Source organism: Brassica napus, chromosome A9, assembly GCF_020379485.1.
Source record: "Brassica napus cultivar Da-Ae chromosome A9, Da-Ae, whole genome shotgun sequence".
NCBI lineage: Eukaryota > Viridiplantae > Streptophyta > Magnoliopsida > Brassicales > Brassicaceae > Brassica > Brassica napus.
Window position 1 is genome coordinate 23,890,132 of NC_063442.1, and position 71,722 is coordinate 23,961,853.

The 71,722-nt window shown below is 34.4% G+C and overlaps 6 protein-coding genes and 1 non-coding gene across 9 annotated transcripts; 4 read left to right on the top strand and 3 right to left on the bottom strand.

Moving 5' to 3' along the window:
• Positions 1 to 1,888: 1,888 nt before the first annotated feature.
• On the bottom strand, positions 1,889 to 4,795 carry LOC106367045 (G-type lectin S-receptor-like serine/threonine-protein kinase At1g34300). Its single transcript, XM_013806733.3, has one exon. The coding sequence runs from the start codon at positions 4,567 to 4,569 to the stop codon at positions 2,038 to 2,040; it is 2,532 nt and encodes an 843-aa protein (XP_013662187.2). The 5' UTR covers positions 4,570 to 4,795; the 3' UTR covers positions 1,889 to 2,037.
• Positions 4,796 to 14,625: 9,830 nt separating this feature from the next.
• Positions 14,626 to 16,940, top strand: LOC106363100. Of its 2 annotated transcripts, XM_048738989.1 has the most exons (3): positions 14,626 to 15,737; positions 15,813 to 16,351; positions 16,432 to 16,940. In XM_048738989.1, the coding sequence occupies exons 1-3, from the start codon at positions 15,340 to 15,342 to the stop codon at positions 16,851 to 16,853; spliced, it is 1,359 nt and encodes a 452-aa protein (XP_048594946.1). In that variant the 5' UTR covers positions 14,626 to 15,339; the 3' UTR covers positions 16,854 to 16,940. The 2 variants fall into 2 exon arrangements, with proteins under 2 accessions (XP_048594946.1, XP_048594945.1); XM_048738988.1 differs by having other exon boundaries at positions 14,626 to 16,351.
• Positions 16,941 to 21,553: 4,613 nt separating this feature from the next.
• Positions 21,554 to 21,660, top strand: LOC125578695. Its single transcript, XR_007316778.1, has one exon. It is a non-coding gene; the product is annotated as a small nucleolar RNA R71 (small nucleolar RNA).
• Positions 21,661 to 23,488: 1,828 nt separating this feature from the next.
• LOC106367046 lies at positions 23,489 to 25,112 on the top strand. The gene is made up of 3 exons (XM_013806734.3): positions 23,489 to 24,168; positions 24,256 to 24,374; positions 24,455 to 25,112. Exons 1-3 carry the CDS (start codon positions 24,135 to 24,137, stop codon positions 24,938 to 24,940), a joined length of 639 nt encoding a protein of 212 aa, XP_013662188.1. The 5' UTR covers positions 23,489 to 24,134; the 3' UTR covers positions 24,941 to 25,112.
• A 5,384-nt stretch (positions 25,113 to 30,496) lies between these two features.
• LOC106367047 (probable arabinosyltransferase ARAD1) lies at positions 30,497 to 32,371 on the top strand. Its single transcript, XM_013806735.3, has 3 exons — positions 30,497 to 31,177; positions 31,290 to 31,537; positions 31,620 to 32,371. Exons 1-3 carry the CDS (start codon positions 30,562 to 30,564, stop codon positions 32,169 to 32,171), a joined length of 1,416 nt encoding a protein of 471 aa, XP_013662189.2. The 5' UTR covers positions 30,497 to 30,561; the 3' UTR covers positions 32,172 to 32,371.
• A 1,725-nt stretch (positions 32,372 to 34,096) lies between these two features.
• Positions 34,097 to 40,862, bottom strand: LOC106367048 (putative 1-phosphatidylinositol-3-phosphate 5-kinase FAB1D). 2 transcript variants are annotated; one of them, XM_048738986.1, is made up of 13 exons: positions 40,665 to 40,862; positions 39,969 to 40,138; positions 39,856 to 39,889; positions 39,174 to 39,776; positions 38,932 to 39,076; positions 38,491 to 38,835; positions 37,564 to 38,289; positions 37,090 to 37,424; positions 36,681 to 36,807; positions 36,390 to 36,545; positions 35,023 to 36,282; positions 34,638 to 34,907; positions 34,097 to 34,528 (listed from the first exon to the last, which is right to left on the bottom strand). In XM_048738986.1, exons 2-13 carry the CDS (start codon positions 40,012 to 40,014, stop codon positions 34,259 to 34,261), a joined length of 4,317 nt encoding a protein of 1,438 aa, XP_048594943.1. In that variant the 5' UTR covers positions 40,015 to 40,138; positions 40,665 to 40,862; the 3' UTR covers positions 34,097 to 34,258. The 2 variants fall into 2 exon arrangements, with proteins under 2 accessions (XP_048594943.1, XP_048594944.1); XM_048738987.1 differs by having other exon boundaries at positions 39,969 to 40,141; positions 40,665 to 40,846.
• A 25,214-nt stretch (positions 40,863 to 66,076) lies between these two features.
• LOC106427242 (protein EPIDERMAL PATTERNING FACTOR 2-like) lies at positions 66,077 to 67,823 on the bottom strand. The gene is made up of 3 exons (XM_013867973.3): positions 67,490 to 67,823; positions 67,278 to 67,342; positions 66,077 to 66,713 (listed from the first exon to the last, which is right to left on the bottom strand). Exons 1-3 carry the CDS (start codon positions 67,581 to 67,583, stop codon positions 66,513 to 66,515), a joined length of 360 nt encoding a protein of 119 aa, XP_013723427.1. The 5' UTR covers positions 67,584 to 67,823; the 3' UTR covers positions 66,077 to 66,512.
• Between the last annotated feature and the right edge of the window lie 3,899 nt (positions 67,824 to 71,722).

Here is a 71,722-nt window from a genome sequence, read left to right on the forward strand (position 1 = left end):
ATAAGAATATTCCGACGGATTGATATTTCCTCGGAATTCCGTCGGTATATTCCGAGGAAATTCCGAGGAAACCAAATTTTGTGTTTCCTCGGAATATCTTCGGAAATTCCTCGGGATATTCCGAGGATTTCATTTTCCGTCGGAATATCCGTCAGAATACCGCTGTTTTCTTGTAGTGTTACTTAATTACATAATAACAAAAATTATTGACAGCTTAAATCTATAATACATAATTTTAAAGTTCCTATAAGATGATTTACTGTGTAGCTTATTAACTTATTTATCGAGTTAAAAATGTAGAGTTTTTGCTTTATTTCTCACCTTCCGACGAGTTAGACCATGATTATAGCAGTTGCTTAGCTGGGGTTTTTAGCATAATTAGGATTAAAAATAAATCAAAATAGTTATTAGAAGAAACGTGTCTTAGTTAAGGACAAGAAGAAACGTCTCTTGTGAGGTGTCTCTCATTGAGAGAGTTTCGCCTTCTTCTCTCAGCATCTCTCTCTATCGACTTTCTTCTCTCCACATCTCTCTCTGTGGCTCTCCTTGGCGACTCCTCTATTTCCTTTGTTTTTTCGTCGTTGTTGTTGTTTTTAGGTGAGTGAATGGCGAAGGTTGGGCAGCGTCCTCGCCGTGTTGAAGTCACGGCGGTTCACATGATACTCATAATACTAGTGGTGGCAGATTACTCCAGATCAAGGGTTGACAACAGCTGATGCAGAAAAGCTTCTATATCTTCTTAAGGTTCCAAGCTTGACTGCTCATCCAGGCCCTCAGTTCATTGAGGAAGCTGGGTTTTCAAATAAAACAAAACCTTCTTCCGTTGGACCTTTTGTATATGGTTTTATAGACTTGTTTAGTGGATTGGAAGATTCACGGAATTGGAGTGTGAATCTAGATGAAAAGTTGTGCTTTCAAGAGTTTTGCATGAGAAGTCAGACAAGAGTCTGAAGCGATCTGAAGACCAGGCTAAAGAAAAAGTTGCATTGCCTTCTCCTATTGCGAAACCATATACTATTCAAGGAGATGATTTTGATGATACAAGCACTTGTCTTTTGACTCAAGTAACTTCAAGAGTTTTATCTTTAATAAAACAATGTTTTGTAACTTCTTATCTATTGTATTTTTGTGTACTTGCTTCTTATGTCACGGACTTGTAAGGAATCAAACAACTCGACTTGTAATCGATAGTACTTGTGTCTATATAACAAACACTCTCGACTTGTAACAAACACTTGTAACAAACACTATTGCTTTCTCTCTTGTTATCTCTTAAATCAACACTCACTCTTTATATTCACAACAAAAAAATTTATTCACAACACCAAAGTCATCTTCTCTCTTTAATCACAACACACTTACTTTCTCTCTTTTTTCTCTCTTAAATCAGCATTCACTCTTATTCACAACACCAAAGTGGCGTATTTAAGAACATATATGGCGTAAATTTGGACATGATTAAAACAACAACTGAGCTCGAATGCTTCTTTCAAATTATTATCGTTCATTTTACTAATCTTTGTTTTTATGTTTTCTTAAATCTATATTTAAAATGTTATCTTTTATAATATTTTATTTAATAAATAAATTTTATCTTTAATTAAATAATTTTTAATTTTTTTTAATTTTTTTAAGAACCTCTAAATAAGAAACTTTCATTAGAGTTTAAAAATGTTGGTGTCTTTTTTGGGTTAATGATGCTCTTAGTTATGCTTGCACGAGACGACGTACACGCAACAATATTGGAAGAAATTTGAGATCTTATATTGGTTTTCAACCCCTAGACATTTTTAGTCATAACAATGCGTTGAACATTTGCTAATTTTAATTACAATGGGATGATAATATTATCATATTTAACTTTGGTTCTACTTGGAACCGTTCCACAACCTTGAATATGCATATTATTTATTTCATAACAATAGATATGATATAGCTTTGCTGTGTTCCTATACAACTACAACGCATCCAATAAGTAAAGCAAGAGAAAACCTACACTACTTGTACTACTAATCTCACAGTACAACCAGTTTAAGATCAAAGCAACGAACCTTCACTGATTATTGTGGAAGCCGGTCCAGACGATGTGATCCCCATTGTCTGAAACGACCGTGTAGCAGCGGACGAAGAAGATGATCGCGTCGGACCCGAAGCAACCAAGATAGATGCGTGGCTTGTGCTCCCACTATTCCCTGAAATCGACACTTCGCTTAAGGTCTTTGGACGTGGCGGCTTGTTTATGGCCGTGATTCCTTCTAGCATCTGAACCACTTTCCCCATTGTCGGCCTCTGCAGTGGCTGCTCTTGTATGCACCAGAAGCTTGTCTGAACCATTCTCCTCACTTGTTCCATATCAACCGTCTGATCTTCGCTTAAACGCATGTCTAGGATGGCCTCGGTGTTACCCTTATCAAACTCCTCGTAAGCCCAAATCGAGAATTTCTTGTGGTTTGTTCTCTCTGAGACATCAAAGTTCCTTTGTCCGCTGACTATTTCTAGCAGGACCATACCGTAGCTATAGACATCCGATTTCGAGGTTATAGGAAGATTTGCGAGCCATTCAGGTGCTAGATAGCCTCTAGTTCCTCTAACGCTACTCAGGTTCTTGTGCCTGTTGTCTTTTGGGTTCAAGAGTTTGGCTAGTCCGAAGTCAGAGACTTTGGCAGTGTAATTGTCATCCACGAGAATGTTCTCTGGCTTAATGTCGCAGTGAACAATGCAGTCGCGGCACTCTTCGTGGAGGTAAGTTATTCCCTTGGCCGTCCCAAGCGCAATGTTGAACCGATACTCCCAAGTCAACAACTTCCCTGAAGCAGTACTAAACAAGAAGCTATCCAGAGATCCGTTTCTCATGAACTCATAGACGAGAAGCCTGTGTCGTCCCTCAGAGCAGAACCCGATCAGTCTGACTAGATTCAGATGGTGTGTGCTGCTAATGGTTGCAACCTCCATCCTAAACTGCTTCTCCCCTTGCTCTATACCTTCTAGCTGCTTCACTGCAACCACGGTTTTATTCGAGAGCACGCCTCTATACACGGTACCAAACCCTCCAGCTCCAAGCTTCTCTTTGAAACCTTTGGTGCAACGCTGAAGCTCCCTGTATGTAAACTGCACGGGTGCACCAGAAGCGTACTCAAGCAACGTGTAGTGAGACGACAAAGTACCAAACCGAGGATTGTTTCTGCAGCAGCACCACCATAGACCTACCTCTACCGCAGCTAAGCCAAGAAGCCCAGCTAGTACAGCAACTGCAACAATCCACAAGTGCACTTTCGAGTTATTACCATCACCATTTGATCCAACCAAAGGTTCGTTAAGCAACACCGGACCACAGACTTTAACATAAGAAGTACTCGGAACCGATGAGCTCTGGTACCCGGTAATGAAGGAACCGGGTTGCTTCTGCCAACAGTTTCCAGACCCATCAGACATGGAGACAGAAGCAAGACAAACACCACTAACAAGACAATTCGCTCTACAAGGCGAACTTCCAGCAAAGAAACTCTGAGAGTTTGGGTCATTAGGGTCTGTAATCAACCTAGTGTGATCCAGATCAAGCATGGCTGCATTGCTAGAGCAATTACTTAGCTCTACTTTTCTCTTACAACCTTTTCTTCTGTCATTCACATCAACAGGATCGAAGTTACGAGAAGGACACAAGCAAATGGGTTTAGTATCATTGTAACTACAAATCCCGAAGTTACCACAATACCCATAAACAAGACACTGATCAGCTACAGCAGACCAATGAGGCGAGACAGGACCGCTGTTTCTAGACACGGAGCTGTAGATTCTGAGGTTCCCATCATCATCTAGCTTCAAGAACCGAAACGTGTTGCTACCTTCGCCGTAATCGTCACTGTAAATGGTTTCAGCTCCACCAGTGAGAGTCGAATCGAACATCAACACAACACCGTTGGTCTGTAAAGCTAAGCTAGGGGAAGACAAGTTGGAGCTAAATGACGAATTAAGCCCTTGGCTCCAGTAAACCGTGGTGTTGTTCCACGTAAGCGTGAGGTTCCCTCTTCTCTCTAGCTGAAACGAGTAGCTGCCAGATCGGAGAATCTTACCGGCGGCGAAGTTCTGAGATTGCACGATCGTGTCCGTCGGGTGATCGAAGGAAGACCAGACTGTTTTGTTTCGGTTGTTGAGGAGGACAAGGCTACCGGAATCTTCAATCGCAGCCGAAGCGACGCCGAGAGCGTCGGTAGCGGAGTCCCAGACGGTGGTGTTGGAGCCGTTGATGAGTTGGAGAGAGCCGGAGGAGGAGAGGCGAAGGGATCCTTGAGAGTCAACGCTTCCTGCGGACCAAATGGGAACGGTTCCGGCGAAGGAAACGGCGGCGAGGAAGGTGTTTGGAGAAGACGATGGAAGAAAGGAGACGGCGAAAGTGGAATTGGGAGACGACCAGGACTGGTTTGAACCGGAGGCGTAGAGAACAGAGCCGAGAGGTATGGCCGAAGTTAAAAATGGGAAATGGAGGAGAAGGAGAAGAAGAGGAAGAAGCATGGTGTATGGCCGCTCCGCCATTGTTTTGGTCGTGAAGCTTCGAGGTTCTCTGCAACTCATTATCGATGAAGACTGAAACGACCATTGTTTTCTTTCTTTCTTTTAAATCGGTAACTATTATTAGTGATAATTACGATTGGAAATTGTAGTAATATTCAAAAGTTGTCAATTCAAATGAGTGTTATTATGATTCTACGCTGGGGGAAAAAGAGATGGCAAGCAAAAAAATAACCAAAGGGAGGCTCTCTCTTTCTCTCTTCGTTTAGAGAGAAAAGTTCTCTCTTAAATCCTTCCTCTTACCAAATCTCTACTCCCTCCATTTCAAAATAAATGATGTTTTAGACAGTTTTTGATATTTCAAAATAGATGATGTTTTCATATATCAATACATTTTTCACTTTAACAAAAACTGTGTAACCAATGATATTTTGTAGTCTATTTTGTGATTGATTGAATAATTTTTTAATTTAAATTTTAATAATATTTTTAAGATAAAAAATAAATTTCTTAATAGTTGTGCACAATCTTAAAACTTCATCTATTTTTAAACAGAGAGAGTATTTTTTAGAGGAAGATGCTGATTAAAACTTTTGTTTGTAATATATCTTCGGCCCTAAGATCGATCTTTTGTTTCGTGCAAGACGATTTTCTTTTCGCAATAGGCAATTTTATGAGGAGTCATCACTTCTGGTGCCTCCAAATCTGGTAATCCAATCTCTATTAGACACTCTAATAAACAGAAAAATAAATAATTTTTCTTTAATTCGGAAAATACGGAAATGACATAAAACCCTGAAAATAGTTGAAGTATTTACAAGTTGTACCAGGGTATAACCCATCCGCCCCGACCTAACCCGCTTATATAGGCAAATCAATTGAACCGAATCGTCTAACCGTGTAACCATACTAACCAAACAAACCAATCCCTCAAAACCAAACCAAAGCTGTCGGTTTTAGCAAACCCTCTCAATGTATTTGGAGATCTAATTTGTCTCAGTTTAAAACTTATTTCTCTCCTCTTTTTCTTTCTTTCCTCACGAGCGAAAGAAGAACCATAGTTTCCAAAATCGAGCTTGATTCGGTGAGAATCGAGATAGAATCCGGTGAAATCTTTCGATTGCAATGGTGGTCGAAACGCGACGGGGTAAGAGGAAGGAGAATCCAACGGAGGAAGAGGCTCCGAGAGTGAAGTTTGCAAAGACGGGCTCCGGAGAAAATGTGGAGAAGACGACGATGGAGGAGAGTGAAACGAGGGCGGTGGATGTTGTTGAATCGACGGCAAAGACGACGGATGAATCGACGGCAAAGACGACGGATGTCTCGATGGAGATGACTCATACGACGGATGTCTCGACGGAGAAGACGAGAAAGGACTCATCTGAGAATACGGCGGAGATGACGGAGCCGTTTAATGTGGTTGCAGAAGCTGCTCCGACGACACTGAACAAAGGTCCTGGAGATGAAGAGAATGAGGAAACCGGTTCTGGAGATGAAGAGAATGAGGAAATCGCTTCTGGAGATGAAGTGAATGAGAAAACCGCTTCTGGAGATGAAGTGAATGAGGGTTCTGAAGAAGAACAAGAAAAACCAGATGGAGAGAAGGAGAGTTCTAACCAGGACCATGAAGATTCAGAAGAAGAACCTCCATATGGAGAGAACGAAGTGAATGCACGTTCGGAAGAAGAACAAGCAAATGGAGAAGGAGAAGAGGAAGCAAACGAGAATGGAAATCCACCTGAACCTCAGGTAACAAATTAAAAATGAGTTTGAATTGAAGTTCATATGATTCGAGAGAGGTAGTAAATTGAGTGGGTTAATGTTAGTAATACTAGGAGAACTATTGGAAAAACTGTCAGTTTTGGTATTACTTTGGTATGCGTTAGTATAACTTTAGTATAACTTGAGTATAACTTTAGTATAACTTGGATATAACTTGGATATAACTTGCAGGATTTGGATGAAAATGAGGCACCCGAGGCAATCAAACCAACCATAATGTTCTTCAAGCCATCTGAGTACAAAAAAAAAAAAATCTAGGGACGAGGTGCATGATAGCTAGTGCGAGTAAGACGCTAAGCAATCTGAAACCGAAGCTGTCTAACGCGGAGTGGAACTCGTTCACAGAGCATCCTCAATTCAGACACATTTTCCACATGAAAAGCGAGAACAACCACAGGGTTCATGGTATGTGGATGTTGTTGCTGCGTACTGCCGGTTGCAAGAGGCGGAGAGAAGTGTGGTTCATTGTGAATGGCGTTGCCATCCGTTTTGGACTGAGGGAACACAGTTTGATATCTGGGCTATTCTGCCACAACTATCCTCTCGGCTACTAAAAGCTTGGTGGGACGAAGTTCGATGATCGACATTTCAAGGAAGGAGAACTTAGAAGGTTGGAGGTTGTTAAGAAGAAGCTAGTGAACATGGGACCCCACAAAGACAGACTGAAGATAGCGGTTCTATTCTTCTTAGCTTATGTTGTTTGCGCGCAAACGAAGGTTGGATACAAGGCTAATCATGTGTTTGAGGTGTTCCAGAGAGCAGTGGATGATCTTGACTTGTGTAAGTCCTTTCCATGGGGGAGATTCTCTTATGATTACATGATGAAGGAGATCTCTCACATAATGAAGCATTTTTGAGGGGTGGTGAAAGAGGGTACATTATGGCCGCTTACGGGTTTCTGTGTTCCACTAGAAGTATGCAAAATCCCATTAATGACTTGATTGCTATTGTTATTTACTGATGGTATTTTATAAATGTTGTGTTTAACAGCTTCTTGCATTCGAGGTAATTCCTAAGCTAGGATTGGCGTTCAAAGAACCTGTTGAAGAAGCTGATGTCAACTGCCCGAGGATGTGCAAGTCCTCATTCAAACGAAATGGAATGACAGGGGTGTCACTTTCGGCGATAAACAAGGAATTGTCTAACACAACCGTAAGTTTACCTGTGAACTAAAGTAGAACAAGAGTAATACTATGGTAGAACTAGAGTTATATTGTGGTAGGATTAAAGTAAAACTATGGTAGAACTAGGGTAGAACTAAGGTAGGACTAGATATGGAACTATGGTTGAACTAAGGTAGGACTAGGAACAGAACAATGGTCTCACTAAGGTAGGCGTGTGTTGCTAAGATTCAAAATTAATTGTGTTTGTAACATGATATCGACAGCATCATCCCCACCAGAACTCCACAAGAAGAAAGGCTCTTGGATGACATTTTGGAAGATGAAGACGATGTTGATGAATCTGATATAGCTGTGGACAGTTGGGAGAAGTGTCTGGATACAAGCTATAAGGTATTTTTTCAAGACATGCACGACGAGGATGTAGCTGCGCGCCAAAAAAAGGAAGAAGCGAGTGAAGCTGCAGGAGGGGATGAAATAGAAGCAGGTGAGAAGTCGATTCAACTGGGAGATGTTATGAAGTTGCTGAAAAGAACGTTGAAACTGATGAGGACAGTTGACAAGAAGGTTGACCAATTGGATGGGAGATTGGCCCCGCTTGAGGAGTTTGTCAAGGAGGCACAAGCTAAAGCAGCAGAAGAAGAAGCACCAGCACAAGAGAAAGCAAAGAAATAAAAACGCAGGAAGAAGTGAAGTAGAGATGCCTCACTTGCTTGGTGTATTAGAACTTTGTTTTATGTTTTTTATGAAGTAAACAAACGATGTCTTTTGATGTGTTTCTTGTTAGTGATGTGGATTTAGAACTTTTAACTATGTTATGACTATATATGCGATCTTTGTTGTGGATTCTTTTACTTTTATTGTGTAGGTCGAGTGAGAGTCTAGGAGAGTACCAATTGATAAAGTCTAGGAAATTAGTTTAAGAGAATACCTATTGATAATGTCTAGGAAATTAGTTTTTTAGAATAATGGTTGATGATGAAAGTCTAAACATAGAGTACCAATTGATAAACATAAGAGTGCTTAGCATAACATAAGTTTGGACATAACATAAGACTGAACACATAAACGTACACAAGTCTTAACAAGAGTCCTCTCTTAACAAACAAAGACTTGTGTTAACCGAAATAAGAAAAATATATAGGTGGGGAAGACAAAGTTTTTAGCCATGAACTCAGAACTTGTGACGTCGAGAATCTCATGGACAGGAGGTCGAGGTAATGAGCCTCTTAAGCTTAGCAATATCTTCAGCCAACTCTTTCACCTCCCTCCTTAGGCGCTCCACTTCTTGCTGAACACCAAAAGCCCATGGCTGACGAAAGTGTAACCCATCGTCCTGCACAGTTTCAACCAGACTGGAAGTTAGTTTCACCATAACACAGTTTCAGCCATAGGATAACACAGTTTCACCCATAGATATCTAGAGTATAACACAGTTTCACCTAGAGTATAACACAGTTTCACCCATAGATATCCAGAGTATAACACAGTTTCACCTAGAGTATAACACAGTTTCACCCATAGTATAACCTCAGTTTATCTCAGTTTCCCTTAGTTGGAGAAAAATTACCTCATAATTCTTGCAGGTGAAGTACCTACTCCCAGGCAAGGTATCGAAATCTGATTTGTACTTCGGAGTTGGAGAAACATTCGTCATTATTTCACCACCGCAAGGGCAACAGGTGGGAATTCCATTTTGGGCATCGGCAACGAACCCCAACATGTCGTAGTGTTTCTTCAGCTTCTTCATCTCCTTCATCTCTTCATATGGATGACTCATGTTCAGTAAAAGGGAAAGAGAGAGTGTATGAATGGTGAGAGAGAGTTGAAATAGAGAGTGGTGGGGAAGTGAAAAAGTGGCTGGGAAAAGATAGGAAAAGACGAGACTCAGATAAAAGAGCAGAGGGAATCTACTTTTTGACCAAAATAATTAGAAATTTAGGCTTTTTTCGTTTAAGCGCGAAAATTTTTTTTATTCTCCCTCCGAAATATTTGCTCTAAATTATACTGAAGTTTCTGGTTTTACCAATTTTCTTCATAGTTCTACTTTTCGTGATTTCAACATTTTTTAGTTTTACGTATAATTTTAATTTCTAAAAAAGTTTACTTGTCATTTTTCTGCGTTACCATGTAAGCATAAATGATTAGTGCAATAACATATTTTAAATCATGAAAACTATAGAATACTTCTTTATAAGCTGATCTTATTAACAAAGTGCTCTTTGAAAGACTATATATGATGATATATTTTTCATGAAACAATGAGTTTTTTTATTATGAGGTTTGTAAATATTTGTTATCTTCACTAATGTATTTTGAGAAGCAGTATCTGCTATATAATTTTTTGGTGACCGTGTTTTTGTATTAAGACTTATGTAGTTGGGATTTTTCGGATTATGCCGATTTATATCATAGTTACACCTTGTTATACTAGTTTTTCGCGGCTTTCCAATAAATCAGTTAAACATAACTGCCAAAACGCTTAAACAGAGGTTGCAAAACAAACACTTAAACTTAGATAATACATGGTTAGATCGCTTAAACATAGAATTCTTCGAACTTTCAAACTTTCGAGTCTATGTCACAAAAGATATACTTAGTTTTACCAATTTTTTCAAAAGCAACATACCAAAAGCAACATACCAAAAGCCAAAACAACACAACAACAATAAAATCCAAACAAGAAGATCTAGTTTGATTCACTGGGATTACTACTACGCATTCCAAACAACAGCCAACTGAAACCGAAATTTTGCCTTGGTCGCCTTATGTTTTGTGTCCTTTTACGTCGTTCCCCAACAGATGGATTCCTCTTATTGTTTTTTCTTCCCTTCCTCTTGAGGCGATCCTGAGGTATGATCTGAAGCTCTTTGATGTGATCTGGTACATTCCAATCACACCTGTCTAGCACAGAATAAATGGTCTTGTAATAAGCCAATGCCCAAAGTTCCGTCCAGTAATATTTTGAGCACAACTCATGATACTCTATCTTAACATCACGTCGATGACCAGGAGCAGCTTCAACCTCAAGGAAATATAAGTAAGCAGCAAGTCCGTGCAGAAAAAAATACTTTTCATAATCATACACCTTGCAGCTACAGCTCTTCTCTATCAAGTTCACAACATAATTCTTCCCATTTTCAGTGTCAGTTACCTCATACTCAAGCTCATAACTATTAAGCTCACACACTGGTGTTTTCTCAGCTGTGCTCCATAGGTTATGCAAGTGAATCTCGACAAGAGGAACCAGTTTGGTATCAATCGACCCAGCCACAGAGTCCTTCCGATGTTCATTGAACCAGTCTGAAAACGTTTTGATGATTGTATCCAACAATGGTATTAAAGCATACCTCCTGGCGTCCCTAAAGATGCTGTTCATTGACTCCACACTGTTGCTAGTGTCCAAGTTGTATCTCACACCTGGGAAATAAACCCGAGCCCATGTGCGTTTATCCGTATGCTCCTCCAAATACTTGTACGCTAGAGGAAATCTCACCTTAAAAGATGCGTAAGCAGACTCGAACTCAGCCACCGTGTAACACCTAGCCAACTCCATAAATCTCCATGCGACTACGGCTTTGGTTGTGTTACAAGCATGCCCTCTCACATTCTGAGACAAATGCCATATACAATGGCCATGGTGAGATTGTGGAAACACATTAGCTACAGCCGCGATTAGGCTCTGGTTTCTATCACTCATAAATACTAATTCAGAAGAGTCTGGTATAGCAGTTTTGAGCATCTAAAAAAACCATGTCCAATTAGCATTATTCTCACCGTCGAGTACACCAAACGCAAGCGGATAATGGTGACGATTAGGATCTTGAGCTTTAGCAAATACTAGTACACCACCATATCCATTCTTCAGAAATGTGGCATCGACAACTATCACCTTCCTCATGGCTGCAAAACCTTTAATACAAGCTCCCAGAGCTATGAAGAGGTACTTGAACTTATTTACCTCATCCAACTTCACTCCTGTTTTTGTTCCCGGATTGACCTGCTCTAACATATACAAGTAGCTATATAGCATCTTGTAGCTCTCTTCCGAACCACCACGCAACTCAGAAATAGCTAGATTTTCCCTCTCAAGGCTGTGGAGTAGGATACTGTTACACCAAGTTTTAACTTTATAAGATCCATGATATCTTTCGGAACAGGAGTACTTAGTTTTCTAGGATATTCCTCATTCAGAAAAGTTGCAACTAATTCTGCTGAGCCTTTTATCTTGATGTTGCTGCTTTTACTTTGATTAGACCGAGAGCATGTATGCACACCCGTGTACCTCCTAACTGAAAAAATTTCAGTCTCTGAAATCTTTGCAGCTCGAAAACTCCACTTACAGGCTGCTTCACAACATTTTAACACCAATCGTCTTTGGTCCAAATTTTTGATAACATAACGAAAGCATTCACCAAATGCAGCTCTATCGACCACCTCTTGAAGTGCTTTCTTACTTGGAAACTCCTGAAGCTTATACAGACCCAAACCGTCTTCCCAGGCCTCTATAACCTGACTACCTTTTTTTATCGGTGGCTGCCCAACATACTTATCTGCAGCCATACCCGTCTCACATGCGGTGTTCGTCCCTGCTGCGGTGTCCGTCTCAGCTGATGTGTCTGTTTCAGCTGCTGTGTCCGTTTCAGCTGCGGTGTCTGTCTCTGCTGCAGTGTCTGTCTCTGCTGCAGTGTCTGTCTCCGCTGCGGTCTCTGTATCCATAAAATCATTCTCTGCATCTATCGGATCCTTCTGTTGATTTGCTTGACCATTTTCTACATACAGAGCTATGGCCTTCGGTCCGATTTCATCATAAACATCATCATTTCCCTGCGACACTTCGTAGTTCATACCAAACGAACTTATGCCCACTTTCGACACCTTCTCTAACTGATATGATCTACTCATCTCCTCCACTAACAAAAGAGATCTACGGTTGTCTTTATCAACGGTTGTTAGGAAACCAAACAGATCATCATCATCACGAATAATTTGCTGTTCTTCAGATCCATACACCATCGACATGCACTTCAATGCCAGTTTTACCTTACTTTCATCCAACACAAGCTTTTTATACAACTTTTCTTCTAGTATTGCCAAACTTATATCCTCCACTGTTGTTTTCAAGATCTCCCCTTTGAATTTGAAATAGACGCTCACATATTTCATCATTGTATCCTGCAAGAACAAAATAAAAAAGTTTTAGTTATACTCGTAGTTCTTAGTTCTACCGACTTGTCAACAGTTTTACCAAGTTTTACCTACTCTACAACAATTATCAGTTCTACTTGTTATACCTAGTTATACAAAGTAATGCTTAATGCTTAAACAAGAACTCAAATGTATGTACGATTGATTGATCGGAGAGATCTTCGTGCACAACTACTCAAAATTAAGACAATTCACGCACCCCAATGCATAACAATTTCATATATAAATCAACCAAATCATCCCATAATCAATGCTGTTTCAACACTTTCAATTACAAACCCTAAATCAAATTTTTATCTTGCATCTCGCTAAGGAGAGAATAACTAACCTTCATTGCGACCTATCCAAAAGAATGCTTGCCAGTGGAAACGTTGCGGTCCGACGGCGTCGCCGGAGTAGCTATCGACGTCGATAACAGAGTTGCTGTAAGGGAGCTGCGAACCAGAGACAATAACGAGCTTCTCGGGTGGGAGCTGTAGAGGAGCTTTCCTCCTCGAGCTGCGGGGTTTTATTTTCTTTTAATTTTAAATTTTCTTTTTCGAGAAATCCAATTGAATTGATTCGGTTTCAATTGAATTGAATTAATGAAACCCAGACCGAAACCCACACCAAACCCAGACCGAAATCCCCCCCCCCCCCCCCCCCCCCCCCCGCAAATTTGAATTTTCTTTTTCTTTTTATTTTTTTCCACCTTCCAAGGGCATTCCCGTCATTTCACGCCCACTTAATGAAAAAGGGGCATAGGCGATTATGGAGCCCATAGGAGATTCTGCTTTGTGGTGTTGGGGGCACTAGAGGGGAAATCGTGTAATTGTCTCTTCTTCTATTTCTAAGCTCGAGTCATAATAATCTTCTCTCCTGCTTTTGAAAAACTTTTATTATATCTCATTTGCTTGTGTCAAATTGCTTGTTCTCATATTTACACTTAACCCATTTGATGGGAATCAATTTCCACTTTCCCTTTCCAAAGACAGTTTCAAGTTTTATTAACCATATTTGTTGCTACTAAGGTAGTTTTGTTTAGCCAAACTCACTTTCTTATTATAAACTAACTAAATTAGCATAGATTTAAGTGTCTATTACTTTAACTAAATTTAATATATGTTTTTACTTTATTTAACATAATAAGGTCTTACTAACAAATAAAACAAAATGAATCCACCTCTCTTTTTTCTTCGTCTTCTTCATCTTAAGTTCTCAACCATTTTTTGTAAAATGAAATCTGTTTTCTCAGAACTTTTTTAAAAAAAAAAATTTAATCAATTATTATTTCTATTTTATATCATATTTGAGATATGCCAAACTGTATTTTTAATGCTGGTGTAAAGGTCATGTAAACAACGATGTCAACGGTAGAGATCGATTGAAGCTTCAACCATGGTGTTTATGTCTCCTCCTCTCTGTGTTCTCAGCTCCTCCGTCCAAGATGTTGTCGATGTGAGGTCTCGTCCACCGGTGGTCATTGCTATCCGCCGCGTCTCGTCAACATCAGCTTCTCCACGTCTTGCCCACGACCTCTCCATCTTCAAATCATGTTCGCAGCCTTCACAGTCGTGTCTCTGCTCCGTCGTAGCTGACTCTCAGTTGCCGTCAACGAGATCCGGCGAGAAGTGCAATCTGCAACATTAATGGGAAGTATCACCTTTTTGCACTTTTGGTCCTCTAGTTTCCTGTTTTTTTCACAATATGCCTCAAACTTCTAATCTTATCAAACTACTTCACAAATTTACCCCAATATTTTATAATGTTGCAATCTGGCCTTTCTGTGTATTTTCATAAATGGTCTGTCGCTTTTTGATTCTTTTCATTCTGGCCCCATAGTATTAAATGTGCATATTAGTCCCCAATTTCATCCTTGAACTTTCAATTGTGCACTCCAAACCCTGCAATATGAAAATGAACACAATAGTTTACCATCTAAACTATTAAAACAGGAGTACATTTTGTACTTAGCCCTGAGTTTTCCTCAATGATTACAAGTGATTGCCACCTTGGTTTTAAATGGCGAGCGCCACCGGCGCCATGGCGCTTGGCGACCTCTGGCGAGCTCCAAAATGCCTTACCAACTTGTGGCCAAGCGAGGTACGTATGGCGAACGACTTAGCTCGCTTTACCTACATAGAACGTGTTGACCAAGGCGTCGCCTCATGGTTAGGAAACAACCTAAACTGTTTTGACATAGTTTTGGTATCTAAACCGAATATGGTTATGTAAAAGAGGCAATATTGTAATACTCAAAATATACTCTAAATATTCTCTAAATATTCTCTAAATACTCAAAAACCCTAAGTCATTGTACTATATAATAGGTACACACAGCCTCTATAGTTCTTCATGCTTTCTTCTCAACTCTATACACAGCATAAGCTTTCTTTTCTTTTACTGGTTTGTTTCGCTTGGTTTTCATCATACTTCTTTAATTAAGCAAAGATCTCTTTAGCATAGGTTCATAGTTATAGTGTTTACGTCTTTTGTTTTTTCCATGTACCATCCATTCATCCTTTTTGGTAGTTTACGTGCTAAGTTTATCACATCATGTTTATCAACTATTTTTTAAGATCACGCATCACCGTATCAGTTGATCATGCATCACCGTATCAGTGTCATAGTGTTAATTGATTATCATCATTTTATCAAGTACTTGTTTAGCTTTTCCTCTCTGTTTTTTTAAGTCTACGTGATTACTAACGTACATTCTCTGTTTTCTCATTGAAGTTTCATCATGTCTGAGATTGGAAGATCACCCCAAAGAGGTGCTACACAAGGTGGATCATCTCAGCAAGGAGCATCTCAGATGGATCCAGGAAGGAAGTATGGAACGTGTGTCTCAAATAACACCAACAAATGGAAGTGTATCTTCTGCATGAAGGTAACTAATGGAGGCATCTCACGTCTGAAACACCACTTGGTTGGAGGTAACACAAGTGTCACGGTGTGTCCTAATTGTCCAGAGCATGTGAGAGCTGAGTTGCAAAACGATGCAATCAAAAAAGCTGAGGAAAGAGCTGCTCAGAGCTTGCGCTATGAACCTGTCCTCAATGATGGTGAGGCCGATGTGGAAGTTGAGCCTAAACAGAAAGCTAACCCTAACAAGAGGAAGAAGAGAGGTCTATTGGACAGGTTTGTAATTTATATTCTCGTTTTGCTAGACTATTGGAACAAGAGTTTAACTACATGTTCTCTCTTCTTGGACAGGTTTGTCACGTCAACTCCTCCTGATATTTTGAAAGGAAGGAATGAAATGAAGCGTGTATTGGGAGCTTGTGACAAAGATCTGAGGGACAAGACTTGTGCTGGAATCGCGAGATGGTTTTATGATGCATGCATTGCATTTAACGTTGTCACCTATGACTCTTTCAAAGAGATGACACATTTGATTGCGCAGTATGGAATGGGCTTAAAACCACCTAGTATGCATGAGCTAAGAGTTCCTCTTCTTCAGAGGGAAGTTGCCGAGACTCACACTATGCTTCTTCAACACAAGAATGAGTGGGCTTCTAAGGGATGTTCTCTAATGTCAGATGGATGGCGTGACTCAGTGGTCCAAAAGGACATAGTTAACTTTTTAGTTAACTCTCCTAAGGGCTCTGTTTTCATGAAGTCTAAAGAAGTCTCTGAAGTTGTGAAGGATGCAACACTGCTGTTCAAACTGCTTGATGAGATGGTTGAAGAGGTTGGTGAGAAGAATGTTGTTCAAATGATCACAGACAATGCTTCTAACTACGTAAAAGCTGGTAAAATCTCTTCTACGACCTTGTTTTTTACTTTCATAAAGGTGATAAAATTTAATGATGAGAGTTTAATTGAATTGCAGGGAAATTGCTTGAGGCTAAAAGGCCAAACCTCTACTGGACTCCTTGTGCAGCACACTGTCTTGATCTTATGCTAGAAGACATTGGGAAGCTGGAACCTGTGAAGAATGCTTTGCAGAAGTGTATCTTCATGAGTGGTTACATTTACTGTCGTGTGCCTCTTGTCAACATGATGAGAAGATTCACCAATCAACACAATCTCCATCGACCAGCTGTAACACGGTTTGCTACTTCATTCATTACCATGTCTCAGTTTCACATTCAACAGGCCAACTTGAAGAAGATGGTCACGTCTGATGATTGGAACAAGAGCAAATGGCCAAAGGAAGCAGAGGCGAAGAAGATGAAGCAGTACATTCTACAAGAAAGCTTCTGGAGGAATGTTGCTTATGCTCTCAAGCTGAATGGTCCACTAGTTAAGTGATGTTAGGAGTTTTCAAGGCTCCTAAGACAAATGTTGTAGTATAAATGATTGTCGAACCAGTTCTGAGGGATATCAAAGCACCAAGAATGCAAGTACTCACTTAATCTAAGTGCAACCAATGATTTAGATGGGTTTTAAGCTATGACTAAAACTAAAAAGCAATAACAGAATGATACTTTCTTGACTAAGGGAAAAGAGAACTCATGGGCATAGGGATTAGACCTTGGGTGATCAAGTATCGAACTAAGGATGGCAAATGATCGATCAAACTATCGACCTTAAGCCTAGACACAATTCTAAGCAAGCTCTATGTCTAGATGAATGATCATTTGCTAACATATCTCAAACATCAAATGTCTTTGGTTGAATAATATGAAAGCAATCATTACTAACAAGTCTATTAGCTATCTTAGCACCTTTAACAACAAATGTCTTTGGCAAAGTATACTAAAAGCCTAGGAGAGTTGTCTCGGGCATTTCATCGAACACCTTTCGGGTGAGAAATGCCTAAGGATCAACAACTGAGTGGCCAACTCAGAAGATGCATTATGATTACTCTACTAGCAAGGAAATACGAATGATCTACACTAAAACATCCTAGTTCTAACCTAATCACCCTTAATCTCCCTAACCCATGAATTCAAAAGGTGATTACTCACTAATCTCCATGATTCCTCTTAAACCCATATTGGATTTCAGATTAATCATGTAGAGAAATAGATAAGAAATCAACAAGAACACAAGAACATAACAATCAAAATCCAAGAGATGAACTTCTCCAGAGAGTTTTTGTGTATTTCTCAGTAGATCAAAAGATAATCTGCCTGGTGGCTACAAAAGATGTTTAAAACATAGGTTTTTCCAAGTGCAAAACGTCCAAAATAAATTGCAAAAAGGTCCTTGAGAAATCATGATTTTCGGCAGCAAAATAACGCGGAGCGACTTGCAGGTGTCGCTCCGGGAAGTCGCTCCAGGGCCGATTTTTGGTGTCTCCGGGCGAGAGGTCGCGAGCGACTTTGGTGTGTCGCTCCAACGGGTCGCTCTGGATCGGGAGCGACCTTGGTAGGTCGCTCTGAGAGGTCGCTCCAGGGTCATCTAAGACTGTTCGGAGTAATGAGAACGCGGGCGACTTCATGGCGTCGCTTTAGGAAGGTCGCTCTGAGAAGTGGGACACAGCGACTTCGTGATGTCGCTCCGGGAGATCGCTCCCATGCTCGGTTCGTCCAATGGTCACTTTTCACCTCTTTTGAGCTCCAAATAACCTCATGTGGTACTCCAGTACCTAATAGAGACTCATGTATGCAAAATGCAACCTAAACATGTCTAAATCCTAATCAATATGATGAAAATGTTTATGAATGAATGGATAAAACAATGCAAATATGCAAGATATCAACTCCCCCACACTAGTCCTTTACTTGTCTGCAAGTGAACTTTCTAAAACTCATAGGGAGAGAGCTCATAGCCAAAAGGAACACAACTAGCACTCAATTCAACATCTAATCTAACATGAGCTCACTCTCTTATCACACTCTAGCTTCTCTAGGCCTATCTCAACTCATTCTGCCTTTACACTCATCATCAAGCATCCACACATTCAAATCAACCAACTCTCACATTCATTAAGCACAAAACATCAGGTGAATTCTTGCAAATGGTCAGTTGGTCCAAGTCATTTGGTTGGGTAAGGGAAGGCTTTTATTCAAGTGATTCAAGAGGTTCAAAACATATGATCTTTAAGGTGGTTTACTCTCGAAACAAGTAGCCTTGACATTGCACATAATATATCTAAGAAAGGGATCAACTCATGCATACAATGCTCAATCTCCATTGTTCTACCCTTTTTCTAAACATACAATTACACAATCATTCCCAAATGTCAAACCCAACTCACATCTCTCACCAAAAGATCCTAAAAACTTTAACTCCTTCTCTTTGAAATCTACAAGGGATTTTTTCAGAACCTCAAAATATTTCTTAGCTCCTAACAACTTTGATAGCCCCTTTTTCTTTTTTTTTTCTTTTTCTTTTTCTTTTCTTTTTTTTTTTTTTTAGGTTGGGGGCCAATACTTTCAAAACTTGAGCTAGAGGCTTCTCTACTTATCCCAATAAAACAATTCACTTAAGCACAAAGAGTCTATTCTTTTTCTTTTTCATTTCTCCCAAATCATAATCACAACACTCACCCCCCACCTATAGCTAGACAATAGAGTGCCCAATCTAGCAAGAATGAAGATCAAGCATTGTCGTTCCCGATACTCTCAACATTATGCACATGTAAGACTTTCCGAAAAAGGCCTCACTCATCAAACAATGAAAGCTTAAAAGGAGGGAAAGGTTTTGGGAGTGGTCTACCACTAGAGTTTGTCAAAAAAGATTGGCATAAAAGATGTGACAACTCAAGTGTGTATAGCCATGACTTAGTACACAAGGGACCATGAGCAAGAAGCATTAAGTTCGTTCAGTTCAAATAAGGTTGTAGTTGGCTTCAAAGACTGAGTTTCAGCAATCAACAAGTTTCAGGAAGAGTTTTCAAGGCTCGAAACATACAAGTCTTTTTGAGAGGTGCAAAAGCTACTCAGGTGCAACGTAGTGTTTTTTACAAGGCATTTAAAATCATTGCTCCTAATGCAAGTGAATGCAACCTATATGCTCTAGACTCTCCTAGAAATGCAAATGATGCAAACTAAATGATTGTTTTTTTTTTTATATGCAAATAGGTATGCAATGCATGACTCAATGAAACAACATCAAAGCAAACATGATCAAATACTTGGTACCTCCCCCAAACTTGAGTTACACAGTCTCTGTGTTGTCAAGTAGAGAGAGCTACCCAAAAGAAGACTAATATGCAAAAATGAAATGGTATATACAAGGGAGTGTGGTGGTTTACCTTCTATGGGGAATGAGTAGAGGGAGATGCTCCCTCCTCGTCGTCCTCAGGTGGTAACTCTTCAAGATGCTCGTCAGCAGGAGTGGCCATCTCTTCAATGTAGAAGGCTTGCCCGAACACAGTTGGTTTCCTCATTTTCTCCTTGATGTCAAAGTGTAGGATGTTCTCTTTACCCAAATGGAGATCAATCGTGCCTTCCTTCACATTAACAATAGCTCCTGCTGTAGCTAAGAATGGCCTTCCTAGAATCAATGGGTCTTGAGCCTCCTCACCCATCTCAAGCACCACAAAATCTGTAGGTATCTCATACCTTCCAATCTTCACAGGGAGGTCCTCTAAGATGCCCACAGGATACTTCACTGAACGATCAGCTAACACCAGAGAGAGTCTACACTTCTTGTACTGAGTGAATCCAAGCTTCTTTGCAACAGACAAAGGCATCAAGCTGACACTAGCTCCCAAATCGCAGAGACATTTCTCAAATACCATAGGTCCAAGAGCACAAGGTAGTGTGAAGCTTCCTGGATCCTCTAACTTCTCTGGAACATCAAGCCTCTGGATGATGGCACTGCACTCATGGGTAAGAATCATCATGCCTTCCATCTCCTTCTTCTTTGCAGCTACAGCATCTTTCAAGAACTTGCTGTATTGAGGAATCAACATAAAAGCATCGATGATGGGCATTGCAACCTGAGCTTCACTCATTTGCTTCTCAAACAGAGCCTTGTATTTCTCTAGCAGCTGCTTCTTGAATCTACCAGGGAATAGAAGTTTGGGTTCATAGGGAGGGGGAACAAAATAACTTTCACTTGCTGGAGTAACAACTTCACCATCCTTTAATGTCTTCTTCTCTTCCCCAACCTTTCCTTTACCTTTGGCTTCCACTATCTTCTCCAAGATCTCGTCATTGATCTTCTCATCAACAATCACCACTTCATCATCTATGTTGATGGCAACCCCCTCACTTAGTTTTTCAGCATCCTTGGTGAGGGTTCTAGGAGGTAACTGCTTACCACTCCTAAGGGTGATAGCCTTGGCCTCCTTGGGGTTTTGGTCAGACTTTCCAGGTAGAGATCCTTGCTGGCGATTCTGGTGAGTGTTCATGGAAGCAAACTGATTCTCTAAATTCCTGACTGTAGAAGCAAGGTGTGAGAATTTGTTGTTGAGCTCATTGTAACTCCCATCAATCTTGGTATGAAGGTTCTTCAACTCATAACCAACATGCTTCTCACTTCTAGTCTGAGACTCCAAGATTTGTTTCAGTAAGGTATCAGTGCTGCTCTCTTGAGGAGCAGAGGAACCAGACGAGGGGTTTTGCTGAGGCTGATAGCTGCCTTGCTGGTTGTTTCTAGGCGGATAACCACTCTGTTGGTTGGTTTGATAGGATTTCTGTTGGTAGTTGTTGTACTGAAAGTTGGGCTCTTTTTTGTACCAGCTACCATTGTTGTTAATGAAACACAACTCCTCTTGACCTTCCAAACCCTCAACCTCATTGACAGCAAGTGGATCTTCCTGCTTGGAGTTACCAACAAACTTCAGCTGCTCTTGGGTGGCTTTTTCAGCAATGAGTAGGTCGATCTTGTCTTCCAAAGCTTTGATCTCTTTCCTCGTCTGCTTATCATCTGTTATACTGCCTCTGTCATGGTCTCCACTGTAGACTGCATCACTCTTTACCATGTTGTCAACCAGCTCTTCTGCATCCTCTTCAGTTCTCCCCAAGAAGAATCCATTGCTAGCTGTATCCAGTCTGGCTCTGTACTTAGGAAGAGCACCACGGTAGAATGTGCTCAGCAAGCTCTCCTTAGAGAAGCCATGGTGTGGGCATTGAGCTTGGTAGCCCTTGAATCTCTCCCAGGCTTCACTGAAACCTTCCAAGTTCTTCTGTTGAAAGCTGGAAATCTCGTTTCTCAGCTTAGCAGTTCTTGAAGTAGAGAAGAACTTCTCCAAGAATGCTTTCTTGCAGTCATCCCAAGTGGTGATGGAGTCGCTGGGTAGAGACTTCTCCCACTGACGTGCCTTATCCCCCAAAGAGAAAGGGAATAGCTTGAGCTTTAAGGCATCTTCGGACACACCATTTGTTTTTGACAACCCACAGTAGCTGTCGAACCTGTCCAAGTGATCAAATGGATCCTCTAGAGCCAATCCATGATACTTGTTGTTCTCGATCACGTTGAGGAGTCCTGATTTGATCTCAAAGTTGTTGGCTGCCACAGCTGGTGCTCGGATTCCCAATCTATGACCATGAATGTTGGGGCGGTCGTAAGTGCCAATGGGTCGAGCTGCTCGCTGTTGGTTTTGTGGAACGTTGTTAGCTTCATTGACACCCGCATCATTTTGAGGTATGTCTTCCATATCAGTGTCCAATCTCTGCAAGTGAGCATGTTGCTCTTCTTCTCTTCTCTTTCTAGCACACTCTCTCTCTAAAGCTCGGATGTCTGCAGCTCTTGGAACTAGGTTTGATGGACCCCTGCTCCTCAAGTTCATGCACCTATAGATTAAAGGGAGGTGAAGAAGAATCAGTAACAAAATAAAATAAAAATGACTTAGTCTCAAGCAAGTGACTAAATCTCAATGTTGAAATCTACTCAGAATTTGGCAACGGCGCCAATTTGATGTTAGGAGTTTTCAAGGCTCCTAAGACAAATGTTGTAGTATAAATGATTGTCGAACCAGTTCTGAGGGATATCAAAGCACCGAGAATGCAAGTACTCACTTAATCTAAGTGCAACCAATGATTTAGATGGGTTTTAAGCTATGACTAAAACTAAAAAGCAATAACAGAATGATACTTTCTTGACTAAGGGAAAAGAGAACTCATGGGCATAGGAATTAGACCTTGGGTGATCAAGTATCGAACTAAGGATGGCAAATGATCGATCAAACTATCGACCTTAAGCCTAGACACAATTCTAAGCAAGCTCTATGTATAGATGAATGCTCATTTGCTAACATATCTCAAACATCAAATGTCTTTGGTTGAATAATATGAAAGCAATCATTACTAACAAGTCTATTAGCTATCTTAGCACCTTTAACAACAAATGTTTTTGGCAAAGTATACTAAAAGCCTAGGAGAGTTGTCTCGGGCATTTCATCGAACACCTTTCGGGTGAGAAATGCCTAAGGATCAACAACTGAGTGGCCAACTCAGAAGATGCATTATGATTACTCTACTAGGAAGGAAATACGAATGATCTACACTAAAACATCCTAGCTCTAACCTAATCACCCTTAATCTCCCTAACCTATGAATTCAAAAGGTGATTACTCACTAATCTCCATGATTCCTCTTAAACCCATATTGGATTTCAGATTAATCATGTAGAGAAATAGATAAGAAATCAACAAGAACACAAGAACATAACAATCAAAATCCAAGAGATGAACTTCTCCAGAGAGTTTTTGTGTATTTCTCAATAGATCAAAAGATAATCTGCCTGGTGGCTACAAAAGATGTTTAAAACATAGGTTTTTCCAAGTGCAAAACGTCCAAAATAAATTGCAAAAAGGTCCTTGAGAAATCATAAAGTGCAAAACATAGGTTATTTCGGCAGCAAAATAACGCGGAGCGACTTGCAGGTGTCGCTCCGGGAAGTCGCTCCAGGGCCGATTTTTGGTGTCTCCGGGCGAGAGGTCGCGAGTGACTTTGGTGTGTCGCTCCAACGGGTCGCTCTGGATCGGGAGCGACCTTGGTAGGTCGCTCTGAGAGGTCGCTCCAGGGTCATCTAAGACTGTTCGGAGTAATGAGAACGCGAACGACTTCATGGCGTCGCTTTAGGAAGGTCGCTCTGAGAAGTGGGACACAGCGACTTCGTGATGTCGCTCCGGGAGGTCGCTCCCATGCTCGGTTCGTCCAATGGTCACCTTTTCACCACTTTTGAGCTCCAAATAACCTCATGTGGTACTCCAGTACCTAATAGAGACTCATGTATGCAAAATGCAACCTAAACATGTCTAAATCCTAATCTATATGATGAAAATGTTTATGAATGAATGGATAAAACAATGCAAATATGCAAGATGTCATTAAGGTGCTTGGGATGGTGGATGGAGACACCAAACCGGCTATGGTATACATATATGCTGCTATGGACAGAGCTAAAGAGGCTATTGCAAGGAGTTTCAAGATGAAGCAAGAGAAATATGAGAATGTGTTTGAGATCATTGATAGAAGGTGGAATTGTCAGCTTCATCAGCCTCTTCACGCAGCTGGATACTTCCTTAATCCAGCTATCCACTATGCCAATCCTGAAGACGTGTGCTGTGAAGAAGTTGAGACTGGTTTGTACAACTGTATCAACAGGCTTGTCCCGGATGGTGAGATTCAAGATAAGGTGATGCTGGAGCTTGATTTGTTTTAAAAGGCTGCTGGTCTCTTTGGGCATAACATGGCAATAAGGCAAAGGGAGATGAAAGCACCAGGTAAATTATTTTAAGACGTTTAGCTTTTTTTCTTATTGTCAATTCTAAAGTCTAAACTAATTGAGTCTCATTTGTGTTTGTTTATAGCTGATTGGTGGTCTACTTATGGATCATCAGCTCCTAATCTAAGAGACTTTGCTGTGAAAGTACTAAGCCTAACTTGCAGTGCCTCTGGATGTGAAAGGAATTGGGGTGTTTTTGAACTTGTAAGTTTTTTATATTCAACTTATTTCATAATCAGATTGTTTATGAAGTTCATTAATTATTGTTATTCAAATTTCTGTAGCTTCACACAAAGAGAAGGAACCGTTTAGCTCAACATCGGTTGAATGACATGGTGTTTGTCAAGTACAACCGAGCCTTGCAACGTCGCATGAAGAGAAGTGATAGCACTGATCCTATTCTCTTAGAAGAGATTGATGAAAGCAATGAATGGCTGATGGGAAGAATGGAAGGAAACTCTGATAGTGATGATCTAGATGATAATGTCTTTGAGGATGAAGATCTGACATGGAGTGCAGTGAGTGAAGCAACAAGAGCTGAGGAACCTAACTACACTACTAGAGGATCAAAAAGCTCAGCAGCAGCAGACAAGGGGAAAGGAGTTGCCTCTTCTTCAACTCAGCCAAGACAGGAACGATATGGTCCAGGTCCTTCTAATCTGTCTCTTGTTGATGTCGATGATGATGAACTGGAACATGATTTGGAAGCAAATGGCTTCGGTCAAGGGGAGGAATTGGAGTTCCAAGATGACTCTGAAACAGAGTTTTAGAGTTGGTGTTTTAGTTTTGGTGTTTTGTTTTTTTTTTACTTTGAATTATGAACCGTTTTGGTTTTGAATTATGCTTCGTTTTGGTGTTTTGGTTTTGGTTTTCTACTTATGATATGTTATTTTGGCTTTAGATGTTCTCTACATTATCAATAAAAGATGTTTTGGTTTTATATTTATCGTGTCTTTATCTAAGTACAACATACTTGACAGTGTAAAGTGTATAAAGTTACTTTCTAGTCGTGTGATACACGTAGCGAACGCAATGAGTCGCCATGGCGCCTGGCGAGAATCGACCTCCTGGACGCCAAGCCTCGCCATACGCAATTTAAAACCAAGATTGCCACTGATCAAAACACAAACATATTTGCTAATCCATTAATTTCCTATAAATCGTTATTAGACCATTCAGTCCGGTATATAATCTATTTAATTAAGTTTGACCGGCACATATGCTTATATTATTCAAAACCAATACTCTTGTAAACATATATATGACCAGTCGTAAACCTATGATCATGCCATTTATAATTTAGACTAGGTTAAGATCCCGCGCAATGCGCGGGATGAACATTATATATAAAAATTATTTTATATATTATATGTTTATAACATATTATGAAATAATAAATATATATTGAATAATTAAAAAGTCATTATCTAATACTTATATAATTAAATTGATGTGAACATATAAATACATTTTATAAATCGAAATTTTTTTTTTCTGTTTGATATGATATATAATTAAATTTAAATGATAGTAACATATATATGATATATTTTAATATTAATATTTATTAGATGATATATTTTAATATTAATATTTATTAGATGATGCTTTTTGCTCATATTTGTTTTTTATCATTTGTATCTGTTATACCAAAAGTCTAAATTAGTGATAACAAAATTTTCACTGTATGATTAATGATTTAAGTAATTTATAATATTTTAAGAAATTAAATTGTCAATATTTTTTCAAATTTTTTATCAAAAAAATGTTCAAAATAAATTTCAAAATTAAGATATTTATGTATTTTTATATGGCATATAGCTTAATTTAAAATGATACATATATTTATATATCTTTTATTTTTGATATTTATTAAATGAGACTTTCAACTGATATTATTTTTAAATTATTTGTATCATGTCATAACAAATTTTTTAAATTATAGATCACAAAATTTGAATGTGAAACTTTTAACAGTTTTAGTAATTTATACTCGCTTTTAAAAATTCAAAATATATTATATAAATAATTTTTTTTAATTTTTATTTTATGGTTACTATGATTGTTTAATTTATTTTAATAGCTTAAAATTAAACAAATATAATTATAATACACACTTATTTTTATCAAATCTTTATTATTCAAAATCATTAATTGTCATATATACTTTAGCCACATTAGACAATTCCGTAATCTTATTTAAGGAAATAATGAAGCACATTAATAATGTATTTATTGGGGTTTAATAAAAAGCTTATTATATATTTAGATGGACCAACCTATTTCTCTAAGAATTCTAAGAATCATTCTAACGATGACACGTAGCTACAAAAAATGTTGCGATGTTTCTCAAATAATATATAGAGGATTAGTTCATGTTTATTCATAGCCAAACAATGATAGACAACAATCTTCACATCAACGACTTCTTAAGCACAATATGATGAAGTCAAATTAACATTGTCTAGATTGGTTTTGATTGTGCATATCGACATTGTACATATTGATCTAATGAAGATATGGTTTGTCGATTTTTTTGGTTTACCGAATTTATAACTTTTTAAAAATTCTTTATTATGTTTGTTAGTATCCATTCAAATAACGATTCCTACTTCCACGCAATATTAATTACAATAAATCATAACTAAATATTCTTTATTCGAGAAAAAAAACAACATCCAAAGTTTTTTTTCCTATTTTTATGCACTCATCGTATCAAGAAAGAATATATATTAATTACCACAATTATCATCTATACTATTATTTGCGAAGTAAATTTTTGGAATCGAGCTCTTACGTTAAAAGTTAGAGTGGTTAATATCGTTTATACCCTTAATGAATAAAATTTATAAATTAACTAAAACATAAAAACGAATTTAAAATTATTTGGTTAGATAAGTTATTATTAATAATAAAAAAACTTATCCAATATCTGAAAGATATATTTTAAGAATCGAGCTTTCACGTTAAAAGTTAGAGTGATTAATATTGTTTATACCCTTAATGAATAAAATCTATAAATTAGCTAAAACATAAAAACGAATTTAAAATTATTTGGTTAGATAAGTTATTATTAATAATAAATTAACTTATCCAAAATCTGAAAGATATATTTTAAGAATCGAGCTTTCACGTTAAAAGTTAGAGTGATTAATATTGTTTATACCCTTAATGAATAAATTCTATAAATTAACTAAAACATAAAGACGAATTTAAAATTATTTGGTTAGATAAGTTATTATTATTAATAAAAAAACTTATCCAAAATCTGAAAGATATATTTTAAGAATTGAGCTCTCACGTTAAAAGTTAGAGTGATTAATATCGTTTATACCCTTAATGAATAAAATCTATAAATTAACTAAAACATAAAAACGAATTTAAAATTATTTGGTTAGATAAATTATTATTAATAATAAAAAACTTATCCAAAATCTGAAAGATATATTTTAAAATAAAAGATATTTCCTATATATTTTGTGTTGTTATCCGAAAACATATTTTAATAAAATATTTAAATACTAAAAAATTAAAACTAAAAACACATAGAAAACCTATAACTTAATATTATTCAAAAAATATTAATCATATTTTATACTCAATTATTAATTTTAAAAAATAATTTTAGACAATTTTTATTACATGTCAATATAAAAAAAATTAGTTGAGAGGTTTTAACAATAAAACCCCATAAATCTTCTATCTTTTACTTTATTTTATTAAAATAAATATAAATTCATGTATATAGTTTTATGTATATTTTTATGTATACATAAATGTTTTGAGGATTATTTTACATAATAATAGATATTTTATTAAAATAAAAAACTTTAGCGTATATAGAAAATTTAATATTAAATTAATTATTAAATATTTAAAAAGCATGAAAATAACTTATTCAAATTTTTTATTTCTTTACAAAATTTTATAAAATTATTAAGTTGCCCGCACTTGCGGACAAAACACCTAGTTTTCTTTTATTTAAACATGACAAACACATATTCCTTCTCTACAGAAAGTATATTCTGTTTTTATTATGGTATAACTTAAAAGGAATGTATATATTTGATTTGATTTAGTGTTAAAATTAAAACTACCAAAAATGATGAGTTGATCCTATTAAACATACCCTTCCCTATGCCGAGTTTATATATCTCATTTATCCTCCGTAAAAAAACGCATCCAGAAAACCTAAACACGAAACCCTAACTTCATCAGCCTGTGGTCAATATCGAACTATAAAACATCAGTACAAGATGACTATACGTGTGTGCTCTGGTGGAAGAATGGTAGATATTTCTTATGCTTCAGAACACAGTTTTAATAGTTTAGATGAACTATATTTTTTTATTCAAACAATTCATTTACATAAGCTTCTCAGTCTTTTGTCAAACACTTCCATACCCTGCAAAGACCTCTAAGTGCCAAAAAGGAACTCGGCACCTAAAGCCAATAAAGTCTAGGAAATCAACCTCGTTAATAATTCGGGAGCCGTTCGTGACTACTTGTATCCTCGACGGTTCATCTATGGTTGGCGGAACATCAAACCCGGAGGGAGCTGTTAACCGTAGTACTCGCTTCAGTCCTTTTCAGGTTGTTCACAGCTTGGTACCTCGTGCACCGACAGATCTATCCACATTGCCGGATCGTCAACGTCTTCATGGAGTGGCTGAGACATTTATGGAGCAGCTCGTCGAAACGCATGTTCAGACTAATACAAACTTGGAAGCATCAGTGTCAAAGTATAAATCTGCGGTCGATGCTCATCGCCGTCGCCTTATCTTTGACGTCGGCGACCTTGGGCGTATTTGACTTGATACCGTATGCATGACCACGCCTATAATAAACTCAAGGCTAAGAAGATCGGTCCGCTGGAAGTTCTTGAGCGCATAAATGACAACACCTATCGACTTCAACTTCCCTCTAATATAACTACTTCAGATGTTTTTAATGTCAAGTACCTCTCTCGATATTTCCCTCCAGATCAGCCTCACGATTCACAGACGAATCTTCTTCACCTCGGGGGACCTGATGCAGCAGCATCCTAGTACCTTCAACGTCAAGTTTTCGTTTTTTAAGTGATTTCCTTTTTACTTAGGGTTTATGTTTTTCCTTTTCTATTAGGTTAAAGATTCTAATGACGATTTAAGAGTCCTATGTAAGAAACTCTCTTATGGCTTTTGTAAGATACACTTTTGATAATTAATAAACTAGCTTTGTGCTTTATACTTTGATAGAGATTCGATTCAATTCGTCTTGTTCGAAAAGCCTTGAAAGAGATTCGATTAGATTCATTTTCTTCAAGTTGCAAGTCTCTAGTGATTTCAAATCGAAATCCCTAGATTGAGCTGATATCTGTTCTTATCCGCCATCACACCAACAACATAAAGCTGAGATCATAATTGGACCCATTTGGAAATGAAGTTAAAACATGGTCCAACAATTGGTCAAAAACTTTTAGTTTTTATAGTTGGCGTTTTGTCTGGCCTATAATTTAATCAAAATAAATGTTTTTCGACCAAGCTTTATTGAATATATATGGCTAATTTTTCACATTTAAACAAATTAACAATATTTTTTAGGTTTCATTGGCCAAATTCCAAAATCTCTCGATTATATTCTTTTTTTACACTGGATTATCATTCCAAGGATTAATGCAACTCTCCACGAAGACCATGTCCTAGGAGAAAAAGGTCTGAGAAGTTTAAAAATCTAACTCTCAGACGAGACTAGAAAACAACAGAAACAAGAAAACAGAACTCACCAATAGGTGGGTACTACAGAGTGTTCTCCTTACACCTGACAGGAGAAAGTGCTTGCAACCCAAGCTTGAAAGCTATGAGGAGGACACCTCCTCTAACAACAAGTTCCTCAGCCATCTCAGACCTCACAAAGCCACATATGATCGGGTTAAACCATTTAAAAGTCGAGTGATTATTTTTAAACAAATTATACAACGTAAGTTATGTTTTTTATATAATTACTGGTATATGTTTTTTCAATATTTCAATTGCACAGGTCTTGTACTACTATATACAAAATTAATCAAATGTCTATTTTTTTTTTACAACACAATCAAATGTCTATATCTCATAATCAAAAATATTGAACTCAAAGATACAATAAATAATACTCCATAGTTTCATAAAAAATGCCACTTTGATATTTTTCACACAAATTTAAAAAATAATTAAAATACATTAAATTTTTTATTAATTACACATATTTAACCAATAGTATTTGAGATAAATAAAATTATTTATTAAATCAATGTATTTGTAATTAATTTTAAACTGAAAGTTGCAGATGATATTTTTTTTTGTAACATGAAAAAAATGCTAAAGCTATAGTTAATAGGAAGCAAATCAGAGATCTAAAGAGCTCCGATCCGATGGTTCCTAAGATGACATCAATGGCGGTCGCTAGACCTCTCTGCTCACACTCTTGCTTGTTCCTCGCCTTTTCACTCGTCTCCATCGTCTCGCTTCTCTTCTTCTCAAACTCCTTACTATCCGACCCAAATCTAAGGATCTCGCGCGGTACCGTCGAAACGGGCATCAATGTCTTCGTAGCTGAGCTTCCGAGATCCCTAAACTACGGTCTCCTCGACAAGTACTGGTCCTCTCCTCCAGATTCACGCATACCCAGCGACCCTGACCACCCGACCCGGAAACCCAATCCACCCAAACCCGGTAAATACCCGGAGAACCCTCTGATCAAGCAGTACAGTGCAGAGTACTGGATCATGGGAGACCTCGAGACTCCACCCGAGAAACGAATCGGATCTTTCGCCAAAAGGGTTTTCAGAGAATCCGAAGCTGATGTAGTGTTCGTGCCCTTCTTCGCCACGCTAAGCGCGGAGATGGAGCTTGGGAATGGCAAAGGCTCCTTCAGGAAGAGATCTGGAAACGAAGATTATCAGAGGCAGAGGCAAGTTCTTGACTTTTTGAACAAGACTCAAGCTTGGAAGCGATCCGGTGGACGTGATCACGTTTTCGTCCTAACCGGTACCAAATCTTCTTACAAAAAAACAATAGATCTGATAGACTTAGAATCTTAAATCTGTTGGATGTAATGTATTTGTTCAGGTTAGTTAAATGTTGAAGCCTTCTTTGGCAGACCCTGTTGCAATGTGGCATGTCCGCGATGAGATTGCTCTCTCTATTCTTCTTGTCGTGGATTTTGGAGGATGGTTCAGGCTAGATTCTAAGTCTAGTAGCTTCCCTGAGAGGATTGAGCATACCCAAGTCTCTGTCATTAAGGATGTGATTGTTCCATACACGCATCTTCTTCCTAGGCTTGATTTGTCTCGCAACCAGAGACGGCACAGTCTTCTTTATTTCAAAGGTGCTAAGCACAGACATCGGGTAACTTACTTTTATCTCAATCATTATATGTCTTCATAGCAAATGGTCAGTGGTAATTTTGTGTATATGTTCACCTTGACAGGGTGGGTTGATTAGAAAAAAGCTATGGGACTTGCTGGTGGATGAACACGACATCGTCATGGAAGAAGGTTTCCCCAATGCAACTGGAAGAGAACAGTCGATAAGAGGGATGAGAAACTCAGAGTTCTGCTTGCATCCAGCAGGTGACACTCCCACTTCATGCCGTCTCTTTGACGCCATTCAAAGCCTATGCATCCCTGTGATTGTCAGCGACAACATAGAGCTCCCCTTTGAAGGAATTCTAGATTACTCAGAATTCTCGGTCTTTGTCTCTGTAAGTGATGCGTTAACACCTAAATGGTTGGCTAATCATCTCAGAAGCTTCTCCGACAGAGACAAGGAATCATTTCGAAGTAGAATGGCAAAGGTGCAGTCAGTTTTTGTGTATGATAATGGTCGAGCAGATGGGATTGGACCGATCCAACCTGATGGTGCGGTCAATCACATATGGAAGAAGGTACAGCAGAAGGTGCCAATGGTGAAGGAAGCTGTCATTAGGGAGAGGAGAAAACCAGTTGGTACTTCTGTTCCTCTTCGCTGCCAATGTATCTGAATTATCGAACCAAACCCCCCACCCCCTCCCCCAAAAGATTTGTTTTTTTCGTTTTGTTTTTGTTCACGAACATTGTTGTGTCATAGTATAAAATACTATACCAGTGATTTTGACAAACAAACATTTTCTTTTGTATAATTATCCTGAGGATTTGTTGCTTGCTACAGACTGATTGTGAATCATACAAAAATTTGCTCTTAGGACTTTTAGCTATCGACTGGTTAAGTTACATGGAATAATTATTTCAAAAAGACATTCAACAGATTTTAAACTTCCGAAATAATCAATTTTTTTTTTCATTCTTATAACAAAAACAATACTTATACAAATCTCAACTGACACTTGTTTTCTTAGCACAGACTTCCACATGCTTTTTTTTTTTTTGATGAAATTTTTAATTTATTGATCATCGCAAAAAGAATATATATACAAGGGTATTTTTAAGACTGCAGTTTTAAAAAAAAATATACTAACTGAAAGAATATACTGAAAACAGGTTAAGGCATATGAGCCGTAAACCAACGTTGCATCAGCCCCTGCAGTTTCGGTTTCAAGTAGTACTTCGTTGACATTATGCAGCTTCTCATTGTTTTGTCGATGATGCGACCCAACTGGTCCACAGACTTTGCAGTGCTGTTATGCCGTCGATCATTCCTCTCCCTCCAAACTGAGTATATAGTGACCTGCAGAACCAGTCGCAGCAAGATGAAAGTGATGCGATCATACCTCCGTGTGAGCAAGATCGAAACTGTGATATCCCAGTCCAGGTCTGGCTCATCTCCAAACAAATTACCCACAACTTTCAGCCACAACGTGTAGGTATAGGGACATGCGAAAAACAAATGCTCCCTGGTCTCATCCGGTTCACCACAAAACAAGCAACATTGTGGTTGGCCCCATTTACTAGTTCGATGGCCTGTAGCCAGTCTGTCACGGAAAGCTAGCCAGGTAATGAAAGCGTAGCGGGGAACTCCTTGCGAGAACCACACAAGCTTACTCCATTGCAGATTTTCCTTACGCTGTCTGATCTGGTGCCAAGTACTCGAGGCGATGAACCTATCCCCATAATCATCAGGTCCATTTTTCCACAAAGCCCCATCAGCAGCCTCAGCATTTAGTTCGATGGGAAACTGGTGAATCGCATGTACCAGTTGCTGTAATTGTTGATCCCGACAGGCCCGAAACCTCCAATCTCCATCTCTATACACATCACAAATTCTTGCGTTTCTCCCTATGCCAAGCTTTTGCGTTCCAATCTCCCCAGTAATCTCTATCAGTCTTCCTGCAGGGTGCCAGAGATCCGACCAAAACCTCACTGACTGACCATTCCCTATGTCCATACGGATGAACTGCTTTGCTAGGTTCCTATACTTCAGAATCTTACGCCAAACCCATGACCCTAGTCCAGTGTCCCTCACATCCCATAAAGTCTCTCCACGAAGGAGATATTGTTTCACCCAAGATCCCCACAGCGAGCTAGAGTGGGCAGAGAGTCGCCAGATAAGCTTTAGGATGCAGACTGTACTCACTTCCTGAACCCGTCTCAGACCCAAGCCACCTTCTTCGAATGGACAGCAGACATCAGCCCAAGCAACCTTTGCCATAGAAGTGTTATTTGGGGAGCCGCTCCATAAGAATGCTGAGCACATACTCTCAATATCATCAATGCAGGCTTGTGGGAGACAAAACGCTGCACACCAGAAGTTGGTGATACTTGCAATAACCGACTTGATTAGTTGCAATCTTCCCGCATACGAGAGTGCCTTACTTGTCCAGGAGAGAAATCTAGCTCTTATTTTGGTGATTAGAGGCTCATAGTCTTGCTTCGACATAATCTTCCACATGCTTGAATCTCCCTTTGGATAAATGTAATGGAGAAAAAGGGAACAGAGACAATCCAAACACGAACATCCACCCCCAGAAACTTTGCTAAAAACTGCACAATAACAGGGTGAATAACAACTGGACCTGTCTCTATTTACAATATCAAATGAAAGAATCATAAAAACGAGTTTTGATTTTGAGTATTATAATCAAATAATAATAATAATAATAATAGCTTCATGTTTTTTTTTGGTTTTTGTTCTTCAAGAGTCGCTCTCCTTGGATTGAACACACCATTGGTCAGGGACGCATAAGAAATGAGTCTTCATGAATTTCCTGAACCTCGTCTTGTAGTCAATAGGGCTGATCACTGTCGGCTGCACGTTCTTTGGAACCACCAAAGACGATTTCACCCACGTCTCTAACTGCTTGTCCCATGTGTATTGCCTCAAGTAGTCTATTATCCCACACACTAGCTCATGACTCTCATCATCTACTCCAACCAGCAATGAGTAGTCCATCACGTTTATACTCTGCAGATTTTGTTCACATTTATAAATAAGTTGATTGCTGTGTAGCACAAATATATACTGAACATATATATGTGTCATGAGAGAGAGAGAGAGAAAAAGAAGAACTCACGGTCAGGAAGGCTGTGTCGTTGTAAACCGCTCTTTGCAGATTTTGCTTTGATGTCTTGCTAACGTAAAGAGGGGATTTGTTCATGTCGTTGACGAAGTTCTGATCCAACAGAACATCTTCCGCGCCATTAGCAGAAGTAGCCGTAAACCGAGCGTGTAGAGCGCCTTTGAGATCGTATTGGCGAGTAATTTTTCTGCCAAAACTGAGATTCTCCATTACCATCAGGTCGTGCCTTATCTCTTTACCGCTCTTTGGCTGCCTTACAGTTACCTGTAAAAATAGCAATCGAAGCTCCTTCAAAATAAAGTCCTATCCGTTTCTTTACCGATTTAGGCAAAATGCTAATGGTAGAATGGTCAAGAGATGATTCTAAAGACATTATTACCTGATAGATCCCAAGAACTTTGGCAAGACAAGTCTGGTTGCCTAGATCATACGAGTCCTTCATGTACTTGAAATATTCCGGAGCAAACGTCACAAATGATTCGTACTCTGTCTTCTTGATCTCTTTTACAATGAACCTATCATCCAAAGTCTTAGCGAACACTGATTTGCTCTTCCCGCCCTTGGCATCCCACGGCTTACAACGGCTAAGCGAAGCAATATAGTCAAGCTCTGAGGAGCAACAACGCTTTCTGAGGTCACGGAAATCATCTGCATATAGGCACACAATAGAGTATTTGGGTTTTCCCACTGATTTGAGTGACCCAAAAGTAACAAGGACCTCTGGAGGTGGTATTTCCAACCGACTCGTACTCTCACTCGCGAAACGAGAAACCTCACGGTCAACAGTTTGCTTAGAATCTTGATCTTTATCCAGGAACCCTTCGAGTGATCCATGAATGCACCTTGAAAGAGGCAATCTGTTATCAGCATTGCTCAGATGGGCAAGCGCGCAAGCTATTAGGCTCGAGACCTCGTCTTCATAGTCTGACACGATAAAATCTTCATCCCTCAATGAGATCCGCAGACGAGAACCTTCCTCAGTGATTATTTGGTTCACCGCATGCAGGTTATCTTGGGTGAAACTGTTAACATACTCAAATTTCAACAAGTATTCCTTCTCCACATCGACAATAGGCTTTGATCGTAGATCTTCAAATGGCAACCAGAACCACTCATCCCAGCCTAAGATGTGTGGCCCATTAGAGGCAGCAACCTTCCCATCCGGTGGATCTCCACTATCTGGAATTAATTCTTGTTCATTGGCTGAATGGATATTAACAGCCAAGTGAGTGTAAAAATGATCGTTGATGGGAGAGGTTGTATCAGGCCCGGGGCTGGACAGAGTTTGCAATTCATTATCTTCAGATTCTTCCATCTCCCCAACAGATGCACCCACAATTGGAATTTCCTTGTCTTCAACAAGTGGTTCGTCCATGCCTTCATTGCTACCAGAATCAGAAACTTTGTCCTTATTTTCATATCTTGTCAATCCAGCCTCAAGATTGGTCTCTACACCTTCATTTATCTTCTTCTCACCACTTGAAGGTAGCAAACGATTAGATAAAACCAGTGACTGCAATCGGTAGTTCCAGGTGAGAGCTTGGAACAAAAGTTCCCACCTCATGCGGTTTAAGCGGAGCAGTTTGTGGGAAACATCATCCATGGTTTTAGCATTCTCAAAAGACATCTTGATGTTTTCCTATTTTTAGCCAATAATGCCCAAGAAATGGATGAAAAGGTATTAGTAAGCTTCTGTCATGAACTACAAAGATATTGTATACTGAATGCAATTGTTGCAATGCTAACCTGAAATAGGCGGCGCTCGTGATTCAGTAACTCGTCGACGTTTGACAACAATTTTAGTGCACACTGGTAGCTGAGATCTGAATTTGTGAACTGTGATCTTAGTCTCTTCAGAAAACTAGTAGCGTCCTCGAACAAGGAGATACCTTTAGTGAATACCTGAACAGGTAAACAGAAACAATCAGCAAAAATCATTGTGCAATTAAAGGCCAGCCCTCGCCCCAAGCAAGAGATAATCTTTGTTGCTAACACAATGCATATGAATATACCAGGTGCAGAAGAAAATAAACTTACTCCATGGAATTCTTTTTCAAGCCAACCCACTTTTATAAAAATGCTTGGCTCCAGCATCATGGGTGGCAGAGACACTGTGTAAGATGTGACTTGGGAGTAACTGAGCATAGCAACCATGGAGCCTAACCTGCAGGTTGTTAACATGTCGTAAGATTTATCATATATTACTAGAGACAATAACGGCTCTCAAACCATCATCCATGTTTTTTACGTCTCAACACTAGAACCAAGGGACCTTCAAGAGAACTAACTACGCCTTAAAACAAGAAAAGTAGGTATAAACTAACCTAGAATATGTGAATGCGAATATTTCGGAAGCCCATATAAATAGAGTAACTCAAAACTTTACTTTAGTACTTGATTAGAATATGTGAAGCTCCAGGTTGAGCAAAATAGAGCAAAAACATACCCAAAGAAGTGAAGAAAGTCCTTGTCCAAAGAGTGGCCGCAGCTACACAATCTATTCAGAAAAGTTGGCTGAGTAAAGCTGAGCTCCAGGAATTTTCCAAATGACAAGCTACGAGCAGCAGTCGATATCAGCACTCGTTTGGTAGATTTCCGGGTCCCATTCTTTGTCTTACACTTTCCACAACGACTCCACATCCAGATTTTTCCTTTTGCCTCACCAGGCAAACATTTTGGCACAGAAATTCGCTTGATTTGGATTGTTAGTTGCTTGTTTTGATGAGCATAATAGTAAAGATGTGCTTCCGGAGTTTCACCGCACGTTCGGCACTGGCTTCTCTGCACCATAAACAGTTGCCTTAAAAAACTTGCCATAAATGTTGTAAAGCTTATTAACATAAGGAACACAGATTAACCTTGACAAAAGAACAAAACAGCATTTAAAAAAAAAGAAAATGACAAAGAACAAGAGTAAAACCTGAATGAACATATCTCGCAGGAATCTATCCAAGCGAACATCAAAGTGCTTGTAAAACTTTATGTGCGAAAAATGACTTTGGTCACACATCATCCCATTGAAAGCATTCCTCTTTGACACTAACACCAATATACTCTGAGATTCCAAGGTGGTCTCAATATCATTCTCAGTTGGCGACCTCTCTCCATCATCTGAATTCGTGTTTACCGGGAGCCCAGGGTCAAGTAACAAAGGTCTTTCATCCTTTTCTGTAGCATCTTCGGCAGATTCCCTTATCGAATCTGTATCCACAGTAACTGGAACTGATTCCGGATTTTCAACTAAGCCAAAATATTTACTTAGCTTGGCGGATAAAGAGGAAAACCCAGTAAAAATAACTGGATTATATGGCTCGTGAGAGAAGACATGATCTCCACCAGAATCCCAGTTTTCAGCTTTCTCACCATCTGATTCCCCATTTATCTGAATAGATCGTTCATCGAATCCATTAGAAAAGGGAATATCAATTGCTTCAAGTGAAGATTTTCCAGGAGAAGGAGATAGTGGAACTTTTTCTGTTTCCATAACACATGATGTAGCTTCCTTTGGAAAGATGGTTGAGAACATTGTTTGCCGATCAGCAAGGAAGGAAGCCTCCAAGATTAGATGATATGCAAGGTTAAATGAATCTTGTACTACTTCTTTGACCTTTTTCAACCTTTCACTGTGGCTTCCTTTAAGTAAAATCTGTCACATACCACAATGTCAAAATCAGATAATCAGGGGTACACTGCAAGAAAGTCCAAGGTGAATGTCACAATTTCAAATTTTGAAAGATTTGATGTTTTATCCAGTGGAAACTAGGCAGTTATATGATGTATTGATGTGTTACTCAAGTAATGATACCATCAACGACTTATCATAATCCAATATCAATCAAGCACTCACCGTGCAGCCAAGGCGGGTAGGACAACCTTCTAAGAACATCAGCGTTTTAGTTGGCTTCTTCTCAGCTTCGCCCACAGCATTATGCTCCTCCACAATTTTCTCAATGCGAAAGGAATCACAGTGCTTTAACGTCTGACTAGACAGAGATTCCAATGGAATGATTGGTGAACCTATGCATCGAGAAATTCGCTGTAAACGGTGGAGCTTCATGTCAAGCACCAGAGTGACCTTTTGTTCATTAATAGACAATTGGATATCACGCGAAACAGATTTTTCCACCAGCATGATGTCAGGCTTCAACGCGGTTATGATATCAACAACAGGCTTCACATAAACATCTTTGTCCTGTTGGCAAAAACCAAACAAAAAGAAATCAGATATTACCAAATGAAAGCTTTCAAAATGGTGAATTGGTGATCGCCAAGTTACTGTGCTCCCCACCTTATCCATTGACTGGAGAGAAGAAAAGCCACTTAATGGCTGGCCCAGTACTCCTTCGACTAACATTATTCTAGGATGCTCATACTTGGTAGGCATTTGTTTAAGAGCAGCATGTTTTTTGAAAACAAGGCCTTTAAAAACTTCACTGCAGAGATGAACAATCCATTAGGAGAGTACGGTAGAGGGAAATGGAATAAAAAACATATGCAACGTATAGGCAATCAATGGGTAACTTGTAATACCTTTCATTGCAAGAACCAGTTGCTATGCATTTCACTTTGATGTACTCAGCCGGATCAACTGGTTTGCCATCAATATCTGGCTTTAATAGTGAAGCAGCCTCCCAGCATAGCCTAGCAACTATCTCACTCCAACTTTCACCTTCTTCCATTGAAAACCCAGCCGACTGAATAAGCTGACTCACAATGAAGTTAAACTTTGAGTTTGCCACCGCAAGCATTGCTCTTCTATTTTCTTCATTGAACTTTCTCTGGTTACTACTGCCATCTTTAGATTCCCCTAAAGAAGATGATCCCCTTCTACAACAGTCATCACCATCAGCAGCATCTTCTAGTTCATCTTCTGGGTCTAGTGGCTCCGGGGGTTCCCAAATAGGGGGGGCATCCATTTCAGCACCATCATCTTCACGATCAGATAGGAATTGAACACCTTCAACACCGTTGTCTTTAGATTTTTCACCCAAAATATAAATGTCTCTCTGGATGTCACTGGGCATGCTCTTGGACTTGCGCTCTAAGGTATATTGGCGATCGACCTTCTTATCCTTTAGGGGGGAGTCCACATCTTCTTGACTACCATGGCTTGAACACTCATCTTCATTACCCCTGACATAGACAGAACAAAGTATATATCAATAATCTTTGATTAATCAAAATCCTAGCAACATGTATGTACCAGCCTTACCTTTCATAAGAGTTTCCATCAACAGAACACTCGCCTAGCAAAACAAAATCATCAAACCATATGGTTAGATAAACACTGTCACATGATTCAGCACAGAACAACAAGAAACATACCAGAGAGAGAGCGTTCACTGTCCGATAAGGAGTTAGTGGTCGTCATCAATGGAGTCAGTCTCTAACCAAGGTCGATGTAAATGTAAATCTCAGAGGATATTTGTGATCATTCTCCGTTGTACTGACCAAAGATCTGAGTGAAAACTACAAACACGTTTCCACGCAGCCACCTACTTGCAAAAAAAAAAAAGAAAAAAGAAAGACGCGTGAATTAGCATCTACGCCACTAATAAATCTGATAAGTAGAAAAGGAAAAATAATCAGACCGACGGAGATTTATGAGATCGAGCATGCCCGAAATAAATAAATAAATAAATAGAAAAAGGAGAGAAACAATCAGCGAAGATCTAGAGATTTACGCCAATTAATAAAAAAAAACAAAATCAATTTCAGATTTCGAATTCCTGTGAACAACTGTTCTGCCGAATTAATGAAGAAGAGGAAATCAAGCAATCCACGAACCGGATTCACCAGATTTCAAAGTTAAGATCTGTGGATTTATTATAAAAATCCGTTCAGATTTCGAATTTCTGAGAATCATTTTTCGTTATTTCAAACACGAACTCGCCGGAACGAGTCAAATCGAACACTGAGATCAAATTTCAGTTCAATAAAACTGATAATCTTCACAGAATCAACGAACGAAGATCATCCGCTGCTAAAGTACAAGAAAAAGCCAGAAAAGAATGGACTCACCAGAGTTTTCCAGAAATATGATGAGCTTGAGCTTGACGAAATTGTAGATTCTTTTGTGCCTTCAAGAGTATAACAAAGCCAGAGAAGTTGGTGGATTTGGTCTCTTCTTCCTCGAAATGAAAGGAGTCCACGAAGAGTTGTCTTAGACGGTGGAGAGAATGAATGAATGGAGACGAAGCTTGAAGAAGCGATGGCAGAATATTTCATTTATATTCCACTTTTACCAGTGGGCTCCACTTCTATTTCCATTTTTTTTCTTTTCTCATTTCTTTACAAAATAATAAGACCAGTTTTTACAGCTACGAAATAATACCTTTTTCTTTTTTGACATTTTCTTACTACTTTCTGGTCTTAACCACTTATATATATTTTTTGTACATTTTTAACTGCAAAAACCAAAATCAAATATAAATTTACTGTTATTTGTGGAAATTTCATTTGTTATATTCAAAACTCTACAATATTAAATCAATTAGATGCTTGTTATATTCTAGTATGGTTATAACTAACATATAAAAAATATGAGATGTTCTGTCGGATTTGATTTTTTTTGAGTTTGAAGCTTTTTCCGAGTGTTTTGCATTTCACAACTACAACATGTGGCATATAATGATATAAATACATTCATTTCATTGCTATGAGTAATAGTAAAATTCAGAAGCGTGCACAATTTTTTTTTAGAAATTGATTAAAATACTTATGTTTGATTAAAGACCAAAAGCCTATCTAAAATGATGCCTAGTTTAAGCTTTCAAACAAGTGATAGAATTCAAATTACAGAAAAAATATAGATAGAGTTTACCTCAATAAAGGGAAGATTCGTAGAAAATGATATTCTTATATATCTATTATTTAGAATAATAATACTATTACTTGTCAAATATACATTCTACCAAATATATTTTAACATTTGAGTTTAAGGTTTTAAAATTATTATTTGGGTTTTATTGTTTAGGGTGTGTGTTGGTTTATAAATTTCTAGAAATGTGTTAGAAATTATTTTAAACATTTATAAATAATTTAAGAGAGTTAAGATAATATTTTATCATAAATCTAAGGTATTTATGAAAATGATTATCTTTTACGGGTAAATTTGAAAAATAATATCAAACTTGTAGTAAAACTGAAATTCTCTGTTTTCCATTTTTGTTGATTGATTTAGTGACTTTATTCCACAGTAATTTATTTTTGTTTATAAATAAACATTTACTTGTTAGGTAATTTTTTACACAATTTTCCATACTATTTTATGTGGATATCTAAAAAGAAATTATATTTTCAACATATAAGCATATGACATGTTATATATGAAATAAGTTCTAACCATTCAAAATATCATATTAATACCCTTTTTAGGTAATATAAGGAAAAATATTTTATAAGTAATAAAGCCAAAATTTATTAATGTATAGGTAAATAATTATCACTATGCAAACAAAGAAACAAAAAAAAATTCTAATAGAAGCCAGAAAATGTTTAATAAACACGCACAAAAGTTGGTGTGAAGCTCACGTGTATGAAAAATCTAACATATATACTACATATAACATAAAATCGATAGATGACAAAAAATCTATAAACTAATACTTGATGCATTAATAAAATAATAAATTTATAAATTTCTCTGATTTCAAATTAGATTAGTTAAATATAACATAGTAAAATAATTATATTTCAAAAATTCTTAATGGATTATATGATCCCTTTAAAATAATAAACTAATTATTAGTAACTATATATATTATTTTTATATAAAATAAAAAATAATTTTATTTTTTATTTTCTAAAACAAAATATTTATTTATTTCGATATTTTAGTGCTACTTTATCAAATTACATATAAAACCACATTTTCATTATATCATATGTATTCAACATACATAATATATATCAAATAATCTAATAATAACAATACATAAAATTCTATTCTATAAATTTTAACAAATATATAATATTTATTTTTGGTGAAATTTCAAATTTATTGATCACTCAAAAGACATTTACAAGTAAATGAATGTTAAAGAATTGCTAAAGCCTACTAGGAAAAAAAATTGACTCCAAGAAACTGCTAAATGCCATTAACCTCAAACCATCTACTCATAAGACCACCTAGCTTATGATCCCCTACATATTTAAGAGATGAGATCCTGTTCCTTATCGCTTTATCCATCAGTTTTATCACATGCTCCACTGTCTGAGGCCCTTTGTGATGTCGTCTAGCATTCCGCTCTCTCCATATGTGGTATATAGTCGCCTGAAACAGAAGACACACAAGAACTTTGTCCATTCTAGTAAAACGCCTTGTCTGAAGCATCATCAGATTATCATTCCAATCAGGGTTGATTCCAGTTCCAATCAATCTGCTAGCCAGTTTGTCCCACAGCGTGTATGAGTACGGACAGCCAAAAAATAGATGATCGCGCGTCTCATCTTTCTCCCCACATAGAACACACTCCTGATGAAGACCCTATGCTCGCATTCGATCGCCAGTAGCAAGTCTGTTCAGAACTGTCAAACAGGTTATGAATGCAAACCTCGGTACCCCCTGAGCTAACCAAATGCTGGTGCTCCATTTAACTTCATCTCGTTTATGTCGAATCTGATCCCACGTCTTAATAGCAGAGAAGCTATCGTGATAATCATCTTCCGAGTGCCGCCAAAGGATCACATCCTCACCAAGCTCAAGTGCAGGAACTGGTACGTTCTGTATCATCGTATGTAAGTTGTGATAGTGTCTACTCCGTTGGCCTCTTACGTTCCACTGGGAGTTTGAGACTGCTTCAGATACCCGCGCCTTCCGTCTAACGCCAAGATAGCGTGTACCAACAGCTCCAGTAATCTTGATTATTTTCCCCACATGCAACCAGTCATCGAACCAGAAAAAAGCCCTTCTTCCATTGCCTATCTCAAACCTAAAGAACTGATAAGCCAGGGGGCGCAACTGCAGTAGTTTACGCCATATCCAAGATCCCTTCGAATCATCTCTGACATCCTAAAAGGAGCCTTCTTGCAAGAGGTAATGCTGTATCCAAGAAACCCACAAAGAATCTGATAGCGTAAACAACCTCCAAATCAGGTTTGAAGCAAACACTTTAGTAGAATCCCTTAACCGTCTTAACCCAAGTCCACCTTCCGATTTAGGGTAGCAGAGATCCTCCTATTTAATATTTGCCTTATGCGTCTGGTTGGGTGAGCCTGACCACAGAAACGCGCTACAAAGACTCTCAATGTCATCCAGACATCCCATTGGCAGAATAAAGGCTTGGCTCCAAAAATTAATGATACCTGCGATTACTGACTTGATCATTGCAATAATAATGTTTATGTCATTTTAAATAAAACTATTTTAAAAACTAAATTTTAGAAAAATTATTTTAATTAATAAATTATCATAATCCCAAAGCTATTAATTTATAAATTTTACTGTATATATTAATTGTAATCATATAGGTTCAGTATATTTATTTGGTGTTTAAACTGCAAAAGAGTATAAATACTATGTAGTTATGCATAAAATATAAGCTTGTTATATTCTAGTGTGTTTGTTTTTTTTTTCAAAATATGGTTAAATTAACTAACATAGAAAAAATTGTGAGATGTGTAGTCAGATTTGAGTTTCAACCTATTTTCTACAAGTATTTTGCATTCTATGAAAAAAACACATGGCATATACAAATGATAAGTCTATTTCATCGTTTGAGAATAAGAGTAAAATTTAACAAGTGTGGATGATTTTTTCATTTTTATTTAACTATTTAAGTTATTGTTTTCTAATTATATGTTATTTATATTTTTAAATGATATCTTAATTACTAAATTATGCTTTTACATGGCTTCACCATGCTTAATATTTTATTGTAGATTTATTAAATTCAATGAATGAATTTATATTCACATTATGTAAACATATGGTATATTCTATATATTTGAAACTAATTTCTCAAAACCAAGTATTATATATTAATTAAATTTTATATGGTTTATTTATTTATATTCTATGTAATTTAGTTTTGTAATTTTTTATTTTATAACCTTTTTGGGAGACCGTTAATATTTAGCTTTTGTGGTTGATATATTACAACAATAATGTAACAAAATATTAAAATATAGTATTGCTTTTTATGGTAATGTAATAAAGATTTTATTATTTTTATTTCCTTTAGAAACAAAATTTAGAAATTTATTTGGAAATTAATAATTAATTTGTAAACATAAAGGACAAAACTAAAAGTGTCCAAAATAAATTTACTAAATGATGATGGGAAACGTTTTCAAGACGGACGAAAACTAGTCAAAACTAGTTAGAAATTCACGTGAAAGGAAACGTTAACGTATATAATGTGATTGTCAGTTTATAAATATACGTTAGAATGGCATATCTAATGATAGTACATATACCTATATAATATATATGACATGTGTCGTGTTTATAAGACCACTTTCGTAAGCTATAATATGTCATAAATAAATTATGTGTTACAATAGTATATAATATTATGTTTAGGTTTATCTGATGAGGTCAGTTAAAATATAACATCTTTTTAATAAATTAACATATAAATATGTACATATGTATATTTTCAATCGTATGATTTTAGAATGACATGCTTTTAAATGTGATTATTAATATTTATTTGATGACCAAAATAATTCATCATTTATCATATAATAGGTTGATACAATTAATTATAAATGACTGATATATAAATATATACTCCCTCCGTTTTATAATGTAAGTAGTTTTGGCTAAAAGCACAAAGATTAAGAAAATTATTATGTTTTAAAAAGTATTGTATATTAAATAGGTTAGATATAACTTAACCAATCAAAAATAAGTTTATTTAATTTGATTGGTCACACTATATTCAATAAATGTAAAAGTTACCTAGAAATATGAAAACTACTTACATTTTGAAACAATTTTTTTTTCCTAAAACTACTTACAATATGAAACGGAGGGAGTATAAAATATAATTTGTCATGTTTTGAAAAGTTAAAATTATGCATATCTGAGTAAAATAACACCTGGTCATATGGCAAATGTTAACCACATTGGTAGATAATTAATACACATTATAAAAAATCATATTGGATATAATATGTCATGCATTTAACAAAATGTTAGTAATATAGAAAGAAGAAAAATGCACATGAGAGAAAATAGAGTACAATAAACACAAATGATATTTTAAAATACTGTAATTCATATAATATACAAATGTTATCAAATAAAACAAAAGAAATAAAAATTGTTGCTTCATCAGCTAACAAATAAACGGTTTCATGTTGTGGTCTTCAATGAAAAAAATGGTGTAGTATAATTTGAAATTATTATTAACCCAAAATAATATTTTGATATTATTTTTCCAAAATGATGATTTTTTTTTAACTTTATCCAACTTTTTCATTTATTATAAGTTTTAGATAGAGGAAGTTTTTCTTTTTAGTTATAACTTAAACAATGAACTATTTTAAGTTTGGGAAATTGGGCTGTATGGCATGGAAAAAAAGCCTAATTCAATGGATAACCAATTTACCTAACATTCATATACACACCGTTACATTTATATAATAATATTGTATTAGCCCTCTCTTCAACCGGTGCAACCTGATGAAAATAAATAATTAAAATTTTTAATAACTTCAAAAAGTAAATCGTGGCTTACCCTACTTCACATTTTCCCTTTTTACTTCACTTGCTAGCTTCCTCGCATTCTAATGGTCTCCGATGCTGATTTGCTCCACATCGTCGCCTCCACCGGAATTCCAAAGCTTCGTTGACGTCTTCTTCACTCTTTACAATCACGTTCTCTTTTCCTCTTGTGAAATCATCCGCCACCGGCCGGCGTTAAAGTTGCAGCGGCAGATAGTAACAAACCGTTCCTATTCCAATTCACCTCCTCTATTTTGTCAGATATCTGGAACTACGGTAAGTTCTTGGGGTTTGCCTTCGAATCTCTTTATCTTCTCGTCTTTTCTTGTTATTTTCTTTTCCATTTGGTCTCTTCTCGGAATTAGGGTTATATAATTGATAACTCTATAACATCGTTCCAGGTGCATGTCGGATCTGTTTTTAGCCGACAGTTAGGCAATTGATTTAGGGTTGGGGTTTATCCGGTTGTTCTTCGGCTTTGTTAAAATTGAATTGTGAGTTTTAGCAGAGATACTATGTATGGAATAGTTTGATGTATGGAATATAATTTGTATTACAATTTGTTTGCGTATGAACGGAGCATGATATCTTCTATTTCTATTCTATTTACAGTGGAATAGAATAAATTGTTAATTCAAATTATTTTACTTGCGACATAATATTCTATTTAGATGTGTTTGAATGCTTGCAACATATGCCATACCATTCATTATCATCCATTTTAATCTGTAGAATATATAACTTATTGTTACTTTCTTATCTTCATTGTTCAGGTTTGGCATGGAAGATTTAGACCTTCCATGTGAAGTCGGTAGACGTTGTTTAGGTTTGAAATAATTTCCACTTTAAAGCTAATGTGAGTTATGATTGCCATATAACTGATAATCATAATATAATATATGTTGTTTTGTAGCTCTGATGATGAGGAGTAACTACAATAGGCCGATGAATATGTTTCTTCTCAAATTTGTGGGATTGTTGATAAAATTGTCTCTATTGATGGTGAAGGATTGTGGTATAATAGAGTTTCAAAGATTCATGTGGTGAGCGATAAGACTTGTGTAGTGGTGATCATTTCCATCTATACAATTGAAACCAATGTCATCTATGCATATATAATAGAAATGTAAAACAATATACATTTTTCATAATTTGTTATGCGATGTATTCTGTTACTCTATTATCTTATCATGTTCTATTCCACTTGATGGTTAATAAAAAGTGCTCTATTTTGTTTATAAATATTGTTTGTAATTTTATTAAGTTCTCACTATCGGTACATGTTTGTTAACATGTAAAAATCATACTATGATCTATATTGTATAGTTAATATTATATAATATAATTTAATATTACATAAACTTTTTAGATTTTGATATTTGGGTTTAGGGTTTATATTTGGGTTAGGGTTTAGTGATTAGAGTTTAGGGTTTAGTATTTAGAAGGTGAGAGGATATGGTTGGGGTTAACATTAGATTCTTCCATGCAATGATAGATATTTCATAATTTCAACAATATGCACTATGTTATTTATTTTGTTTCATTATATTTGGGTTTAGAGTATATATTTTGGTTTAGGGTTTATATTTGATTAAGAGTTTAGTGATTAGAGTTTAGGGTTTAGTATTTAGAAGGTGAGAGGTATGGTTGGGGTCATCATTAACTTCTTCAATGCAATCATAGATATTTCATAATTTCACCAATATGTATTATGTTATTTATTTTGTTCCATTCTATTTGGATTTTGGGTTTATAGTTTATATTTGAGTTTAGGGTTTAGTGATTAAGGTTTAGGATTTAGTATTTTAGGATTGGGGTAATGATTATTATTTAGAGGTTGTGAATGTAGTTATAATTTATATTTGGATTTAGGTTTAGTGATTGGGATTTAAAGTTTAGTATTTAGGTTTTGGGATAATCTTTAGTATTTAGGAGTTGTATAGTGATTGGGATTTAGGGTTTACTATAGAGGTTATGATAATGTTTAGAATTTAGGTTTGTGAGTGGAATTATAATCCTATACTATTTCGGCGACATGGAATAGAATATTTAGTGTATATGTATGTGGTTAATAAATGTGTTACGTGAATGTGATTGTAAATACGCCACAGGAAAAGCGACGTCGCCTATTTTCTTACTTGCAACTGGATACCTGTTAAACAAAAGGACATAACCGGATGATTTGAGGTATAAATGTTTGACACTAAATTATGTCAAAATCATTACCATACACCTAATTTATTTTTCAAATATGGATATTACACAAATAACCCCTTTGAGTTTTTAGTGTGTTGACATAAGAATTAATATTTCACGTTTTCTTTTTCTTTTCTATGCTCCTTTTTCACACTTAGCCAATCTTCTCATTTTATACAATAATCTTCTTGTTCTTATGACATCTTTAATTATTTGATCACAAAGCTTTTAACCATATTCTCACACACTAATAGTTTTTGTCTATTGTCTACTTGATAAACCTTAGCTTTTTTCTCTCGATTTACTGTTGGTAAACAATTTTTTCTTCTTTTATAATTTTGTTGTCTACTCTGATTTTTCAATCAAAGATACTACTTCAAGAATATTCTGGTTAACTAATCAATTCTTCACAATGTATCATTATTTCATCATGGGATAATTGGAATATGATTATCTAATATATGGGTCATGACTGAGCTTTGTGATTTTATTATAATGATCAATTTTGATAGGCGGTTGAATGATACCAATATTCACTTTATCTTTATGATTTTGTTTTTTTAACTTTTTTTTTTCATCAACAATACAGACTCATACTGACTCTGTAAACCAAACCGGTTTACATTTTTGACTCAGATCACCTTTTTGACTCTGTAACTGGAATATGATTATCTAATATATTGGTCATGACTGAGCTTTGTGATTTATTATAATGGTCAATTTTGATAGGTGGTTGACTGATACCAATATTCACTTTATCTTTATGATTTTGTTTTTTTAACTCAGATCACCTTTTTGACCTTTTTCTATTTTTTTGCATCAACTTATCTTAAGTCATGAACTTATAAGTATAAACAAACATTCTTAGTTTTGGACTTATTATTTCTACCATCATCTCATAATTTTCATGATACTTTTTAGGGTCTCTACTTTTTATTCCACAAAAGTTGTTATCTACTTGGAACTGACTAGTGGACACTTCATTCGAACATCTTAATGATCTCCTCTTATAAGTTTTGTCTTCTTTATCCGTTAATCATAACAGCATTCCTTGTTTTAAGCTTATTGATTTGCATTCCGATCCTTTTTAATTTCTTACTGATTTTCCTAAACTTCCCCCATTTTTATAAGATTTCATATATTTCTTGTGTAATCTGGTTTCATGACTTGAAATATCCAGAAGCTTATATCTTCCTCTCTTCCATGACATAGCTTATTGATCATGAATTCAACCATTAAGGTTTTTTATTATTATGCACTTCCATTTTCATTTTCTCAGGGTGTCAATCTTTAATGTTCCCTCCTAAATCATAAAATATTTTCAGTCATCCTTCCCAATCAATTCAGTTTGTCTCTATACGTATCAAATAAATTCTCCAATATATCACGACATTAAACACTTTAAAGTTGCAAGTAGGGAACTTTTCCTTTTCTAACTGCCAGTAACAATTTTCCACCTTGTAAGTTAAAACTTAGACTAGCAAGGTTTATTCATCCATAGTTAACTTATTTTCCACCTTGCCGATATTCCTTTACTATAATCTCAAAACAACCTTATTCCTTCTGTTGACCATCTTTTCATTAAATCAATTGATGTTTGCTTCATTTGCTCTTTAGACTTCCCTTGGATCTTCTTTCATCGGGTTCATTAAATTTCTCATCCAATTATTCAGTTATCTATACTATCCACTTTTTCTATCCAAAACATATATTTCTCATGTTTTGAAACAAGTCTTCATTTTGTTAAACATTCCCCATCCTACAAATGAACCGCATTTGTAAAAAAAAATCATTAAAAAGTAAATTATCTGTAATATACCGTGAATTCTTCATTTAATTATTTTATTCTAAGCGGATTTAAATTCTTCATTGTGATGAAATATTCAAGTGAATCCCTTAAAATCATATAATATTAGTCTTAAGGGCTGTAATTGAACAAAACGGTTGACAATAGACTGCTCCAAGATGAAGACAATACATTTAAAGGCATTGGCATATCATTCTTTATCTTTTGTTGTGTCATATTTAAATTTGAGTCATATAAATAAATTTACTTTTTTCTTACTCTCAAATCTCTTTTAGCATCATTTACGTTCTGAGCAAGTTTCTAAGTAGTCAAAATAAAGTTTATCTAATCTTAATTCCTACTTCCTTAAACCCATAAAGCAACCATAAGGATATTTCCATGACATATGAATGATACTTCCTTTTTTTAATAATTTCTCCCTATATAATCATCTTTTTACCTTTTTAATTCCTATCATTTGACTATAGTTCTTTGATGTAGTTTCTTTCTTTTAAAAGTTGCAGTAGAATCAAGTCACTATACAATGGATTAAGTAAATATTTTTCAAACTTCCACATTGTGTAACATCTTATTTCATGTGATTCCCCTTTAATCTACTCTAAATTCGATCATGATAACCCATTCACACACTTTCACTTATTTTATTTTTCTTTCCATACCACAACCACTATCATACTCCAATGTTCGAACAATCCAAAATATTTCAAGATTATCAACTCACTGCATATCGTTTAATTTTTCTTCGATCTAAGTTAGTTTTGGAGATGCTTTTATTATGAACAAATAGTCATCTCCTACCTCTATGTTTAGCTACATCTTCTTTAGAGAAATTATATTACTATATAAACATAATACAACATGCTCTAATAACACATTTCTAACATCCCTAATCATTATTGAACAACAAATACTACGTTTGTGCACATTTGATTTAAGGTTCTGAGAACTGATGTGGAGACCCTATAATAAATGTCCAAGACCACATTTCCTATCAAAGAATGTGCAAACCTTGTCAACCTGAGATATATATATATATATAATAGTTAGTATATCCAAATTAAATAGTGCCTTAAGAAACCCAAGTATTTTTAAAAAAAACTTAAATTTGTATTGTACTTAAGTTTGACAAGTAACTAAAATATACATGTAAATCTGGTTGGAGTATAGCACTCAGAATAATCTGAACATTTTAAACACACATTTTATTTTGTGAGAGGTACAACACTACCAGGGATGCCCCAAACATAGTTAAATTATTTATAGCATTAATTCAAAACATTTTTCAAAAAAGGCTCATATAGAAAAATAATAACAATAAAACACATGCAATGTAATTTTTTCAATACAATTTAAGTGTCCTAGTCACCTACTTATGTAGCTTATGCCAAGGGCTGACATTGAACACTAAATCAGTTTATCTTAAGCTCTTATCATGTGCAGTCTTCCAGTTATGGTCACCTACAAAAAAAAGTTGAGTCATGAGGAATTAGTTTTCTCAAGCTCTAAACCCAAAAACGAACATTATATTCATCATGAAACACATTATCATCATATGCAAAACAATAACTATTATATGCATACATCATGTCATAAAATATAGATAAAATTTTATATTTTATTTCCCCATCATTATTACCAACATCTTTCCGCACATCTAATTTTTTTCATCCATTTTACTCAGTCATTCTCTTAAACCAAATGGATCATAACCACAAATACTTGATAACTCGATGATCATTTATACAATCACATTCGTATATCTTAACCAACTACTTCATGTGAATAATTGCACATGGGGTGTTATCCCGACGTTGTAATCATGGCTACCGTTCTTTCACAATGGATGAGATTTCAAATAGTCTACACGCTTTTACAAATAATTCACGCTCTTTCACATATTTAATCAACCTTAATGATTATATTGCATAGTTCAAATAACAAATTGTATGCATATCATGATTTATTCTGCATAAGTAAAAACTAAAACTACATAACCATCAATAAGATCACAGCAACATGCATCAAAAATAGCTTAAACTTATACTATTTTTTCCAAGTCCCAGTAATAAGAGCCCACAATTTACAATTGATTTCCTTCAACTAGGGACAGAGTTTTTCCAAAGTTTTACAAGTTTTCTAGTCATGGGAACAAAAGTATTGACATTTGATGCAGATTTAGAACAAAAAGACTGAGTCAGATAAGGAATTTTAGGTAAAAATAATTTATCGACATAATTTTCTTAAAAGCTTTTTGTTGTCCATAATAGTTTCGAAACTTAACATTTTTTCTTTATTTTCCTCTCACTTCCGTTTCTTACATCTCACAAAAATTAAGAAGACCACCAAATATAATATTAGAGAGGAAAAAAATTGATGAATCATGCAAGAAACTGATGCAGCATTATACTTCTCAACTTTATTTAATCCCCAACAATCTAGTCAAACTAATGATCTATCAGTCATTCCATAAAAGTCAACTCTCTTTTCCATTGAACTAAACTCAAATCATGAATATTTTATCTTATTTTAGCCCGTAACATTCGTTATAATGTTAAAACACTTTTATGATCCAAGCAAAAAATTTCTATTGATCTCAAACTCTTCGAATGTGTTGTTCCACATTCTTAATGGAATGTTCTATTTGACTTTAATTGTCATTGAGCCAGACTGTGTAATATCTATAGACTTATGATATGCTCAAAACTATAAATTCAGAGGTGCAGTCGTAGTAGTTAGGGGTCGAATCAACATAAACTTAAGATCACTCAATAAATATCAGTTTTCAAATTAAGCTAAGCAAAAATGAATGTAATGTAAATAAAAGGAGATATCTTAATTGTTGTAGTTTTGATTAAAAAAATGCTAGCCTTAGGAATATTCTCAAGTAAATCAGTATTGTATATAAAGCAAATTGCTAATGATTTATTTAAGAATCATTCTTTAACTGAAAGCACAATATTCAAATCAAGCAACTTTCCGTGTAGAGATTATATATGTCTAGATCATAGAATTCCAAATTTGTTTGGAAATTCAACAGTTCATACAAGCATTAACATAAGTTTGATAAGTTCACAAAATCCATAAACCAAACTTCTTTGCAGATTGGTATTTTGCTCATCTAAGATTAACTTAGGAAATCAATAAAACGTTCATGTCTATCAATTATTCTAAGATCTAAATTCTACGTGATCAATCTAGGACTAACATTAATTCAATCCAAATAAAAAAAAATATAAGATTACCCTAACAACTTTGTCTAATCTAACAATCCATCTTTAACCTTTGAAAACCCCTAAATATAAGAAGCAAATTGCTCAGACATGGTTAATGAAACAGTAATCATTCATTGGATAATTTCATTAAGAAATCAAAAGAGAATTTAGGAACATTGAAATCTTCTCTCTACGAAGTGAGTTCTGATTTACAAATAAGTAGAACTTTGAATCAAAATCTAAATTTACAAAATAGGGACTTCAAAAGTCTATATATAGTCTCAAATATGAAAAAGACTTGTTTACAAATAAGTAGAAACTTTGGACCAATCTTCTATTTCTTGAAACTTGTTAAAACTCATGGAGAATTGTTGTACGCGATCGGTGTCGACCGAGACCAACGGGGGGGGGGGGGGGGGGTAAAATACACCTCTACTTCCAAAGTGTTCCAAAATATATAGTCTTGTTCCAAAATACCAACAGACTTTTAAACCGTACTTATATCATGGTCAAAAATCCCCAAAACAATGATATATCAACTTACTTTAATTATATTGATGTTAATTTAATTATAAACCTTTGATCCATAAAGAACATTTACGTGATGCAAACTGAATGTAACAAATCGATTATGTTCTTTTCTCCTCAATATAGTTTAATATCCTTTGTAAATTGAGCTTATGTTAGTATATTATACTCCCTCTGTTCCACAAAGATAGATTTTTAGTATTTTCACACATATTAAAAAATACATTAAATTACCATAATAAATATATCGTTTTCTGTAATTTTCAATAACTTTTAACCCATAGTAATTTAATAAAGTCAATTACTTTTCTTGAAGTTTATAATTTTTTTCATAGAAAAGACAAAAACACATATTTGTGAAACAATTTTTTTTTCTAAAATGTCTATCATTAAGGAACGGAGGGAGTATTATTAAGACTTATATCTTCTCCTTCGTTTTTACTTTTAGCGAGCCTCAACCCTTCCTTGATGTACCAAGCCTTTTCCAACTTTATAATATCCTCGTCTTGATCATATGTCATTTGTGTTGTCACACGTTCACTTTTTCTTTGGCACACTGGCTAGTTGTTATAAAGCATTTCTATTCACGATATTGTTATATTTCATATAAGTATTAGTTAATACAGTTGTAACGGTAATTATTTTTATAAAACATAAGCAATTAAAACATCATATTCACTAGGAAATGTAGAAGTAGAGTTCGTATAAGTATACAAAGGTATGATTTTTTTCTTAATCAAAATATAAAAATATTTGGAAAGACAAAAACTATGATGGTTTGTGTGGCTCCTTTTGATTTTATAGTGTTGTAAGTCATTTAGGTATACTCCAATAGGGTTTGGAAGTTTTTTTGATAAAACCCACAATTCTTTGTACATGATGATTGCTTATCATAGGGTTGTTCCATCCATGTCGATTTTCACATGACACTCCATCCTTATTAGTTAGATAATCATTAAGTGGATTTTATTACGTGCTCTTTTGGATTATTCCATAAAACAAGGTTCTACAAACAATATTACATAATTTTGTCATTAAATTATAGATCATAATTTTATAAATATAACCTTTATTCATGACATAATATATCGTCAAAAGGTTTTATTACACTAACCAATCATTTAATTTTTTTAAAGGGATAAAATTATCATACGTTCTTCTGTTTTTCTCATCAATCAAATTAATCATTTAATCATAAGTGATTACTGATTAGTGAAAATAATGATTTGATAGAAGACAAATCCGATGTGTATGTGTGTTCTTAGCTTGTACTTTGAGATTTCTCTGTGTAGCTTAACTCAGATGGTTTCTGATAAATCTCTTATATGTTAATAGAGAAACATTTAAAAAGTTATAACATGTATTTTATAATACTTTAAAAAATTCATTCTGAGTTGTCACTTAATTAGGATGTCAAATAGCCTGACGTGACAGCTTAAAAATAAATAGAAAAAATATCGGTCCAAAATTAATTCGCTAGAGACCGTTATATAAAAATACGTATATTACATAATAAATATAGGTATATAACATAATATAGGTCAGCGAATAACTTCATAAAAATACTTATATGTCGAATCACATTTACAATTAATTACTATTAATATATGTGTTCTATATGGACATATTTGACTGGAATAACTTAATTTCAATTATATGACATAAATTATTGTGTCATATATGAACATATTTGGTAAGAAGTATATCTATAATAATCGGTGTATCCAAAAAATATATGTCAAATTAAGTATTTATTATTAATTAATATCCCGAGTACTCATTTTTCATTATTTTCATAAAGGCATGTAAACTAACTTTGAACCCGTATTTATTATAAAGTATTTATTATTAATTAAGTATTTTTCATTTTTCATTAACTTTAACAAAAAACCCAACATACTGTTATACAATATATATAGTATCAAAGAGCCCAATAATTACTGATTATCTCTTATATATACGATTGTCATTGAGATATGTTAATTGATTTGGTGTCACATAAAAGTGTTTGTTATGTTTGTAGCTAATACTTTAATATATGTTGTTGTGTTTTGTTTTTTTTTTTTTAACATTAAAAGTTTGTTCTATTATTGATAAAAAAAAAGTTGTTCTATTATTGTTGTTTTATATTTATGGACCTTTCTATTTAACAAATATTTTCAGCTACATGTCTTTAACATTTTGTCTTTAGATTTTATACAAATTATTTTGTTTCACGCATATCGCATTATTATCTAGCACTTAGGGAATTATATGAAAAATATTTTAAAATTCATTGGGCTAAGTCTAAAATCTCTTGAATACATTCTATTGATTAATTATCAATTAAAAATAAAATTATTATTAGGGACAAATGTCCCACAACAGAAGTTGGAAAGAATCCTAAGCAACTGTAGGTTAGACCATTTATTAAAATACGAATAATTATGTTTAAATAAACCTATACAATGTAAGTTATGTTTTCATATAATCATTAATACATATTTTTTCCAATATTTCACCATGCGCAAGGCGCATGTCTCATCCTAGCCAATAGATAAAAGAAAATGACACCTATCAATACAACACTTGGCAGGCTGATGCATAAACTATATTTAAAGCTCATCATCATTTATGAACTAAACATAGATAAAATAAAATTTTCTTTTTTATTTTTACTCAATATCATATTTTAATTGTACATAAAATCCATAGCTTAGTTTGGTAATTTTGTCTCATCTCATCTGAGAGTAGCTGGTGGTGGTACTTCCTTTTTTGTGAAGTACTTGTGATCGATTCGTCTCAATTCGTCTTTAGCTGAAGATAGACCATAAGCCAATGTCTATCTTAGCATTTTAAATCTGATATTGGTTACTGAAGACTAGTTACAAGGAATATACAAACTTAACCACTTTTAAAATTAGTAATTTTTTTTTTTTTTTTTTACAACAAAAGGCTATGAAACTAAGAAGATCCTGGTCCGAGAGCCACCTCGGGGGAATTGACTCAATATAAACCATAGCAGATGGCGAAATCCTAGCACCTCGTGCCAACTTGTCCGCCAGAGTATTTTGCGCCCTTGGTATATGTTGGATAGTAAAATTAAGAAAGAATTCCTTACATCGCAGAAACTCCTCCATGTGTGTAGTGAACGCGGGCCATTCTGTCGGTGTAGACACCATCTTCACCAATTAGTAATTTAATAGTCTCCGATTTCATATTATTTCTCTATTCAACTGCACAGGTATTTCGTTCCCTCTCAATCTAAAAATCTACTAAGGACAAAGAGATTTCACTCGACAAGTAAGCCCCAAGCTTCTGAATTAGTTTTCATTAGCCTGACTTATACAAAAAATGATATCTACTGAATTATTATTTATTTTATTTATCAATCATGTCAGATTTTTTTGGTTTATGGGTGTTCAGTATCAAACTCATAAGTTTGATTGGGGTGATCTACTCAAACTCTCCAAAAGTATTTTAAAGTATCAAAATTATCAAAATATAAGTAAAAGCTAGACTATGACTAGCGTGATCGCGGGAGATAATTTTCATTTATATACATTAACTATGTTTATGACTTTTAATTAATGATTTTATTGTAATATTAAAAATTTGTGTAAAATATTGTTGTTTTTACATAATAGTTATATTTGCATGAGTCTTGAACCATAGTTTATAAGTAAGTATTATTTTTTATATTTGAATATTATATTTTGTTTGTTATTAATTAAGAATAATAGAAAAATTAAATAAATATGATATTTTAATTTTCCATATAATTAGTAAATTTATTTTTTGGATAACCATATTTATTTTAGTTGGTTAATTTTTCCTAATTTTTGAGTTAAATAGAGTAACAAATTTATCGAAAGAAAATTATTATTATGAGATATTATTATAACTCCAAAATTAATAAACTTTTTCCAAAGTAATTGACAATCTTTTGTACAAACAGATTTTTGCAAATCTGATTGAACATAGTATTTTCTTTTCTACTTACTTTTGATATGAATTAAAAATATTCTGAGCAAACAGTCCCCATAAACAAACTTTGTTCATTGCAATTATTAAAACATCTATCAGATTATAACAGAAACTATGAATAGAAAATATTATATTTTTGGCAGTCACAACTTACTTTTGGTCCACGAGAAAGAATTCCAATGTATTCCTCTCTTTTCCAAGTACTTGAACAGTACATAAGTCTCCTACATCAGTTGTTTGTCCAGCAACGTCTATAGTCCTTTTTTTTTTGTGAAACAGAGGATTATATTAAGCTTAATCGAAGATTACAAGTAGAGAGCTCAGTGCCAGAGAGTGAAACTCACTTGTTACATTAAAAACTAAAGCATCAAAAGGATAGGTTAAACGGTTTGAATCATAGGTAAAACCCGGAAGCTTTTAAAAAGAGCTTCTAAGCTGCGAGACTTTATCCCACAACTGTGAGCAGAGATCATGGTGTTCTGCATTGCCAAAAGTTTCCGCAATTAGGGGTGACACCACAAAAGAAGCTGACGTTGAGTGAGATGTGGATGTTCCAGCATCATCGATGGTCCACGTTTTTGATACGGGGTGAGAATTACCTCTTACAAAGAGGGACTGTGGTGAAAAGATTCTCTCCTGAAATGAGGAAGTGGATGACGATCTCTCTCGGCCTTGACGAGAGGAAGTTTGAGTAAACTTAACCATAATGGTTAAAGTTACTGGGCTGGTAAGAGTAAGCTTTTGTCTTTTCGGATTGTGAAACAATGTAGCGCTTGAGCTTGTGATTTTGTTGGCCTTCGGTGGTTGATTGATGAACGATGTTGATATTGGCTTGATAATTACTCTTGTCGGGGTTGACCTCTGATGATGAACTTGACTAGACATTTTTGGAATAAATCTAACAACTGCGACAAGAAGAGCGGGTTCTTCCCGGAATAGCAGAGACAGCCACCAACGCAAGATGTTAACGGCATGGAGATGATGGTCGAGCTTCGTGAATCCCAATCTGGTCGAAAGCTAAGAGTACAGATACATGGTACCAGATCCGGTCGATAAGAAAAGTGAAAGCGCATAGGTGAGAAATGGATACCATCCACAGAGCCAATCACCACCAATATTTTAACAATCAAAAGCCAGTCCTCGAGACTTCGGTTTGTTGCTTATTGGAGAGAGGCAAGCTTGGAGACAATTCTTTTTTCCACCAAGACCCTCGCATCAACATACACATCTTGTAGAGGGAGAATCAAAGCCCTTAAGGGTGGGTTTGGCAAACGTTCATTATGGGTGTTCCTCGCCGGAACGGCTTGGTGATGAGGAGGAGCCTGCATAATTGTGACTTGTAGATTTTTAAAGGGCTCCAGCGGCATCTTCTGAGAAGGACATATCGGTGGCTGAGGAGACTTCCCATTTAAATCTGAGATTTTTGAGTACTTGGAAGTTGTTCTTTGTAGATCCGGTTTCCAACCGATGGAAGGCCCGCTTCTAGATCTCATGAGCTCATAATGATGGATTGAAGAGACTAGGGCCAAATGAGTTAGAATGAGCTTCAGCGGTTTCATATCCAGAGATTTGTCAAGTTTTGTGAACGCCATGCTCAGATCTGGAGATAGTGATGCTTGAAGTAACCGTGAAGCACATGTGGGACAGGGGTGAAACATGGGGTCATGGAGGATGAGAGACGGTAGGGGGTCAGGAGGGTCCACCGGAAAAGCTACGCCGATGTATGGATCTGGAGGTTCAGAGGGCGGGAGAGGAGGAGATGTTGAGCCAGCTACAGTTAACGCCATGGAGGGAGACAGAGACTTCACGCCAGTGAGTGACTCAAGCACCGACGCAGCGGAGGATAACTCGCCTTTCATGAGGAGGAAGAGGAGGGGCTGCACCGGTGAGAGATCTTCATTGGCGGAGAAGCTTCGGAGGCGGCTGTCTTGGACTCCGTGTCTTAGAGAAACTCCTCTCTCATCTTTTTTGAAATTTATACAACGTCTATAGTCTACACTAGATAAAATACATTGCAAAAAAATAATTTTTAGAACTCGTCAAATATAAATATTAATATAATATAAATATAATTGATTTAAAACAACTTACCAGTCAAAAATGATTATTCAAAATTTCTTCAATAATAGTTATACATTATAATCTTGGATGGAAGTATTACAAGTGAAAGAGAGTTTGTAGACTTGACTGGTTGCTTGATATTTTTCGGATGCATGGTCGCTGAGAAATTCTCAATGACCTACCATGAACCATGTTTGTACTTGAGGAGAAAAGGTTTTCTTGCATGATGCATGAATTTGGTTCCCTGCTTTGGTTTGCGAAATATTAAAAGTGTGCAATTACATGAATTCACAAGATAGTCTTAAATGGCTTTTTAGCAATGTGATAGATATAGAGGAGTGATGATAAAAATAAATAGTTTTAGTTTTAGTTCTTGTTTGTTTGTGCGAATGAAATTTGTATTTTAAATAATATATTTAAAGCGTTTAGACAGATTGTATCCGCGGAAAAATTTGAATCATTTGTTAAAATTTTAAGATTATTAGAATACTAGGTTAAGACCCGCGCCTTGCACGGGATGAATATTATATATAAATTATTTTTAAGTATTATATATTTTTTATATATTAGGAAATAATAAATATATATTAAATAATTAAAAATTTAGTAACTATTACGTATATAATTAAATTGGTACAAATACTCAAATAATTAATCCAAACAAACATTTTTCTATTTTATATGGTATAAAATTAAGTTTAAATGAAATTAAAATAGATATAAAGTACATTTTTAATATTGACATCTATTAAAAATATTTTATACTCATATTATTTTTGATCATTTGTATTTCTTTATAACAAAATTTTTAAATCAATGATAACAATAAAAAATTTGTGGGATGTTTAATAGTTTTAGTAATTTAAAATTTTAAAAACATTCAATGCAAAATTTAAAATCTTAATATTAAGTTGTCAATAATTGTTCAAAATGTTTATCAAAAAAATTCAAAACAAATTCGAAATTAAAATACATATATATTTTATATGATATATAATTTATTTTTGAAAATATTAATATACATATATATAATATTTATCAAATGAGATTTCATACTTATGTAATTTCGTAATCATTTGAATCTTGTTATAACATAAATTTTAAACCATGGATCACAAAAATTTTAATGTGAGATTTTTAACAACTTTAGTCATTTATATTCGTTTTTAAAAATTCAAAATATAACATATATGAAAAAAATCTAAATTTGTATTATATAGTTAGTGTGGTTGTTTACTTTATTTAAATAAGTTAAAATTTTAAAAAATGATAGAGAATAGACTAATTTTTATCAAATCTTTATTATTCAAAATTATTAATTGTCATATATATTTTACTCACATTAGGTCATTTCGTGATTTTTATTTAAGGAAACAATGATGAACATTTATGATTAATTTATGGTTAGTTTAATAAAAAGCTTATTATATATTTATATGGACCAACATATTTTTCTAAGGATTGTAAGAATGATTGTGGTGATGACATGTGGCTACAAAAATATGTTGTAATGCTTCTCTTTTAATATATAGGGGATATATTCTATTTAATGATTGTATCAACAGTTTTATATTAATCTAGGCAGGTTGTATGAACCAGTTATTGAGGATTTTGGAACTAATATATATAGTTCCACGGTTTAGTTTAATTATTAAAAATTGTAAAAATAAGTGTTCACGTTTTGCATTGATTGAGGCAGGTTAAACGATATATAACAAATCTACATAGATCCTAAATATTTTATAAAAGATAATGTCGATATATTGACTAAATTTTGAGCATATTATTTTGTAAGTACATCTAGTATTCCCATTTTTGAATTTTATAGGTATTAATTACCAAATATAACTTATAAAACATTTTCCAATTTTCTTTGTATTTTTGAAACATTGTTAGACTAAAATTTCAATATATTGATTGCTGAAATTATAAATTTAAGGTATACATAATTATAAAAACATACCATAAACAAGCACTATTTAAAATAATCACAAAATATAACATTATACAAAAATAATAAATGTTACAAAAACATAACACTATATGAAAACTATATGAATTATTATATTTATATATATATATATAGTTAACAAACATATACCAATTAAAAACTATAAAAATAAGAACTATAAATATTTATTATATACTTACTATAAGAACTTATAGTGTTTGAAGTAATTTGAAACATATAAAAATATTTAAATTTTATATACTAAAAATATTTATGCACATAAATTAAATATATTGTGTTGGTAAATTTCTGTTAGGTGAGTGTTAATCAAAATCAATACATTCGGATGACCAATGTTTTAGTAACAAAATTATAATAAATGTATTTATAATTCTCCAATTGTTACATGTCTTGTTGGACCATTTAAAATTTGAATGACAAACTCCTTATCAGTAGATAAAATAAGATTCTAAATTAATAGTAAAACTAGATTTTGACCCACGCTTTTCCAAGCGCGTGATTTATTTCTTTTAAAATTTTTTTTTATAAGAAACAAAAAATGGTAATTATAAAATTATGTGTTTAAAGTTTGTAACATAATATACATTTATCGTTCAGTTGACATGATCCAGATCTATGGTAGAATCGATGAATCTAGTGATTCGTATATAAATAACCACTATTTAAAAACTTGCTAAAACTTAGTAAAAATAGAAAACTCGCTATTAGACTATCACCTAGCACTGATTGACCCATGTAAAACTAAGATATATCCAATGATATATAAAAAATATTTAATTAAAAAAATATTTAATATTTTATTTTTAAAAAAATACTATGTCATTAAAAATAAAGAAGACCAAAATATATTGATTGGTTTTCATTATTGATAGTTTATTATAATTTAGATTTAAAATTTATTTTTTATCATCATTATTATTTACTTATTATTTTTAGCCAATGTTCTAATTTGGTAGAAACCATGAGGTAGGATGAAAATGTTTGGTATGAATACGTTAGATAGTTTTATTTATAATAATAGTTAGGTTACAATATTTGTTGCAAAATTTTATATTCAGAAAACTTTATTTATATTAAATTTATATAGTTAATAATAAACATTAATTTAACAAAACATAGTTTTGATATTTATTTGATTTTAAAATGTAAACAAAAATTTAAGAAGTTTAGTTATAAAAACATAACTTTATGTAATTTCCTTTTATTTTATTTTTGTAAATAACTTTTAGTTTCAAAATTTAATATTTGAGCAATGTTTCTATCAATGGAAAGGATGGCAACCATGACCAACATAATTTTTGTTTATTGGGATAAATCAATAACGTTTTGGTCATGAGATTCATGAGACACAGTTAGAAAAGATTATATGTTAGTATAATGTATTTATAAAAATTAATATAATGGATTTATGTATAAAAATTTCGTATACCAAAAAATATCATATATATGGTAAGAGTAATGTATGTATCTTTAGAGAGAATTAACTATCATTAGTATAGTTAGAGAAACACTAGAAAATATTATGTAGGACCAAAAAATTAATTGGTTAATAATAAGTGCAACAACCTTTTAAAGTAGATATTTTTTGGGTTTTTCCTCTTTTAAGAGTATAGATTTAACTGAGTTTAGTTAACTTTGGATGATTGGATACTAGTTTAAATTTTGGTTCTAATTAGTTATTCTCCAATATCTAAAATATCTTCGATCCTATTTTATTTTTCACTCTATAAATAAATGAAAGATAAGTTTACTTCATAATGAATAGATTTTTTTTGTTGAATATGACATTTTCTCCACAATAGAGTTGCTTTGGAATAGAATTTAGTTCCATTATAGAGTTATTTTATTTTGAAAAAAAAGAAGAAATAGAATGATCCATTGGAAATACTCTTAAATAGATATTTCATACACTATCTCAAATTTCATTTAACTATGAAAAAACGAACTAATTCACAGTTTTTAAATCATATACGTGTGATAACACTGTTTCAGCTCGGATTTTGAAAAGTGAAAACAAGAAATTCCAGACTGAGATGTTTCATGTTGACTTTATCCCATATCTATACTATTAAAAGGGAAGGAGTCCCAAAAAATCTACTTATGAAAGGTTGTTGGACCTATTCACTAAATTTAACTATTTTTTTGGTTTCACCTTATATTTATCTAACTATACACTAATCAATTACCTTATATTTCTCTAACTATAAAATAACAATGCTCTTATTTAATATTCAACTTACTATAATACAACAAAGATTTATACATCAATATTATTAATTCAAAATTATTGATACATTTTACCCATATTTTTCCTTGGAATATTACTTTTGTGCCACTAGACCTATTAAAAAAATAGATTATTTTATAACTGGTTTAATGATCATACAACCCACAATCATTTTTCTTTAACTAAAGCAGTTACTATAAAAACATTTAGATTTATTGGTAATTAAAGTCTGAACAGTACCATACTTTTAATTCATATTAAATGTTTTATGACTCATACTAATATAAGAACATGATGCAAGTACGGTTAACAGAAAGTTAAAAACATGATACCATTCGACGGTCAAAACATATTAACTTCCAATTACGATTAGAGAAATACTTCACAGTACAACAACAAGCTTAATTATATTTCAAAATTATAGCTTTTTCTTTGAAAACCTTCCTAGGTCATTTTTGTGATGAAAATCTTTTACAATTGGGTTTATTAGGAGAAAGGGTTTTGTATAAATATTTTCTCAGGAAATTATAGCTTTTTAGAATGTTTTTTATGTTTAAATAAAATATATAATTTATTTTTAACATTTATAGGTAACTCAACTATACTCAACTTAATAATAATTTTATTTTTAAAACTCAAAAATTTAATCTTAATATAGTCATTATAAAACCTATAAACTAGAATGTATAACATAAAAAATGTAGTTTATTCAATTTTATATCTTAGTAAAATTTATATAAGAAATTTAATCAAAATTTGAAAAATAGTATCATGTTATTTTAGATTTTTACCATGTCATCTGGTATAGATTCACGAGTTAATATGGGTTTTAGATTTTAAAGGATTTTAAATAACTGATTTTTATTAAATTGCAACTAGATTATATATGGTGACTGCGTTTATTGGTTTGACTGTGGATACCACTTATTGGTGTTTTGGTTTCTTTTAGTGGAAAATTAGACTGAATTTTGAGGACTTATTAAGATATTTTTTTTTTAATATTTGAAAAAAATGTTTGAGTAATTTGTTTTTATTGGATAATTCAGCTTATAAATAGTATATTTAAGATATTTGGTTATTAAGAAATTACATATAATTAATATTTGTAGGTATATAATTTGTATTTTAAAAATTCAGGTATCTATTTATCTTGGTTCTAGATATATATGATATGTTCGGTTATTTATAAATTTTGGTTCAAGTTTGGTTTCATTTTTTCAATTTGGTACGGGTTGATTGTTCGGTTCCGAATAATATGACCAAACTTATAAACTATCTTATATAAAAATTTATATTAAAAATTATTAAATTTAAAAAATAAATCCGCGCTTTCTAAGCGCGGGTCAAAATCTAGTATATCTTAATACTCTTCCACATTATTCATATGTTTTTGTATATAAAAAAGTAAATGAAATCAGATGGGAAATAGTACTTCAAACCTGTTATAAAAAAACAAAAATATACTGATAACAAATTCAATTAGGTTGGTTATATACTTATATGTCATTTACATAAGTACATTATTCATTCATATGCGTCACTAAAATACTTAACAATACTGCAAGTTGCATCCCTTTTATATTTTTCGGACTATTGACCATGTCTTCTTGAGAGCTTTACTCGACCATTGATTTCAAAATGAGAAGGTGATATTTAAAGTTTTCTTTTTTTATTAGATTTTATAACCAATTTGTTTAATATCATGGCCCTGTCTTAACTTTAAATCCCGAGGCTAAAAAGTTTTGATTTCTTAAAATACTCATAATTTATACTAGATCGTAAGCATACAATAACTTGAAATTATGAGAATTTAACACTGGAACAAAAATCTAGTGATTGCTTTTACTGTACTTAAGCATTCAGCTCTGATTCACTAATGCAAATCAGATTAACTAAAGAAGACAAAAAGTTCTAAAACTCTTCATATGGTAAAAAAAAAGTTTACAGGTTGCTACTTGATGCGAGGAAAAAAAAATCATCTTGCAGTTATTAAAAAAAAATGGCCGAAACATTTGACTTTGCTTCAAGCATCTGATTCGGTCGTGTCATGACGCGCATTGAAGAAGCCTTAGAAAGCCCAATATTAGTTGTAGGAGGGCTCATAGCGTAATTAAAATTTCCAACAAAATTGTACAAAAACATTGTAGATAGTTTTGCCGCCACCCGCCAAAACTGATATTTGCCGGTTGCCACACACACAAGAAAAAGTAGATAAACGGTAAAGATTCAAGCCCTAGATGGCACGTGATAGTATCTTCCTCGGCACGTGCATCTGTAGATGACGCTGCATGATTCGGCGACGGAGCACTGAAAGCTAATCATCACGCGTTTACACGGCGAGCATGCACCACATGCGTAGGAACAATCAGGTAAACTCGATCCTGTAGGATACATTTCCATCTCTACCCCACTTTTTTCCTTTATTTCCTTTTCCGCCATAAAATAATTACAGTGATAAGTTCAAAAGTCATATAATTAAGAGTTCAAAGTGTTGAACACACAAAAAGGACAAAGTATATATCTGAAATATTATACTGAAATTATTAAATCACACATTTAATATCAAAGACTTGTCAAAACAAGCAAAAACCAAAAGGAACCGTTAATTTAAAGAAGCGTCTAAGTTCGTTCAATTTTTTTTACTTTTTTTTGTTAAAGGGTTTAAGTTCGTTCAAATTAATGAAAAACACAATTTTGAATTTAAATTGACGTTTTAGAATTTATAGTCTGTATAAATTTGCTGGTTATGACTTTAAATTTTTGGGTTTAGGGTTTAGTTTAACTTAGTTTATTTTTAAAAGGTATGACATATTTTGTTAAACAATCCAAAATTACATTTGTTTTTTTTTTATCATAATACATGTATTTAAAGTAATGATATATTATTTTTCATTTTTGTTTTAGTAATGATATATTATTAGAAAAAAAAGTTTGAGAGTAGTCAAAAAAAAATTTGAGAGTAGTGAGTGCACCGTGCGAGACTTGGCCTACCTTGTGGTGCGTTTGAGTTCGTCCCATCTCGGAGTTTTTATTCTCTCCGCCATTGACCGCAGTTTCTAAAAAGGCATAAAATGAAGTGTTAATTATATTATATGAGCTCTGACCCCCAAAAAGGTTACTTTATTATTGTAGGAACAAATTATTAACAAATAGATATATATAAAAAAAAGAAAAGAAAAGGGTGAGATATTGATGTGACGGACTTAGTGGCGGCGTGCGAATGCAGTTAACGACCAAAGAACACGCGGCGAAGACTAGGACGAGGGCAAACACTAACGTGCGGAGAAACTTCTTCATGTTTTATTTTATTTTTGTCTCAACAAGATTAAATCTGGATAAAACAGATGTTTTAAAGAGAATCTTCTAAAGATGAAAACAGGAGACAGTACTACGTGTGTTGTGTGATGAAGGATGAATAATCTAAGTGCAAGTGATATATATGTATTTATATAGTTGGTGAAAAGATGAGAAAAATTGGTATGTGTTACAACAATAAATGAAAAAAGACGTACGTGCACCTGATGGAGGTCACATGATTCTCGTCGATTTTATGATATTTTTCTACACTTTAAAAAAAAAAATATTCGTGTAGTAATGTCGACGAATCTGTTCGCTATCATTTACATTCAATTTGCTCATTTGAATTTGTTTGAATCAAAGAACGTTGAAATGTAGCAACAAGTCCTGAGATATGGTACTTGTGCACTTGTTTCATTTTACGTTTCGAATTATCTATTTAACTTCACGGATATAACATGTATTTCGTTAACTAAATCATAGTTTACTTATCGTTGAAAATGTTAATAAAAGATTAGGCCATCGTAGTTTAGTACAAGTATATATCAATAAAGACAAAGGAAGCGTCTATAGTTATTTTCACTTAACCGTTGTTAAATGACTTGTTATCAAATATCGTTAACTAAACAAAGTCTAGAGATTATAGTATAGTTAACTGGTAGATGTAATCCAAAAAAAGAAAATTAATGTTATATGGTTTTAAAGGTAGAAAGATTGCAGGCTCCGATTCGAAACTTCTCGAAAATCCAAAAAAAACTTGTTGATTATCTCCGAAATATTCAGATTTAGTTACTGCGTAAGGTGATTTTCAGAATCATATTATAAACCATGCCCCGATCGTTCACGACTAATGGCTCACCCATCGCTCGCTTTCTCAGTTTATAGGTCTCATTCTGTTCCAACGATTGGTGCGTTAATTTTTTCAAAACTCAAAATCATTGTTTAATGACTATGTAATCACCACATGACATTTTTCCGTGCTTTGACCTCACTCGCATAGTATTGTAAATCATTTTCCGATAGAAAACCTATCATTTCACTATTCTAGTCCAAGCACGTTTAACCATGGAGTTCTAAACGGATATGTGACAAAAAAAATAATTAAATTTTAGTAACATAGGTAACCAAATCAATTATCTTAAACATTTTCATATATCACAACTCGGGATGTTACAATTCACTTCTCTCTAAGAACGCAATGTCCTACGACAGATCTCAAGACACCTTTCGGGTCAGAATCGAGATGGCTAACCTTGCTCTGATACTATTTATAATGTTTCGACCGTACATAGCTAATAAGCCACCCACACCCTCGGCCTATGGACCTGTCCTGTTCCAACGGTCGGTGCATTAATTTTTTTCAAGATTCGAAATCATTGTTTACTGACCCTGCAATCACCATATATTTTTTTCTGTGTTTTGGTCTCACTCGCACGGTATCTCGAATCACTTCCCGGTAGGTTTATCCATCATTTCACTACTTCAGTCAAAGCATTCTTAACTATAGAGTTCTAAACGGATGTGTGACAAAAGATATAAGTCGACTTTGGTGACATAAATATCTAAATCAATTTTTTTAAGCCTTTTCATATATCACAATTCAAAATATTAGACCCTGATGGAACATGTATATTTCGAACTTAGAAGCATTGATTGTAGGTATGCATAGAGAGATAAAATGATACGTATAGATAAGGTACATATATGACCTGGGGCCGAAAAAGGAGTTACGAAGGGAGAATGGTTAATAATTGCAGTCATAAGATTCACGATGGGAGAGAGTGCACATAAGCAGCCAAAAGTGTTCAGAGATCTTGGAAAATAACCTGTCACGCAAGCGTGAACCCTGCCTTTGGATTAAATGACCTTTTACCAAAGACCAAAGATGAGCTTGTTCATTTGTTTTTTTTTAATGTCAAACTAATTGAAAAGAAAATAAACTGATTTGTACAAAAAGAGTTGCTTAAACGTAATTCAGATTAGGAAAAATAAAATCCCAAAACATTTCTATCCCTTTGTAGCTAACCATAGTTGCATACTTCCTTCATAGCCTTTGTTCTCGATCTCAGAAAAAGGACACGATTCCTGACTTGTATGTTAGTTATTTAATCAGAATTTTTGATGTATGTGGTGTCTTTATCGTTCCTTTCCCGCCATATAAGCTGTTGCTTGCCAGACATATCAGAGGAGAAAATACTTTATTTTTTGCTATTTATTCACAGAAAGCAGATGCAATAAACACTGCCAATCAACCACCTTACCTTACGACCATTAAGAAGACTTTCTGAAAGATTTACCCATTTTTTTCTGTTCATATGTTTTTCATTTTCTTTTGGTAACTTAGAAGCTCTTAGAATTTGGATTAGAGATTTGTTAACATGTTAAATTAGTTTTCCGTACCCTAGTCATTTCTCGTTTATATCCAACAACTATGATGATTAATATGTTCTCTTGTCTAAAAATGTTAAGAAAGCTAAAAGATAACAAAGTATTTTTTTTTGTCATCGAAAATATCATAAATTAATCAAGGCTAGTTTTTATTTTTTTTTTAGTATCTGTTGATAATTAAATGTGTTCGTATTTATCATTTAGAAATTTTAATGTTATCTTTATTATGAACTATGGCAGGTCCGCCCTACGGCAGGATGATAATTTGAAAATAATTTAAATAGTTAGAATAAATATTTTTGATGTTTGTTTAATATTTTTTTTTTATTTTAAAATGTTTTATTCTATATTAGTGTGAATCATTATTTTATTGATTGCTATTCTTTATTTATTTTATTTTATTTTGTTGATATTCTTTATTTAGTTTCATTCTCATTACAATTAACTAAATTTTTCCTTATGATTAATAAGATTGTTTATTTGAAGTTTTATTCTGTTTTTATTTAATGGTGTAGAATTGTTGATTTATTTGTTTAATTTGAAATTATCTAGTTTTATTCATTTTCTTAAATTATTTTATATCGTGTGTCTCTTATTCGACTACATAACTATATATCTTAATTTTACACAGTTGGACATCTATATTTATAGTTTTTTTAGAATTCTTGACATATATATTTAAAACACATTCTACATTTATTTAGTTAGAATAACTCAACATCTCTCTTTTATATAAAAAAGTATTCATTTTTGTTTTTATATTAATTTTTTTATTTCTGTATTTTATTCTATTTTTTCTAACAATTATTTTTAATTTTTGATTATCTATTAATTTTTTTATTGTGGTGTTATTTTCGTAGAAACCTTTTTTAATCTATATATTAATATTTGGTTATATTTTCCTTTATTTTTAATTTTTTAATCTTGAGCTTCGTGATAAAATGGTCGAATAATTTCATAAGCTTTACGCTTTTTATTTGCATTTGATAAAACTTGAAGACACAATATCACTAAAAATCATTTTTATTCTTCTTCTGAAGTGTATGTATTTTAGATGATATTATATATTGTTTGCTAAAATAATTTTACATTGATGAATTTATTTATTATATTGTAATTAAACTATTGATTAAAAAGAACTTTTGGACATTTTATTAATAATTTTAGTTAACAGAATAAGATGATAAGGAATATAGAGTGTTTAATATATAGTGTGAAATTCTTAGACAACTTATTTTGATGAGGTTCAAATGAGTAGAGAGAGTTAGCCCACATTCATATGTTATTGTGATTATGAATATACTTTTGTTCTTAATAGCTTGTCATGTACGAAAATAAAAGATTATCTATAGTTGCTACTATATTGATATCATATCTCAACAAAGCTAACGATCCCAAAAAAAAAAAACACAATTTTTTTTTTTTGGGATCGTTAGCTTTGTAGAAATTTGAGATAAAAAAAAAACACAATCTGTGATTCTCAGTATCTTTTTTTTTTTTTTTCAGTTTTCTATGTATAAAGGGTGTTCAACATAAGTTACATCGTCATCAATATTAGAAAGAAACCATTAATGACACATGCACTCGGTGTATCTGAATATCTCTCATTGTATAAATATCGAATGAAAAGTTTCAGTCAAACATACCAAAAGTGAAAAATATAGAGTTGAGAACGTTCAAAAGACCAACAGTTTCTTATAAAATTTATATAAAATAGAATATGAAGAAAACAAAGTGAGAATACGGGTCCT

What these genes read in the sequence shown, in the direction of transcription:
- LOC106367045 (XM_013806733.3), bottom strand. Translation starts at nt 4,569, where the DNA reads ATGAGTTGCAGAGAACCTCGAAGCTTCACGACCAAAACAATGGCGGAG.
- LOC106363100 (XM_048738988.1), top strand. Translation starts at nt 15,340, where the DNA reads ATGTCTGAGATTGGAAGATCACCCCAAAGAGGTGCTACACAAGGTGGA. An exon ending in TTCTAACTACGTAAAAGCTG is followed by an intron (nt 16,352 to 16,431) that starts GTAAAATCTCTT and finishes ATTGAATTGCAG; the next exon opens with GGAAATTGCTTGAGGCTAAA.
- LOC106367046 (XM_013806734.3), top strand. Translation starts at nt 24,135, where the DNA reads ATGGCAATAAGGCAAAGGGAGATGAAAGCACCAG. An exon ending in AAGGGAGATGAAAGCACCAG is followed by an intron (nt 24,169 to 24,255) that starts GTAAATTATTTT and finishes GTTTGTTTATAG; the next exon opens with CTGATTGGTGGTCTACTTAT. An exon ending in ATTGGGGTGTTTTTGAACTT is followed by an intron (nt 24,375 to 24,454) that starts GTAAGTTTTTTA and finishes AAATTTCTGTAG; the next exon opens with CTTCACACAAAGAGAAGGAA.
- LOC106367047 (XM_013806735.3), top strand. Translation starts at nt 30,562, where the DNA reads ATGGTTCCTAAGATGACATCAATGGCGGTCGCTAGACCTCTCTGCTCA. An exon ending in TCACGTTTTCGTCCTAACCG is followed by an intron (nt 31,178 to 31,289) that starts GTACCAAATCTT and finishes CTTCTTTGGCAG; the next exon opens with ACCCTGTTGCAATGTGGCAT. An exon ending in GTGCTAAGCACAGACATCGG is followed by an intron (nt 31,538 to 31,619) that starts GTAACTTACTTT and finishes TCACCTTGACAG; the next exon opens with GGTGGGTTGATTAGAAAAAA.
- LOC106367048 (XM_048738986.1), bottom strand. Translation starts at nt 40,014, where the DNA reads ATGACGACCACTAACTCCTTATCGGACAGTGAACGCTCTCTCTCTG. An exon ending in CTCTCCAGTCAATGGATAAG is followed by an intron (nt 38,836 to 38,931) that starts GTGGGGAGCACA and finishes TTTTGCCAACAG; the next exon opens with GACAAAGATGTTTATGTGAA. An exon ending in GACTTTCTTCACTTCTTTGG is followed by an intron (nt 36,808 to 37,089) that starts GTATGTTTTTGC and finishes AACAACCTGCAG; the next exon opens with GTTAGGCTCCATGGTTGCTA.
- LOC106427242 (XM_013867973.3), bottom strand. Translation starts at nt 67,583, where the DNA reads ATGAAGAAGTTTCTCCGCACGTTAGTGTTTGCCCTCGTCCTAGTCTTC. An exon ending in CATTCGCACGCCGCCACTAA is followed by an intron (nt 67,343 to 67,489) that starts GTCCGTCACATC and finishes ATGCCTTTTTAG; the next exon opens with AAACTGCGGTCAATGGCGGA. An exon ending in GAACTCAAACGCACCACAAG is followed by an intron (nt 66,714 to 67,277) that starts GTAGGCCAAGTC and finishes ATGGCGGAAAAG; the next exon opens with GAAATAAAGGAAAAAAGTGG.